We start from the raw sequence: 71,908 nt of genomic DNA on the forward strand, positions 1-71,908 counted from the left end.
ATCTTTATTTCTTGTTCTTTGTCAGGCGTAGCTAAACACCTTTATTAAGGTTATGAACCCAAAGATGGGTGTTTTGTGATTGGGAATTATGATTGATATACGCATAATGGATTGTTAGGGTTTATTTATTCTTCGTGTTAATCATATATTTAGTGGTTGCAAACATTAGCTAACGCCATAAACTTTGGTCTATTTGGGAAAATAACTAAGGTTTGGTAAGAACAAATAACAAGAACTCAAGGCTTTAAACCTTGTTTAATAAATTTACTTAGGAATAAGAGGAATTTACTTGGCATAATTAACCGTTCTTCATGCATACTTTCTTATCTTTGGGAAAAGCATAGAAAGAAATAATCTTTTCTTATTGGAAAATAGTCTAGATTCACATAGAGGTTAAGTGCATTCATACAACAATCCATTCGAAGTATATCAAGATCAAGACCCATGATCATACACTTTATCTGACGGGAACACCACCTTGGTTCTTTTTAGCCATATATTTACAACTCAATTACTAGTCACTTTAAATTAGTCCACAAACCAAAACTCTTATAAAACCCTTTTTCTGGAATACACCAGGACCGCAAGATTAGTGTAATACTCATTTAGGAAACCTTTCACACCATATTTCCTGTGGGATTTGACCCAACCAAGTTGGGTTACTATATTTGACAGCGTCCACTTTATGCTATTAACAAGTGCAATTTGAGTGTATCAAATTTTGGCACCGTTGCCGGGGAATACGGTTTTAAAATTACTAAATAGTGTTTAGTCTTGTTTGCTACCTTGTAAATGAGGTGATCATGACAGACGACGCACTTCCAGTCGAGAACGTTTTTGGTGATGAGTCAGATATGGAGGAAGCCTTTGCATCTACAATAGTTCATCCTAGGGTGACTGCTGCTACTATTAAGCTTAACCAGTCCCTCTATCATATGCTCAAACAAGAGGGATACTTTCGGAATGCAGTCGATGATGATCTTCACCAGCATATAACAAACTTTCTGGAGGTAGGTTCTCATTATATCCAAAGGGGTGTGCCTCAAGAATTTGTTCGACTAAAACTCTTCAAATATTCATTAGCTGGAGATGCCAGAAAATGGTTCACAAAGCTTCCCCGAAACTCTATTGCTACATGGGAAGAGATGATCAAAGTGTTTCTTAGAAAGTGGTATCCCCTGAGTAAAAGAGCTGAGATTCGTGATCAGATTACGAGTTCAAACAACGTCATGGGGAGCAACTCTTTGAAGCTTGGGAGAGGTACAAACAATATTTGCATAAGAGTTCGAACCATCGTTTCCCATATAATATTCTGAAGGAAAAGCTCTACAGAGGGTTGGATCCTATGACCCAAGCAATAGCCAATAATGTTGCTGGCGGGTGCTTCATAAATAAGTCATACGCTAATATTACTGATATACTTAATTGATTGACTACACACAGTCCAGCATGGCATTCGAGCAATTCTGATGGTTTATCACTTGGGACATCATTGATCCAAAATATTGTAAAGGATAGCAAGGAGACACAACAGACATTGGCAAAACTAGCTACTAATATCTCTTTACTGACGAAGTGGCTTAATAAGAGGGAATCGAAGAAGGTAAACGTGTGTGAAGATATCTCAGGCATACCGCCTGGAATGTACCAAGTCCAAGAGGGTCCGTATCAAGAGGGTCCCCCTCCGCCTGTTGAAAACGTTCACTATCTAGACTACATAGCAAAAGGGGATATTCCTAGACCAATTAGGAGATACTGGAGACCTCAACAGGGGCAAGGTGCATACAACAACAACCAAGGAAACTACAATAACAATTATGGTGGACCGAACCAAGGTAGATACAACAACAATAATGGTAACTTCAGAAACAGAAGTTCCAACCCTTACATTCCACCAAAAGGGCACTCTAATGATCAAGGTAGTTCGAGGTTGGAGTCAATGCTTGAAAAAGTGTTGGCAAGTCAGAAAAATACTGAAAATACATTATCTGGGATATTAGAGACAGTGGTTTCTCACTCAGCGGCTATTCAAAACCTTGAACAGCAGATGTGTGACCTTTTTAGAGAGCAACATCCTGCTAGAAATGGAGGACTTCCTAGTGATACTATTCCAAACCCTAGGATGGAGGTGGTGGTGTGGAGCGTACTTTTGCAACTAGCACGAGAAGAGATAAAATACTTCAAGGTGCTAACAAGAAGGTGGTTGGTCTAGATCTGGTTAACGAGGAAGAAGAGGTGTAGCCTGATGTTCTTATTGTGGATGATGATGTCCGTGGCGAAAAACAAAGTTGTTGATATTCCAGATGTTGTTGCTGATACTAGGAAACAGACGATAAAAGGGACTCTTCGCCCTTTGAATCAGATATACAAAGAAAAACCTCCCTTTCCTAAAAGGTTAGCAAAGAAGAATGATGATGCTAAGTGTCAAAAGTTCTATGATCAGTTGAAGTAGTTAACGGTGAATTTTCCATTTTTAGATGTTGTGAAAGAGATGCCCAGATCTGCTAAGTTCATGAAAAACGTGCTTACGAAGAAGAGGTCTGTTTAACATGAGACAGTGAATCTAACTCATCGCGTGAGTTCGATTCTTGCTTTTACCACAGTTCAAAAAAACAGAGATCCAGGGGCATTTACCATTCCATGTAATATTGGGCATCATGCTTTCACTCGTTCTTTGTCTGATAATGGGGAAGTATCAATCTAATGCCTCTCGCTATTTACAAGCAATACAGATAGGGAATGCCTAGACCGACTTCTATGCGATTACAAATGGCGGATAGATCCATCAAGAGGCCAGTTGGGGTTGTAGATGATGTGTTGGTACAAGTAGGTAAGTTCATGTTGCCTGCAGATTTTGTTATTCTGGATTGTGCGGTTGATAAAGACATTTCTATCATCTTGGGAACACCCTTCCTTGCTACCGGCAGAGCGCTTATGGACTCTGAAAAGAACGAAATTAAGTTCCAAGTAAATGATGAAGAGGTGACTATCCAAGCAAGTAAGGGGATGAAGTTACCAATTTATTATGAGAATATCTCGGTTATTGATTCATTTGACGGGATTGATGATGTTGTCGAACATAAAATGGAAGAAGAAAGTTTAGGAGAAGCTCTTGCTGCTATCCTGGTGAACTTTCATGCTGATGATATAGAGGGCTACGTGGAAATTGTAAATGTGTTTGAGGGTCTGGGTTCTTACACTTACCACCCAAAAAAGCTTGATCTTGACCTTGCTAATAGAACCACTCCACCAGCAAAGCCTTCTATTGTTGAGCCACCAAAGCTTGAGCTTAAACAGCTCCCATCACACTTGAGGTATAAGTTCCTTGGTCCAAATAAGACATTGCCAGTGATTGTTTAAGCATCACTGACAGAGGAACAGATTGAGCGATTATTGGAGATTTTGCGCGAGTATAGGTGTGCTATTGGTTGGACCATAGCAGACATTCGGGGTATTCCTTCTAGTATTTGTGCGCATAAAATTCAGCTAGAGGAGGATAGCAAGCCGGGTGTTGAACATCAGCGGAGATTGAACCAAAACATGCAAGAGGTTCTAAAAAAGGAGATCAAAAAGTGGTTAAATGCTGGGGTAGTGTATCCGAGTATAGAATGTAAGTGGGTGAGTCCAGTTCAATGTGTTCCAAACAAGGGACGTATCACTGTGGTGCCTAATGCAAAAAATGAGTTGATCCCCACTCGTACAGTTACTAGATGGCGTGTTTGCCTGGACTATAGGAAGCTAAATTCAGCCACTTGTAAAGACCATTTTCCCATGTTGTTCATTGATCAGATGCTTGATAGGCTGGATGAGATGTCTTACAATTGCTTCCTAAATGGGTACTCAGCTATAATCAGATCAACATTGCCTTAGAAGATCAAGAGAAGACGACTTTCACTTGTCCTTATGGGACGTTTGCGTTCAGCTGAATGCCCTTTGGGTTGTGTAATGCACCAGCAACTTTTCAGAGGTGCATTATATCGATCTTTTTTTGACATGGTAGAAGACTTCTTGAAGGTGTTTATGGATGATTTTTCTGTTATGGGCGACTCGTTTGAAGATTGCCTTGCCACCTGGGTGAAGTGCTGAAAAGATGTGAAGAGACAAATCTTGTGGTGAATTGGGAGAAGTGCCATTTCATGGTGAAGGAAGGGATTGTCCTCAGTCACAAAATCTCTGACAAAGGGGATTAAGGTCGATCAATCGAAGATAGGTGTGATTGCAAAGCTTCCTCCACCCATCTCATTCAAAGGTGTCCGGAGTTTCTTGTTACATGCTGGCTTCTACAGGCGCTTCTTCAAAGACTTCTGCAAGGGTGCTAACACGATGTGCAAGCTTTTTGAAAAAAAGAATAAGTTTGTATTCGATGACAAGTGTCGAGAGGCGTTTAATGAATTGAAGGAGTGTCACACTGCTGCTCCTATTATTGTTACTCCTGATAGGTCCCTGCCTTTTGAGTTGATGTGTGATGCAAGTGGCTTCGCTATTGGTGTTTTGCTCGGCCAAAGTCATAACAAAATTATGCACCCAATCTACTATGCTAGTAGGACTCTTAATGTGGCGCAGATGAATTACACGGTGACTGAGCAAGAGCTACTTGCTATTGTCACGCCCCAATCTTGATAGGGCATGATGGGCACCCGACCCCATACTCAGAGTCGAGCGAACCCCATTGGTTCTTGTTATGTTCATAATCTCACTGGACTCTTAAAACACAAAATGAAATGCATAATGAAAGCTTTTTAAAACATTCCTTTCATCGTTCTCAAATCAAGTAAAATCTGTGATCATGTGAAATTTGTAACATAATGCATAATGATACACTGGCTCGCAGAGCCGCTTACAAGACTGACATGCTATATACGTGACTCTGTCTGCAAAGTCTCTAACATGAATCAACATACCATAGCATAGATACTCTGACTCGGCAACACTCCGGAAGGAAACGGAGCTCGCCAATCCAGCAAGAACATCTTCTAGCAATATCCTTTACTCATCTGTATACACCTGCGTGGCATCAAATGCAGCGTCCACAAGAGGGGACATCAGTACGAGAAATGTACCGAGTATGTAAGGCATGAACAATGACATAGTAAGAAATACCGAACATGGAAAATAATATGATGGACGTATGGGGATAAAGTAATACAAAAGAAATCAACCTGTGCCTCTGAATGCCCTCTCAAGGCCAATGTCTTGCATGCTTAGCTTTTTAAAAACCTTTCCATACATATCCATATATAACATACATACATATGCATTCACATACATTTACACTCACTATACATACATCTATCGCATCCGTACCAGGCCCTTTCGAGACTCGGTGTGATCCGTACCCGGCCCTTTCGGGACTCGGTGTGGTCCGTACCCGACCCTTCCGGGACTCGGTGTTATCCGTATCCGGCCCTTTCGGTACTCGGTGTTATCCGTACCCGGCCCTTTCGGGACTCGGTGTTATCCCCAACTGATCAGTGGGATACAATGCATACATACATACATACATACATACATAAAGATACAAAAATGAAACCAACATCATCATTAACATTACCATTGTCACTATATCATTCCTTAAAATATCAACCATCGCGAGATGAAATCAACGATATCACGGGAGTCTCGAGAATCATGAACTTAGGTGGCACTGGAAATAGAATCGTTATCATCGCTATATCTCACCTCGAAGGAACGAGTAACATGAGGTGAGACCATCAACAATAAGTACGGTTAAGGGATTCATGGAATGGCTCAATAATCTCATATCGTCATTGAAATCATAACTTGGAACCTTTAAGCATTAAATCATTCTCATCATATTCATTATAGAAAACTATTCTCACCTTTGGCGTCATTGTCATCATGATAAAAACATGCCCATCATTGTTTTCATAAGAGTTTACAAAATCATAACCCGCTGTTTTGGAAAAATACGGATATTTTGGAAAACATTTATGGGTTATCGGGAAAAGAAATCAGGCCTTGGAATCATAAACATCTAACTTTTGGAAGTAAGGAGACTATGAAAACATTTATGGAATTATAATCATAGGAATCATGCCTTTGAAAGAAAGGGACGAGCCTTAACTTACCTGTTTCACCTCCTATTAGCTACGCTTATTTGTCCAAGCTCGCAAGTCTACATTTAAGAGGATTTACACAATCATTAGACTCATCGTTATACGCTTGTCTTAGTCCTTCAAATAAATTTATTTATAATCTGCCAAAATTTTGGCAGCATCTCCCCTGTTTATATGCCTAGCCCAGAATTACAATTCAGCAACCAATCAATAACAACAACAATACCAACATCAACAACACTATTATCCATACCAATATATTCCATAAACATCCCACACGATGTTTTTCAACATACACTTTCTTCCATCCCAATCAAGGAGTATAATCTTATCAACACACCAAAAATGTTAGATACCATTTTTATACGCATAAATCAGTCCATCCACACGGGCACAACATGTTCAAAACAGCCCATAAACACAACAACTACAACACAACACTTTATGACCTTTCCTCCATAACTATTTTCATTTTTAAGGCTTGCTAGACCTTCAAATAAACTCAACATAATAGATGGGATGAATAACATACCTTATACTTGAAGAAACTTAGCCACATCAACTTTCTCCAACGCCAAACTTAAGTAGAAGCAAGAACAATCGCCTGTCACGGACTAGTTTGGCGTAATCTTGTTAAATTCTTGATTTATCGGACTATAATGTTTGGGAGATGTTTTGAGAGACTTCTAGGACCTTTTGGAATATTACTTTGCTGAAAATAACGAGTTTATGGGGTATTTATACCCCCCCTAGGTCGGTTCCACCGACTTACTCATGTGGGGCCCGCGGAGCCATGTTGGCAGCTCAGGGTCTTGCTCTTAAAATGGCCATATATTTTGATCCCGATATGGTGTAAGGGCCCACGACCTACGGTTGGAAATATCTTTCAATTATCTACAACTTTCATTCTTTGTGTTTTTCCAAATTCCAAACTTATAATAGCGTTTTGGCCCCTCCAAGTCAGGTCATCCGAAAACGTATCTTTAAATCATCCTTTTGGAGGGCTTATGCCTATATTTGGCTTAAGGGTCCTTCTTAGGACTTGCTCAACTTCACATGTACTACTCATATATCTATTCATATGTCCTTTATAAAATCCCGACATGTGGGCCCCACCTTAACTTATGGTTACGGGGGCTATCATCAAGTAACTTGTTAACTGATTTACTCCATACGATCTCCAAATGTCATATATATATATATATATATTCTTATACTCAGATAATATAATCTTCATCCCTAATCCTTGTATAACTTTGCTCTCCCTTGAGCTCACACTAAGCCATCGACAGTCTTGGTAACGCAAAATTTTCCGGGATGTAACATCCTTCCCCCCTTAGAAACATTCGTCCTCGAATGTTGCAGTATTGCCAACCCACAACACCATCTTTGATTCCTTAGAACCGTTATTCTCCCCTTAGGGTCCGATTACCGTTTGCTTAGACTATAACTTGGTTCGATCTCTTCTCATCTTCCCTTAACTCTTTCATTGCTTTCAGTCAGCTTCTTTCATTTCTTTGTCTTCTTGTACATGGTTAGAAATTAACTAGCATCTCGCTCTCATTTTGTTTCCATTATTATAGTTTGCTTATCGTGCCATAACTATTCATCGGCCTGTAGGTATCCTCTTTTTCTCGCTCCTTGTTTCCCTACTAGTGAGCAATTACCTTACTCATATACGGCGCACTCTTTGCGTTTATCTCTTCGGTACCATCTCAGGCTATCCTTTTTATACCTGTTGATCTTAGACATACACTGCATCGACTCCCTGCAGTTCATTAGTTCGGCTCCCTGTCCTTTTACATCTTGTCACTATCCCTCTTAATCTTACATTCTAAATATTCGTCCAATCACGACTTTGTCGCTAATGAGTATAATGGTTATGTTCCTTTCTAAGGCCAGTTATATCAATAAACAAAATACGTATATACGTAATGTTTCTTTGCCATTTACTATCCTTCGCAGTCCAGTTACACTTATGGCAAACTTATAATCCGAGCTCAACCTACATCCCTGGGGCTCCTGCCACAACTTTTTCTTTAGCTTCTTGCTCCCAAATCTCGCTATTCAACCCAGAAGCATAGGATTACGGCAATTCTTACTCCATTACGACTCTCTTACAACATATATTTATACATCTAGCTTCGATTTCTTTGTACCGGCGATTACTTTATCTGTCGTTATTCCTTGTTGACTTTCTGATGTGGCTTTTTACAATTATAATTGGGCATACCTTCACGTTGACGGTTCATACAATTTTATAGCATATACTCTCACGTTCAGTATAATTAGCGATCCGTGAATTTTTTTTTTTTTTAATACTCAGTGAACTCTTTTACTTCCATTCATAAGGGCAACAATCTTCCTTTCTTCGGAAATTACCAAACTACTAATCTTTGTTGCTTTTGTTACAATTGTTATCCTTCCCGGTGCAGCCGTCCTTGGATCCGTCATCCTCTCTGTCATCCTTGTGAGTTTATCTTGGAGATCTTTCTTAATCTTTTCATTACCCTTTAGGGAATGTCGCTGCATACCTAGGTACGGCGCAATTTTGCTCGATACGGGGGATTCAAACCATGGTCTAGAAATATCATAGCTCATGTCGGTATGAAGCATTCTCTTAAGGTGTCTTCCATACTTTCTCCCTATGTCTGCCTCATGATACACTTATTGTCAATTCGTTTCTACTTCTTTCTGGTACCTTCCCGATATTCCATTATGCCTCGAACTCTGGCCCCGAGCTAATAAATCTTCTTTTCTGGAGCTTGAAACGTCATAGCTCTTTTCAAGTCTAGTATGTTCTTCCCCCCTTATTAAGAAGGTCCTTATACACCCATAGCCTTAGAGTAACCGTCGTCTTTGATGATTATATGTCGTCCTTCACAATATTCTTAGGGTCGGGGTTCCGTCATCGTATGGTCTGACTTGTCTATCTTCTTGCTAGTAACAGTCTTGTATCCAATCGTAATACTTATAAGAGTTAGATCCAATTCTGATGCCTTCTTTTCCATCTTTTCACACCTCTGTCTTTTATGACTAACGATGTCCTGGACCCACAAGTTAATGGAGATATCGAGATTCACCACGTCCTTTTATGAAGTCTTCGATTATACCTTACTCCTTGTCTTTCTTCCCGACTTTGCTCATAACATATCTAAAACTTCTTACCCTGGGTTCTTCTTCCATTTATGTCTATATCGTCATTCTTGTCAATATTTCCATACCCTTCCATCCACTACTAATCCTTTCACCTATTTAGCTCACTTACTCATAATTCTTCTTAACTACGCGTTTGTGTTGCAGCTGTGCATCCAAGTTTTTCGAGCGTCCTGCTACTTTGCTCTTAGCACAGAATTCTTACAGTTTACACTCTCTCTATCTTCGTTTATCGAACCTTTATCTATCTTTATGATGCTACGGCCGAGTGGTCTTCCATGCACGTTCCTTACATTTCATTCCATTTCCTCAATGATCGAATCTCTAGGTCTTCACGTGAATTCCTATTCCATGTCATTAATTTTCTAATCAATTGTGTCGACTCATCATCCTTGTTCTTTCCTCGATGAGTAATCGGTTTCCTACCGCTAATTCATTAAAGTATCCTTCTTACTCCTATGGTTAAAGTTTTCCAGTTACTTTGCTGTTAAATGCCCTCCTCCCCTTTTTTTTTTTTTTTTTGATCAACCCATTAGTATACCTTCCCTATTTTCATCCTTAACCCTCCTTGGGTTTCTTCCTCCTCAAGCACCTTTCTCCTCTTGTTATTTGTAGTATCGGCTCTGAAGTTCGTGAAATATTCCTTTAGATGCACAAATCCATTCTATTCTTAAGTCATCCTTTTGGAATGCTTCTCCATATCCGAGGCAACCGTGTTAATTTTACCACACACTTATCCATTTATATACCTTTCAAGGGCTGGAAATTTCTTAACATCATCGCAAGGCCTAAGCATTCTTTCTCTTACTTCACATTCCTCGTTGTGGTCACTATCCTTTTAGCTCTACTTATCAAATACTATTCTATGACCCCACATATTCCTCTTTTGTTTCCTTACTGCCACTCTTTATCCAATTCGCATGCCTACCTTCGAGTTTTTACCCAAATAGTCTCGTGTTTTGCCCGTCGTCTCTCTTGGAGGCTTTACTCACTCATGTTTCTTACGTTTCACCTTTTTCCAACATTTTGATCTCCTTACCTTCCATCTACTCACTTTCTTTCCTTTCCAAATATCGTTGTATTAGGACTTCCCAATCTTAACCGGTAATGGAAACAGCATCAACTTACCTTGTAACATTTGTACCATATCTTTTGCTTTGTCCCTTGAACTCTGTTACCCTGTTCGATTAATGTCTTCCATACACCGCAACATTGGTTGCCGGGATACACATACCCGCTGATATAGCCATGTATGGGACATCATATGCATACGTATATATATATATATATACATACATATATATATATATATATATATATATATATATATATATATATATATATATATATATATATATATATGTATATATATAATTACTACCATCTCGCTTACAAAATATTTCCAAACGCTATTCAAACTCATCCAAATTCTAGAGCTGTGATGCACCTTCTTTCTCTTCACCGGTTTGGTCTGCCTCGTCCTACGCGACCTCTTAAGGTTTCCAACCATTCCGTGTACTCTAATTTCCCTTCGGCTACTCTAGCTTCTCATTTTCCACTTATGTCTAAATCTATAGGACTTTTAGTGCACTTTCTAGGGGGGTCACCCATCCTAATATTTCTCTCACCTTAGCACGCTTAACCTCGAAACTCCGATGAAATCCGGTGCATTAATGCTGATATAATCGCATCCACCTCACCGCATGCCCTTCATTACATAATCTGGAGCGAGTTGAAGTCTTAACAGATTCCAAAACATTCTCGTAACACATCTCCCTCCTTTAACAATTACTATTTTAGCCTTTTCAATCCCCAATATTCACCTTTCACCTACGTGTATGGCTACCTTTCATCCTAGATTTCAAGATTCCCATTCGTGGCGAAAATACCTTGGTCACCGTTACTTGTAAATACTCGGTCATCAGCCTCTTTGGATTTCCGCTCACCATTCTTATATAATAATCTACAGCAGAACTCATTTGTCGACTTTCCCTGAATCCCCCAATAGGCCTTGCTCCTACTAAACCTCGAATATAACCCACTTTAATACTTCGGATTGTTAATCGTCTTTCTCACAATCCTTCTTCATGCCATTCCAAATCCATAACTCCTCTAAAACAACGCATCCCACTTATTGTCTATTTACGATATTTCCTTTCCACGCTTCTTCCTGTTAGGTGTACCTAACTAAATGACCTGATTTTGAAAAATTCTGGCAGAGTCTCCTTTACAATTCTTACTATCCAAAACCTGCATGCAGCAATTACCAACAATGCCTCACAGGTACATATTCCAGCCACTCAGGGCTCCCAATTTTAGATAAAAGAACAAAAATATCAAAACTTACCTCATATGTCAACCGATCCATTTTCATATTTATATTTATTCTGATAATGTAGCCTCAACAAAGTGACTTACCTCTGTGACTTCCCATATCCTCACTCACTTTCTCCCGTCGATACTGTGCTTCTGCTGAGATCAAAGGTTAGTATAGAAAATCACCTTTCCTATGACTTGGCTCTATCGCACGATCTAAGACAGAAAGAAGGTCAACAATTCCTAGATGCCCTGTAGCCTCCTGTTCATAAGTGTGGCCGGCTTCACACCCATAAACAGGACTCTACTGGACACGACTTTGTAGAAAACCCCTAGGACAAACTGCTCTGATACCAATTTGTCACACCCCAATCTTGATAGGGCATGATGGGCACCCGACCCCATACTCAGAGCCGAGCGAACCCCATTGGTTCTTGTTATGTTCATAATCTCACTGGACTCTTAAAACACAAAATGAAATGCATAATTAAAGTTTTTTTAAAACATTCCTTTCATCGTTCTCAAATCAAGTAAAATCTGTGATCATGTGAAATTTGTAACATAATGCATAATGATACACTGGCTCGCAGAGCCGCTTACAAGACTGACATGCTATATACGTGACTCTGTCTGCAAAGTCTATAACATGAATCAATATACTATAGCATAGATACTCTGACTCGGCAACACTCCGAAAGGAAATGGAGCTCGCCAATCCAGCTGGAACATCTTCTAGCAATATCCTTTACTCATTTGCATACACCTGCGTGGCATGAAACGCAACGTCCACAAGAGGGGACGTCAGTACGAGCAATGTACTGAGTATGTAAGGCAAGAACAATGACATAGTAAGAAATACCGAACATGGAAAATAATATGATGGACGTATGGGGATAAAGTAATACAAAAGAGATCAACTTGTGCCTCTGAATGCCCTCTCAAGGCCAATGTCTTGCATGCTTAGCTTTTTAAGAACCTTTCCATACATATCCATATATAACATACATACATATGCATTCACATACACTTACACTCACTATACATACATCTATCATATTCGTACCCGGCCCTTTCGGGAATCGGTGTGATCCGTACCCGGCCCTTTCGGGACTCGGTGTGGTCCGTACCCGGCCCTTTAGGGACTCGGTGTTATCCATACCCGATCCTTTCGGGTCTTGGTGTTATCCCCAACTGATCAGTGGGATACAATGCATACATACATACATACATACATACATACATAAAGATACATAAATGAAACCAACATCATCATTAACATTACCATTGTCACTATATCATTCCTTGAAAGATCAACCATCGCGAGATGAAATCAACGATATCACGGGAGTCTCGAGAATCATGAACTTAGGTGGCACTGGAAATAGAATCGTTATCATGGATATATCTCACCTCGAAGGAACGAGTAACATGAGGTGAGACCATCAACAATAAGTACGGTTAAGGGATTCATGGAATGGCTCAATAATCTCATATCGTCATTGAAATCATAACTTGGAACCTTTAAGCATGAAATCATTCTCATCATAGTCATTATAGAAAACTATTCTAACCATTGGCGTCATTGTCATCATGATAAAAACATGCCCATCATTATTGTCATAAGAGTTTACAAAATCATAACCCGTTGTTTTGGAAAAATATGGATATTTTGGAAAATAATTATGGGTTATCGGGAAAAGAAATCAGGCCTTGGAATTATAAACATCTAACTTTTGGAAGTAAGGAGACTATGAAAACGTTTATGGAAATATAATCATAGGAATCATGCCTTTGAAAGAAAGGGACGAGCCTTAACTTACCTATTTCACCTCCTATTAGCTACGTTTATTTGTCCAAGCTCGCATGTCTACATTTAAGAGGATTTACACAATCATTAGACTTATCGTTATACGCTTGTCTTAGTCCTTCAAATAAATTTATTTATAATCTGCCGAAATTTCGGCAGCATCTCCCCTGTTTATATGCCTAGCCCAGAATTACAATTCAGCAACCAATCAACAACAACAACAATACCAACATCAACAACACTATTATCCATACCAATATATTCCATAAACATCCCACACGATGTTTTTCAACATACAACAAAAACATACACTTTCTTCCATCCCAATCAAGGAGTATAATATCATCAACACACCAAAAATGTTAGATACCATTTTTATACGCATAAATCAGTCCATCCACACGGCCACAACATGTTCAAAATAGCCCATAAACACAACAACTACAACACAACACTTTATGACCTTTCCTCCATAACTATTTTCATTTTTAAGGCTTGCTAGACCTTCAAATAAACTCAACATAAGAGATGGGATGAATAACATACCTTATCCTTGAAGAAACGCAGCCACATCAACTTTCTCCAACGCCAAACTTAAGTAGAAGCAAGAACAACCGCCTTTCATGGACTAGTTTGGCATAATCTTGTTAAATTCTTGATTTATCGGACTATAATGTTTGGGAGATGTTTTGAGAGACTTCTAGGACCTTTTGGAATATTAATTTGCTGAAAAAAACGAGTTGATGGGGTATTTATACCCCCCCCCCCCTAGGTCGGTTCCACCGACTTATTCATATGGGGTCCGCGGAGCCATGTTGGCAGCTCAGGGTCTTGCTCTTAAAATGGCCATATATTTTGATCCCGATATGGTGTAAGGGCCCACGACCTACGGTTGGAAATATCTTTCAATTATCTACAACTTTCATTCTTTGTTTTTGTCCAAATTCCAAACTTATAATAGCGTTTTGGCCCCTCCAAGTCAGGTCATCCGAAAACGTATCTTTAAATCATCCTTTTGGAGGGCTTATGCCTATATTTGGCTTAAGGGTCCTTCTTAGGACTTGCTCAACTTCACATGTACTACTCATATATCTATTCATATGTCCTTTATAAAATCCCGACATGTGGGCCCCACCTTAACTTATGGTTACGGGGGCTATCATCAAGTAACTTGTTAACTGATTTACTCCATACGATCTCCAAATGTCATATATATATATATATATATTCTTATACTCAGAAAATATAATCTTCATCCCTAATCCTTGTATAACTTTGCTCTCCCTTGAGCTCATACTAAGCCATTGACAGTCTTGGTAACGCAAAATTTTTCGGGATGTAACATCTATAGTGTATGCTTTTGAGAAGTTTAGATCTTATTTATTGGGCTCCAAGGTTGTAGTGTACACTGATCATGCTGAGTTGAGGTATCTTATGCAAAAGAAGAAGGCTAAGCCGCGACTGATTCATTGGGTCCTTTTGTTGCAAGAGTTCAATTTTGAGGTGAAAGATTGAAAGGGGTCTAAAAATTAGGTTGCTGACCATCTCCCAAGACTTGAGGAAACTGGGGTGCCAGTAGAGAAACTTGATATAGATGATGCTTTTCCAAATGAGCAACTTTTGGTGATGTCTATGCAAGTGGCACCTTGGTATGCGGGTTTGTATAATTACTTGGTGACTGGTATCATTCCTGACGAGATCAAATCTTATCAGAAAAAAAGTTATTACGCAACTCTCGTCAGTACAATTGGGATGAGCCATACTTATTCAGAACTTGTGCTGATAACATTATTCGGCGTTGTGTTCTAGAGAGTGGGGTTAGATATTCTGAAGGCTTGCCACGACTCTCCACTTGGGGGCCATTATAGTGGTACGAGGACTACTACAAAAGTTCTCGAATGTGGTTACTATTTTTCGACTCTCTTTCATAATGCTAACTTGATGGTGCGGTCTTGTGATCAGTGCCAATGGCAAGGTAGTATTGGTAGGAGGAAAGAGATGTCTATGAACTTTGTGATGGAAGTTGAGGTGTTCGATGTCTAGGGGTACTTGTTTTCGTACCCCAACGGAGATAATTAGTGATGGTGGTTCTCACTTTTGCAATAGAGCCTTTGCAGGATTGATGGAGAAGTATGGAGTTAAGCATAGGGTGGAAACCCCTTATCATCCTCAGACAAGTGGGCAAGTTGAAGTATCTAATCGGGAGATAAAGAGTATTTTGGCTAAAATGGTGAAAGCAAATAGAACTGATTGGGATCGCAAGCTCGATGATGCTCTATGGGCTTACTGGACTGCTTTCAAGACTCCGACTGAGACTTTGCCTTTCAAGCTAGTTTTTGGTAAAGCATGTCACATGCCAGTTGAACTTGAACATAAGGCAATGTGGGCCTTAAAGAAATTAAACATCAATTGGGAAGAAGTGACCAAAATCAGTTTGTTTCAACTCAACAAGATGGATGAATTCCGATACCAGGCCTATGAAAGTGCAGCACTGTACAAAGAAAGGATGAAACATTACCATGATAAAAAGATCCTCAAGAGAGATTTTCAAGAAGAGGATCCGGTGCTACTGTATAATTCGAGACTGAAGTTGTTTCCGGGTAAGTTGAAATCAAAGTGGTCCAGTCCAATCGAAGTAGTTAGTGTTTCACCCCATGGTGCGATTGAGTTGAAGTCCGTAGATGGAACTCGGACATTTAAAGTGAAAGGGTATAGGGTGAAGCATTACCATGGTTGCATTGATGGTGATAGAATTATCGATCGACACAGGCTGAAACATGGCTACACTCCAAACCCAGAGTAAAAATAAGTACCAACATCGTGCAGCGACGTAAAACAGACCGCTTCTTGAAAGGCAACCCAAGTTTAATTATTTTTTTTTGCTTCGAATTTTTGTAACTTAGATAGTGTGTGTATAGCGTAACGTTTGTTTTGGTGCAGGATGAAAAGTGCAAAAAAATCACTAAAAACTGTGAAAAACTAGACTTATACGGTCTGTATAACATTGTACAGGTCGTATAATCCAGTCGTGGAAGGTAAGAACACTGTTTGAAGACATCACTCATACACGATGATTTTCACGGACTGTATAAATTTATACGAACCGTATAAGTTTGATGTACTCAAACAGTAGTTAGTGGAAAAACTTGAAGTTACACGGACCGTATAATTTTATATGGCCCGTATAACTTCTAAAAAATCGTGAAAAGAGGATTTAAAATCACCACCCGCCTCTTTCTCTTCCCACTTCCTCCATTAACTCCCACTCCTCTCAATCAATACCCACGACCATGCATCATCAACCCACTACAATCCCACTTTAATTCTCCATAAATACACCCAAGTTCATCACCAAAACCCATTTCTAATTCTTCACCCTACTCGAAAACCCTCTGCTCAAAAGTTCACTATTTTTTCTTTGTTTTCACTAATTTTTCCTCAAGGATACCTCCCAATATCATCAATACACAGGTATGTTGATGCTTCATTCTTTAATTATTCTCATATGGGTGTAATTTAATTGTTGGGTGTTGATTTACCTAGGGTGTTAGTGACAATTTCCATGGTTCATGATTTTTCTAAATTGGGATGAGTATAATGGGCTATTATGAATTCATGGGGTTGAGAAATCAACACCCTAATGGGTTGGAGGGAATTTTAATTGACGAATTTGAATTTTGGATTCCGATATTATTATGCCCGCTAAAATTGCTCAAAATTGAATACTAATGAATTGTGAAAATTTGAAAAATGGGTGAAGTCTGAGTAACCCAACCCCCGTAGGAATTGAAACCATGGAAGTAACGTGTTTGTGATGATTGGCTGCTACTAAAGCAAAATCGTAAAACTTGAAGTCGTATAAGATTGGCTAGACAGAAGAGGATCAATTTCACCAGTAAAAGCTGTTATACGGACCGTATAATATTATACGGTCCGTGAAAATCGTTCGTATTTCACAATCTAACTTCGAAAGTTTCTGTTACCATCAGTCATCAACTTATACGGACCATATAATATTATACGGTCCTTGAAAGACTTATACGACCTTCAAAAAAAATCTTGTTTTCTTTTTACTTTCATTTCTCAGACCCATTACTAACAACAGCTCTTTTGCAGGTATGGTTCAAAAACTTAGTGTCCGAAGGGGTGCAGGGCCCCGAACTGGTAAGGGCCGAGGCCAAGCCCAAGATGAACTAGAAATTGCTCATGGGCTGAGGGATGAGACCTCCACTGATGAGGTTATACCGACGAAAAAGGTTCGCGGGGCTTCGAAACCTCCACCTAAGACCATGACTCCTTCCACTTCTGTAGACTCCAAAGAGGGAGAGGAGAGTCCTCGAAGGGCGAGTCTGAATCAGGATAACCTTTGGCAAGTGAGGGAGGTACGAATGTGAGCAGCTCATCTGAGTCCACGGATACCCTGGCTCAAAATTTTGATGCTTCCCCGAAATTGATGCAAGGCAGACGCAGGTTGGTTCTGGGGAGTAAAACACTGCCAGAGGATGCTTTGTGGTTTGGGGTTGAAGGTTCCAAAAAGTTGTATGAGGATGGCATTTCTCTCACCAAGCGAGGGAGAAGCCGAAAAAGAGTATATGGGAATAGCAACGAATTGTGTTTGAGGGTCCCGAGGCTTATCCTAACACTGCTGAGACCTTTTGATTCTATAGGCTGGGAGTGTTCGTTGAGCACTCTGGAGAGTAATTCCTGATCAACGTGTGGGAATGTTATGCCAACTATAGGGCCGATATGTTAAAAATGAAAAATCCCAACCTAACTAATCCTCAACTCCCAATATTTGATAAAATCAAGGTGCGGAATGTAAAAGTTGACATCTCTACCGCTGCTATCAACAAAATTTATTTCGGGGCTGATTTTCGGGCGTCAGAAAATGAGAAAGAGCATTTGGATAAATTGGAGCGTCGAAATCAGAGGACGGTGATTAGATAGGTAGCTGCGATACTTGCCTACCCAGAGGTAGAATGGGAAAGTAGTCCAAACCCGAAGATAGTCAAGGATACACTCAATAGGGAGGCCCGATTTTGGTGGCACCTGATGAGATATAGGCTACCGGTGACTCAAAATGACAACGCCATCATGTTTGCCCAGGCAATAGCTCTTGCCTCAATAATGAGTCGGTATCCGATGAATATGGGGCGACTGATAATTGATGAGATTCGACAGAGAGCACCCTAGTCCTCGATATTATTGGTATTCCCGTGTCTTATCATGGAGTTGTGCAGAAGAGCCAGGTCATTGACATTCCAGATCGGGACCATTGTACGAAGGCCACTCATTTTGGGGATAGGCAAAAGGGAAAGAATGAGGGTGCAACAGAGATATTTGTGGCACCACCCACTGGAGATGTGGAGATTCGGCACGAGTCGAATTTTAGGGCTATAGGGCATGCTACTACTCCTGATCCTGCTACTCCTGAAGCTGGTAGTACAGATGCTACAGCTCAAGCCCAGGCCACCGACCCTAGCACTGTCACTGTTGCTATTGTTGTTGCTACTGTTGTACCACCACCACCACCTGCTGCTGAGCCCGCTACTTCGGCGGGTGCTACTACTTCATCTGTTCCACCACCGGCAGCGCAGTCTGGGTTGATCTTTTGATATTCTCCAGAGAAAGCAACAGAGAAATACCCTTCAAAACATTTAAGGCTGAGAAGCAAATTAGAGTGATCATGGCTCAGCTTAAGCCCCAGATAACCAAGCAAATCAACATGGACAAAAGAGAGATGCGAGAGGAATATCAGTAGTCTCACTAGGTCTTCCAGACTCGATTAGATATATTTGAGACGAGATTGGCTGCTTTAGAGTAGACAGCACCAGGTGGTGGATCAACATCATTGAGTGCGGAATTTGCAAAGTTGAAGGTTGAATTTAAAGCGATGAAGGTGCAAGAGCGAGTGGAGGAACCTGTTCCGGCACCACAGGACAATTTGGATATTGAGAACCTGCTCGACTCTGAAGAGAAAGAGGAAGAGATATAGAAGGCTCGACAAAAACGGCCACTAGATATCGTAGTTGAGGACCCGAGGGAGCGAAACAAGAGGTTGCAAGTGAGGAGGTGGAGATGATTCAGGTTGCTGCACTGAACTCTCTGCGTGAGAATTATCTAGATCCCACAGTTGTGTCGGGCAGCCAGCCCCGAGAGGAGAGTTCTAAGGTTGCTGTGACTGAGGCGGCACGATCCTGAGCAAATGAGCACAGCGCCTAGGGCGCCCAGGCATCCTTCAACCTTTTGTACTTACGTTTGATGCATTGGGGACACTGCATGATTTTCTGTTGGGGTTGGGGAGTACTTGACTATGTTGATAGTGTAAATATGTTTTTAGGAACCCCCTCGGCTTTTCTTTGCTAGAGTTCGTTTCCTGAGGGGTTTTATTCTATTGAAACATGCATGTGTAGGATGTTGCTTAGATAGAATAGACTAGTTTTGACTTATGTGATAGTGTTCTAGAACTTATGGCATGTTTTGTTGGAAATTGTGGACCCCTCAAAAAAATTTGAAAAATGCATACTTAGAAATAGCTACTGATCGACGTGAATGATTCTTTGTATGACATTATGGTTATTGGGGTATTGTGTGTGATGAACGATTGCTTAAGAAGTCACAGTTGTAAAAAATAATCATCCTTATGCCAATGTGTGGGTGAGTTGTTAGTTGTGTTCAGTCTATACATGTGTAATCTAGAACTTGCCTAGTTAGTCATGTTTGAATTCAACAGTTGGTTTGGTTGTGAGATGATCTTAGGCTTTCTTTGTAGAAATAGTCCCTTTGCGTAAATAAGCCTGACCATATGACGTAAATATCCCTAGTTTTCCCTTTTTAAGCCTTTGACCTTTTTCTTGGCTAGCCGTTAACAAACTCGTACCTCTTGTAAAAGTAGTTCAGCTTCGCACCCGTTCCCTCCTTGATACTACGAGATAAAAGAGGCTAAAAGCCTGGATTAGGGGTGGGATAAGTGTGAGGTAGAGGTTGAGAACCTATGTTGGGAGTGGCGTGTGTGGTGTTAGTTAAGACTCGATATGGTGACTGTACATAACAATGAAAAAAATTAGAAAATTGTAACGCAAAAATAAGTTTATGTTGGATTAGAAAACAACCACATCGAGGTCGAAGGTTGGAAAAGAAAAAAAAAGGGAGAAAAGAAGAGGTGAATAAATGTGAAGAGAAAAAAATATAGTGTTCAAGGAGTGTGAGTTGTTATTACCCAAAAAAGTATCCTACCCATCCCAAAGCCTACATTACAAGCCGAAACAAGTCCAAACGTGATCACAACTGAACGAACCGAGGATGAAAGCATAGAAAATAAGGGCAAGCCTAGGGTATTCGTAAGTGTAGATATGAAATTTTTTGTGAGTGCGAGCGTCCTCTTCTCTCTTTAGTCTCTTGTCCCTTTTTCATTGGATATATGTGTGTTTGGGGACGTTCGTTGGTCTATGAGAGGGTGTAAGGATGGACATTGGTGCAAAATAAAGTGACCGCCTAAAGTGACGTTTGTGTGCATCACGATATGTCCGATAGTGTAATATCATAAATTGAAGCTTCATTGTGAGTCGTAGCATTCTTGAGTGGTGCATCTTATTATAAGAGTGAAAGTGAGGTGGTCCTCGATAGTAAAACATGTGTGCCTGTAGTTCGGAGTCAAAACCATTGTAGACATTATTACTCTGTGATATCTAGGTAGTAGTTGAGTCATCATTTTGTTGTAGTGCTTGCTTGAGGACAAGCAAAGAATTTAAGTTGGGGATGTTGATCTGCTGGTAAATTGTGGCACATTCGATATCTTTTTACGAGAAGTTTTACTTGTTTTTAGGCAAGTATGTGTTGTTTAGATGTGTTTTGGTGGTGTTTCAGGTAAATCATAAAGTCTGGGTTCAGAAACTAAAAGTTGCAGAAAATTGCACTGAAGGTTGACTTTCACTGTCCGTACAATATTATACGAACCGTGCCTAGGGTCGTATAAAAGAGGACAAGGGAGAAAAATGTCAAAGTTGGAAGATGCTGAGATACGAGCAACTTATACGGACCGTATAATATTATACCGGCCGTATAGTTGGATGTTTTGAGGGTTTAAGACGAGACAGAAAGCTGTGTTTGAAGAAGGAGTTTCACGAGCGAGTTATACGAGCTGTGTAATTTTATACGAACCGTGTAATATCAGTTCGTGTTTTTCTCTGAAGAAGTGAAGACTGAAGGTCGTACAATTTTTATACAATCTGTGTAATGTTATACGGACCGTATAAGTTGCCGCCTGGGACTTAAGTACAAATTTTGTAATTTTACGTTTTTGAAACCTATAAATAGTCCAATGTAGGGTTTTATTTATTATCATCTGTTATATTTTGACTCTTGACTTAGAGCATTGAATATTCCTTACTTTTGGAGCTTTCAAACATCAATTCAAGTGTTATTAATTTCTCTTTTGATCAAAAGCAAGCAATTATGAATTCTTCAATCTTTATTTCTTGTTCTTTGTCAGGCGTAGCTAAACACCTTTACTAAGGTTATGAACCCAAAGATGGGTGTTTTGTGATTGGGAATTACGATTGATATACGCATAATGGATTGTTAGGGTTTATTTATTCTTCGTGTTAATCATATATTTAGTGGTTGCAAACATTAGCTAACGCCATAAACTTTGGTCTATTTGGGAAAATAACTAAGGTTTGGTAAGAACAAATAACAAGAACTCAAGGCTTTAAACCTTGTTTAATAAATTTACTTAGGAATAAGAGGAATTTACTTGGCATAATTAACCGTTCTTCATGCATACTTTCTTATCTTTACGAAAAGCATAGAAAGAAATAATCTTTTCTTATTGGGAAATAGTCTAGATTCACATAGAGGTTAAGTGCATTCATACAACGATCCATTAGAAGTATATCAAGATAAAGACCCACGATCGTACACTTTATCTGACGGGGAAACAACCTTGGTTCTTTTTACCCATATATTTACAACTCAATTACTAGTCACTTTAAATTAGTCCACAAACCAAAACACTTATAAAACCCTTTTTCTGGAATTCACCAAGACCACAAAATTAGTATAATACTCGTTTAGTAAACTTTTCACACCATATTCCCTATGGGATTCGACCCCAACATAGTTGGGCCACTTTATGCTATTAACTAGTGTAATTTGAGCGTATCATAGCCCTATGGGAAAGGGGAAAAACATTAATGGTGCTTTATTTTGTAGATGGAAAGAAGGATTCGATTTGATGTTGTCCTCGAGGCACCTGAGTTGCTTAGAGCTTGGTGGGCATGGTTGGGTGATTCGCACCATAGAACCATTAGTTACTGTTTTGGACATCTGCCTGCTATAATGACTATGAAAGGTCTTCCGGAGCTAATAGAAGTATTGACCAGGTATTGGGACAAAGAAAAGATATTGTTTCGGTTTAGGGATATTAAGATGACACTAACTCTAAAGGAGATTAAGGATGTCATGACAGCAATAGAACCTGTCTAAGGAAAAGACATAAGCCTGATCATAACCTGCTCTTCTCTCAAAATCCTTCCGTCGGCCAGATTCTGAAATACCTTGCTTTGACCCAAGCACCTTGGGCACATGGGCCCACAGTAGCTTTCAGAGATCTATACAGGCAATTCAGGGATGCTACGGGGTTTACTGTGTACTAAGATGAGTTTTAAGAGTAGAGATGAATGGGAAGCCACTAGGCCCTTAGCATTTGCCATCGCACTATTAGGCACTATAGTATTCCCGAAGGATGAGTCGCTGGCTATAGACATCCGAGTCATATATCTTGCTCAAGCCATTTTCTACGGCATAACTAAGGATCAAGAAACTCGATATTTTGACCTAGACCCCATCATTCTATCAGACATTTTCCAAGCCCTAGACATGTGCTGGAACTATTCCAGATATTTTCAAGGGTGTAAGATGTTGCTGCAAGGGTGGATTATCAAACACATCAGCATAGCTGAAGGAGTCTAGTATCTGAGCAACAATAATAGGATAGATCACCTCATAAAATACTGTCTGAACCTTGGTCACATGTGCAAAGAGGCGTGGGCCCACTTCTTCTCAGAGTTGACTGATAGGATCCAGTGGATGTTCCCTGACTTTATTTCTAAAAGAACAGTGGTTCGGGGTAGGAAATGCCCATTTGTACCATTGGTTGGTGTTCGGGGGATTCCCCCCTACAAGCCCTCCCGAGTCTTGACGTAGTTTGGAGAAGAAATGCGATACCACAAGTGGGCAACACTAAGAAGTTCATACTCGAGCATACAGAGTCGAAAATCAGAAATCCTGGGGTGATACTTTGAGAGTAGAATGGTCACGTGAGATTGGGTCAGGACACCTTAGCCCCTGACAGGTTCAGAGCAGGGTGTGATCCTGGATACCATGTCTGGCTACAGGGTCACTTAGCCGGCACAAATGTTCCAGGACCCATACTTCATAACACTATCATAGATAGATTTGCACAAGCCGAAGCCAAAGTCCGGCTGATTGAGAGAAAAGCTAATGACAAAGATGCCAAATACTTAGAGAAGATCAAGCATGATCAAACTGTGATAGCCGGGTTGGTTCGAGAGGAATACAGCCTGAGAGAGTGTTTAGAGGGTACTGATGATCATCTGGCTCAGATTCTGGAAGAGTCAGACCCTATGATAGTCAGGATGGAGCTGTATCAGACGCGTCTCCACATTCAGACCGCCTTACGGAGGGCCAAGAAGGCCAAGACAGACTTAGCTTCGACATCAGCCACCGGAGGACAGTTCTGCTGATATACTGCTTTCTTTTACTTTCTGTTATAGCCCCATGTTGGCTTTATCATCTTTTGTAATCCCTTCGAGGAAGATATTATTATGAATGATGATTTTCGGGGCAATGGTTCGGCTTTCAAAATGGCGCTTGCATGTTTCAAACGATTAAGATAGTCTTGGGTCAAAAAGGCTTTGGGAACATGAGTAGCATAACTGCTCATAAATTACATGATCACTTGCTACATGATTCACATGTCTACTTGCTATATATGCTATCATGTATTAAAACCTGAATGCAATTGATCCGACATTCTAAATTACATACCCAAAGAAGAACCATTTGACTCCACTGCTTACCCTAGTTTATCTCCACTTAAAAAGGTTGACTTAAAATGGCGAATCAAGGAGATCAGGACATACTCACCCTAGGAGAGACCGCTGAAATGTTGAGACCCAAGGTTCAGCAAATGGAAGGGCATCTTCAGGAGATAGGCATAAAAATAGAGGAAGGCTTTTTTCACGGTATTTGAATAAACCCTTCAAAACTGGTTTTCCTAATTTTCTAAAAAGTAGGTGGCGGCTCTTTTTCAAAACAAGTCCAAAAGAGCACCAACAAGTTCTTAGTAGCTTTCTAAGCGCTAACCCCACCCGTGAAAGGTGAACCGTAACAAATATTATTTTACTACTCTAAGCTTCATGGCATAAGTTAGAAAAGTTCCTGAAGGCATAGCTCTACTGGCACGATCTAGAGTATGAAAGAAGTGAGAAAATCCTGAATGTCTTGATAGTTAACCATTTATATGTGTGGTTGACCCACATATAAAAGAAACTCCACTAGAACCGGTTTCATAGACTCCTTAAGACAATTGAACCTAGTGCTTTGATACCAAAATTTATCATGCCTCGAACCATGGCCTAGGCGTAACACGGCAGTCGGTACCTTGTTGTATGTGACCGTGCGAACCACATGGCTTGTTGAATCAACATGGGACATTAACTGATGCGGAATAAAATATAAACATGCATGGTGTGAGTAAAACATGGGATTAAATAATCATAATTTCTAAAAATACTATTATATCGTAAGTGCAGAAATATAGTAATGTAGCCAACAAGGCTAACTCAACTGAACATCTAACATAACATAACTGACTAGTCTATGAAACCTTTGACATGAGTTTGACTACTAAACTGTTTACCAGGACAAGGTCCCCGGCATACCTTAATTGCATAACTAACACGAAAATAAAGCAAAGATAACACCCCGAATGAAATGGGGCTCACCAGTAGCTGATACGTGAAAATTCCTAATGAGTAGATCCATTGTCCTGTAAATCAATATCTACATCGTGAAATGCAGGCCTCCGGGCAATAAAAGGGGACGTCAATACATTTCAATTGTACTAGTATGCAAAGCAACTGAATGAAACAATATGGCACATGAAATAATAGAACTGAAACTGTAAGCTGGACATGAACATAAGCATCATCTGACATGAATAAATTTACAACATGAGTAAAAATATTTGAAGTACATATGTATATTTGTATCTTGTGGGAGTGTCGTACTACAACCAACAACATGAATTCACCATGTGCATACGAGGAGTCTGGTACCGAGCTCGACCGGCAGAGCAGTCCCACACATGTAACGACCCGCTTGGTCATTATGCGTGCTTTGACCATTCTATCTTTGCTAGTACTTTTTCGAGGCTAGAAATGAGCGGACCTAAATAATTTGGTTGTTTTGTATGTTGTGTTTTGTGACTAGCAAGTGACTCTGTGATGTGTTTTTAACTTGGTCTGTTTGTTGGCTTGTGTTTATTGGGCCATAGAATGATTTTGACAGACTAAGTATAAAAATATTGGAATTTCCGTGCTCAATGGTTCACAACGCCTCATTGCAATGATAATTCTTCGTTGCAGCGAAGACTGGGTTCGCTACAACGAAGGGTGGGAAAATCCCAGAGTTCGTTGCAGCGAAGGCCCTGCAACGAAGAGTCGCTGCAACGAAGCCCACTTAAGTCTAATGATGATTTTAAGTAGCTATTTCATGCCCACACTTCTCATAATCCTCAAAACGGTTCCCAAGAGCATAGAGGCGAGTTTCTAAGGCTAGGGCACTATTCTCCATCAAAGGTAAGCCTTAATCACTAACTTTCTTCGCTTAATTTTCATATTAGATTCTTGTTTCAATCAAAAGACCCTTAACGGGAATTGACGGGTAGAACACAAACACCAAGAAAATCCTAGAATACTAATGGGTTATTGTTTATTGTTATTTAATGTTGTTTAATCATCTAAGAGTAGAGATTAGCACTTCCTAGGATGAGAACTGGATATTGAATGATGGGAATTGCTTATTGATACCTAGAGTTCCAATAAAAATGAGAACTTTGGCTAAAATCATATTTGTAGGGTTGAATTGATTATAGAACCCACAAATGGAGTTAATACGATTGTTGAGACTAGAATTAGTATGAATATGTTCCTACGGAAAGTGAACCATTGATTAAGGGTAGAAGTGGAGAGGTTGTCCTCCCCAAATGTTATTATTGAGTTAATACTCCATTACTTACTTAGCATTATGATTTCTAGATTTTGAACGTTCTGAGGCATTGCGAAAGAGAAAGGTTGTTGCGAAGTGATTCCATAGCTCAAATCTGCTTTGAGGTAGGTCACGGTTTACTTGAGTCAGACTTTGATTATTTGATTGTATATGTCATAGAATTTATGGGAGAAAGCATGTCCAGGTCTTCGGACGTGGAGTTTGGGTGATCGTTATTAGTTACATGATTAAATTGTGTGAAGTGATTCTCCATTGTTGAGGTTGATAAACTTGAATTGTAATCTTGAAACCGTTGAAAATGAGGTGTTCATATATACCCTTCAGAGACGAATTGAGATAGCTACACATTATATTATCATTGAGCAGATTATTTGTGAGTCTTATTGTGACTTGTGTTATTTGATTATGCTTCATTGGTGTTGACTTGATACGTATTCTTGAGCTATTCGTGTAATGTGATTATGAGGCATTTATTGATGATGATTAGGATGAGAAATATACATTTCTTAAGCGCATTTGACAAGGAGTGACGATATAGCCTAATTATGAGCTCGTGGTCCGAAGTTCATTCCGGAACGAGTGGTACATGGACACCATTTGTCCCCTGCAGGTCATAGCTATTTGGGGAAAAAATTACCATTTAGCATGTGTGTACAGAGGTGGAGATTTTATCATTTATTGCATTATATTTGGCCTGTCTAATGGTGTTCTTTGTTGATGATTGGTGACTGATTTCTGAGTGAGGACTGTTCGAAGATACTTGTTATGGTTTCATGTTTGTTGCGCATGTCTGCCTATTCCATTTATTTTATGTATGTATGCATGATACTAATCTTAGTTTACCTATGATACCTACCAGTACGTGTTGTTTAAACTGAGTTACACTTGCTGCACTTTTTTTAGCGCAGATTTTAAGCCAGAGACGTCTTCCAGATCTCGCATCTAGTTGAGGTTATTCATTACCAAGATCAGAGGGTGAGCTCTTATCCGTGCCATACCGCCTGAATATCTTTCTTTATTCCAGACATCCTATACATTATGTTTATTTTAGGCGGTTATCTCTTCTCTTTAGACATTGTTGGTTAGAGTCCTTGTACGGTGAATTTCAGATTTTGGGGATGTAATAGCTAGATTTCCGCACTTGTTTTTTATTTATATTATTGTTAGATTTTTATCATGTACTCGTGAGTAATGTTTTATAATTGATTTAAGTAATTGAAATTGGCTTGATAATGGGTTAAGAGAATGGTTCTCTCACTATAGGACTAGTGTGGGTGCCACTCATGTCTGTTTAGGATGTGACAACAAATTTTCAGGGTATGAGACATAACCATGACATGAAATAATCCAATTCAATTGTATGAAGGTGTCATTCTAATCTGGGCGGATTGACCCTTACCCTACGTTGGCATAGATAGTTTCAGGTTGTCTGAGCCTTCTCGGTAAACCTATGCTACTCCCAAAAACATGAACATGGATATAGGTGGCATAAGCCCATGGTTTGTATAGCATAACTTGTAAGTATGACTTGTAGACATGATTCGCAAACATGGCTTGTAAACATGATTCGTGATTATATATAGCATGAATGTAAGTATATAGTATATCTTGTATGAAAACATGGAAAACATGTAGATTTTCATGAAAATAAGCATAATAGTTCATATCTTGCATTTAAGAACCCATTGAATGCAAAGCATGGGTGTTTATGGATTACGGACGGATTTCCAATAATCAAAATGGAATATCAAGAACACAATAACGAAGTAATAATAAAAACATGGTATAGCATGATACTTGTAACATAGGGCCATTATGAGTTAAAATAGAAACCCTAGGTGAATGGAACTTTGTGTTTTCATGGATGAACATGGCGTGGGGAAGAACATCGATGTTCGCATACGTGGATAGAAATCCCACATACCTTATTTGCTTCAAAATTTGTAATAGGGTTCGTGTCTTGAAGAATGAATCCAAAAGCTTGAACCTTGAAGAATGAATCCAAAAGCTTGAACCTTGAGCCTTGAGATGGGTTTTCTTGAAAAACCTAAGTTTCGAAGCAATGAATTTCTATTTAGAATTCATGAATATATGTTTGACCTCATATGGAAGTCTTGGAAAAAGACTTATCTTGATGTATGAGAGTGATAGGAGGAGAAAACTTCGTTCTAGATCTTGGAGAGAATGAAAATAACATAATAAGACTGAACATCGCCTATTTATACTTTTACTGCGTCGGCACATATACGGCCCTTACTTAAATGTAGGGTCCGTATAATGTGACCTTACTTCAAATGGTTAATTCCATAAACTAAGATTTTTCATGCTTCAATACGGACCCAAAGTGCAGTCCATACTTATTTGTACGGTTGGTAATACGGCCTGTATACTTTATACTATTGCAGGTACGGCTCGCATAATTTTATATGGCTCGTATAATTTTATACAGTCCGTATAACCAGGCATAAAATTTATACTTCACTGAACTAAAATGAATTTTAATTCTAATACTTCCCGTCTAATTTTCTAAGTCCCTGAATCATGAATAAGGCTTAGTTAGAAGGTATGAGGTAGGTATTAAAAGAGGCATCATTTCTATGAAAAGAAGATGACGAGAAAGCCTGGAACATGTTGACTTAACGACTTATCCCAAACAAGAAGTACCAAAAAACAATTTTTTGTTGAAACATCTTGGAAAAAACGAACAAAGAGGTGAAAGAACAAAGTGTTGCCACCTTAGCTTTATAGCCGACCAAATTCTACGTCACACGTAGGTGCTAGATTACCACATAATTCCCAAATTCACTTCAGTGGAGTAGAGCTGCAATAATACAAAATTGATCGATTGTGTTACAGGAGGGCCTACATATAATTGGATCAACTTGTTTTAGACTTGACTAATCAAATTGTTGGCGGAGATGCATTTCTGTCTCACTTTTCCATGTTGCATGGGATGGCTGCCGCATCATCCTCTTATTTAAAAACCGTCCACCTCCTATGGTTGAAGTTACCTGTGGACTTAGCTCCCTTACTGAATTCCTGTCTCTCTCTTTCTGCAGTTGCTCTTCTTCCTTCTTTCTGTCCTCGTTACCTTGTGCAAACGCAACCATCTTGGTAACAGTCATGTCCTTATTCTGAGCAGTGATATTAGCATCACCAAACAAGTAGGTTGCAAGACCCAACACAAAATGCCTAACTCTGGACCTTGTATCGGTAACCATATGTAGAACATACTTAGCCAGTGAACGAACTTGAGGTAGTATTCATTCAAACTCATGTCATTATACTTGAGCCTCTCGAATTCTTGGGCCTTTGTCTCCCTCGCCTCTAAAAGTAGGAAGTGCTCAATAAATGCATCTGCAAATTCATCCCAATTCGTAGAAAATGCTTCCTCTCCTCGAGATTCTACCTACGATTCATACCAAATAGCAGCAACGTCTTTCAACTGGTAAGCAGCAAACTCTGCTGCCTCTGTTTTGGTAGCATGCATAATATGAAAAATCCTCTTAACTTCATTAGTAAAGTTTTGGGATCCTCAGTCATATTGGACCATGTGAACACTGAAGGATTCATACGAATGAACTACCTGATTCTAGAACTGGACGATCACTCATGAGTACTTGCACTTGGAGCCGTTCCCTGGCGCTGAGCTTGTATAGCAACAATCTGGGTGAGCAACTGGATAGCTCCCCTAACATCCTTATCAGTTGCACTGGGAGGCAAAAGTACTATAGAACGGACCTCCGCAGGCCTCTCAGTAGCAGGTGGGGGTGATATCTAGGGTACTAAACCCGATGCAGGTCCCTGAGTCGTGGTGCAAACTCCTTGAGTTTGAGAGTCCACTTCTCGAGCATCATCAATAGTATACCTTTGGCTAGTAGCTGACTTTCTCTTGGTATAATTTCTCTTAGCAGGCATTTTCTGAATGAAACGCAACATGCACGAGTTAGAAGAATTCCTGAAGGCATAGCTCTAATTGCACGATCTAGAGTGTGAACGAAATGAGACAATCCTAAATGTCTTGGTGGTCAACTACTTACATGTGTGGCGCGCTCAAACATGTAAAAGTGACACCACTAGACACTATTTCATAAACTCTCTAGGACATATGAACCTAGTATCAGATACCAAGCTTTGTCACGCCCCGAATAGAGCTATCAATATGGGCATGGCCCGCGAAGCGGGCCCAACCCAACCCTTTATTTAAGTAGGGTTGGGCTAAGATTTCTTTGGCTCATATAGAAGTGAGGCTCAAAAGCCCAGCCTCTCTGGGCCCGCCGGCCTCAAGGGTTGGGCTAGGTCAGCCCTTGAGGGCAGAAAAGAATAATAAATAAATAAATATTTAAAAAATATATAAGTAAATTAAACAAAAACATAAAAAGTAATTAGAAAAAAGAATGTACTTACTACTAAGTAGTAATTAGAAACTGGAGTAATACTTTTTAGTCTTAGAATTTATATTATGTTTAATTTCTTTTGAACGTGATCTGAATTAGTGATTAAAATAATAATTTATATTTATTCTCTTGGTATGAATTTGGCAAGAATGGGTGGTAGCAGATTATATTTCATATTGCAAAAGTTTCATGTTCAAATTGTACCAAAAATCACTTCGAAAATATTATTTCGGAAGACGAAAGAACTTAAAGGGCTGGCCCGTCCTAGCCCGCGGCCTGCTTAGGGCTGGGTTGGGCTGCCATTTTGCAGGCCCTTCAATCAAAAGGGTCAGCCCGTCCTCACCCATTTAATTCTTTGGCCCATTAGGGCTGGGTTGGGTTGGGCTGGGCCAGCCCATTTTGACAGCTCTAACCCCGAACAATGGCCTAGTCATAATATGGCACTCGGTGCCTAACTGCATATGACCGAGCGAGCCACATAGCTGGCTAAATCAACATGGGACATGTACTGATGCGGATGCATTTTATGAACATGCTAAGCTAATGAAAGTCTGTGTGAATCTTATAAATAAGAAATACTTAGATAAATCTGAAAATATAAAAATATTGCCAATACGGCTAACACAATATCTGAAAGTATTGATTGACTGCTACTCTAGTATGTGAAGCCCCTGAAGAGTACTGAAATACTGATTGTTTACTGGGACAAGGCACCCAGCATACCTGACTGTCTAATATAACTAAATGACTGAAAGTAAAACAACGCCCTAAAGGAAACTGGGGTTCACTCAGCAGCTTAATAGGAAGGAGAACCTAACAAACTGATCTGTAGTCCTAAAAATCAGTACCTGCATTATGAAATGCAGGCTCTAGGCAAAAAGGGACATAAGTACATGTAAAACCAACTGAAAGAAATAAATAGATGTGGGGTTCTCGGGGGAAAGGGCAACCCAAATCATGAACATAAGTCATACAGAATACTGAAACTGAAACATAAGGATAACTAAACTGAGCATAAGAATCACAATCATACCTCACTGAACATGGGGAAATCATCAATTTGTAAGAGTTCATAACCGTGGCCTTGGGCCCGTATGTAAGTGCACAATTCTGTGGCCTCAGGCCCAAGTATATGTAACATAAATTGTGGCCTAGGGTCCAAATACGTGTGAACATCATTTAACAATTTATATCATGAATATGAGAAAACATATTGTAATACTAATATGAGATACTGAAACATAAATACATACTGAGGTTCTAATATGGAATACTGACTACTTTTATACTGAATTGAGACAGATTCATGAACTATTCATGGGATTTAAAGTAGTATTATTACATAAGCATTTGTGGTTTGTGACTGAGACTCATGGGATGTCAAACACGAGCTTATACTGATTACGTACTGAGTTCACAATATACAAAATGATATTCACAAAGAACTACGAAACTATATTCTCAAAGGATAAAAGTTCTGAACTACGAAACTATATTCTCAAAGGATAAAAGTTCTGAACATTTGTGGTTTTTTTTATTTCTTTCCTTTATTTAATGATGTATTGTACATTTATGCCTTAGTGCTTGAATGATCTGTCTCTTGCAAATACTCCAGCTCCTTCAAAAGATTCACAGTTGTGTAGTATTTTTCAGATTATGTTGAATGTTGAAAGTTTTGTTGCCTTTCCGACATAACTTGTGTGGATGTGATGATACATATGCCAAAGCTAAACGCTATCTATGCCAGCAAAATATAAACTTATGCTTCTTCTTTTTTCAAATTATGTTGAATGTTGAAAGTTTTGCCTTGTCCAGCATAATTTGTTGGATGTTAATATGTTATGATACATATACCGAAGCCAGAAGCTAAACACTAACTATGCACGAAATTTAGTTTTTGCTGCACCAAAAATGCTTAAAGGCAAAAACGAAAGACCACGGATTTGGGGGACAAAAATTAAAGACACCCCCGAAACAGGGCCATTTATGCGAAAAATCCGTATACTGCACCAAAGCATAAACTTAATGCATTTTTTTGCGCGGATTGCCCTTCTTTTGGGGTGGTCTTTAAATTTTGCCCCTCATATTTGTAGTCTTTAAATTATGCCCCTCATATTGCTAGTCTTTAATTTTTGCCCTTCGCATTGCAACACTGAGCGTTCACGCAGAAATCATGAGGTTCTGAGTTCGAACCCCCACTCAAGCATAAATTAAAAAAGAAAACTGCAAGGCGAGGTTTGGGTCGCGTGTATGCCGGACCCGGCATAAACTTATGAAGGAATTACCAAAGTTATGCCGGACCCGGCATACTCATCCCTTATGGGCAAACTTGGCATAAGTATGCCGGGTCCGGCATAACTTTGGTAATTCCTTCATAAGTTTATGCCGGGTCCGGCATAACTTTGAGATCTCATGTCAACTTTTTACAGATTTTTAGTGACATCAAAATGCTCTATTAAAATTCAAGTGGTTTTTGTGTCAATGTGGCCTAAAGACTTTCTTTGCTACATTTCCTGTATTGGATATATTATAACTGCTCTTGTTAATATATTATGGGGTAGTGTTAGAAAAGAGTAGTTGTCGTGATGATTTTGTTCCATTATATCTAAGCCTAGTTTTTCATGAGTATTAACACTATGATAATTGTTGACAGCATTTGCATGACGATGAGTGGAAGAGGCCACGCACAAAGTTTTTACCATGAAGCCTTTTAGTTCTGTAATAATATTGGAAGGAGGACAATGAAATTCTTCCTTGGTACCCTCATCAGGTGGAGGCATACTTTTAATGGGCAAACTTTTATGCCGAACCAGGCATAAACTTGTGAAGGAATTACCAAAGTTATGCCGGACCCGGCATACTTATGCCAAGTCTGCCCATAAGGCATAAGTATGCCGGGACCGACATAAGTTTGGTAATTCCTTAATAAGTTTATGCCGTTGGGGGCATACTTTTAATGGGCAAACTTTTATGCCGGATCCGGCATAAACTTGTGAAGGAATTACCAAAGTTATGCTGGACCCGGCATACTTATGCTAAGTCTGCCCATAAGGCATAAATATGCCGGGTCCAGCATAACTTTGGTAATTCCTTCACAAGTGTATGTCGGTGAGGGCATAGCGAATTTAAACTCTGCCTTGCGAATTTTTTTTAAAATTTTGACTGTGTGGGGGTTCGAACCTGGAACCCATGGGATTTAGCCGAAGGGCAAAACTTAAAGATTTCAAATATGAGGGACAAAATAAGGGTAATTCTGCGAATTGCCCAACTTAATGACTAATTGGAATTCGCTTGGCCAACATGGCATAGTCGGTACCTTTGCTGATTTAGCATGTCATCTACTTGAACTTTTGGTATCAATTGATGGATTATTCGAGCATTTTGATAATTTGAGCGCGGTAGGACAAATGCAGTTAATTTTAAGTGATAAATTAGTTTTGTAATAGCTTAATGACCCCTAGTGAAATAGACTCGGGACTTCAGCAAACACTCATTTCTCATTAGCTTTCCAGCGAGCAAATTAGGTCCCGAAAAAGGTAAATAATGGAGATATGTTACAAGGGGCATGTTGACCCTCTCCATTTCCCCATCCTAAAATGTTATATCCCATTAGCTGAAGCATCCTTTCCATCAAAAGAAGAAGACGAGAAAGCCTGGCACATGTTGACTGCACGACTTATTCCAAACAAGAAGTACCAAAAAAACAAATTTCTGTTGAAACGTCTTGAAAAAAAGGGACAGAGGTGAAAGAACAAAGTGTTGGCACCTTAGCTTTAAAGCCGGCCAAAATCTACATCACAGGTAGCTGAAAGATTACCGCATAATTCCCAGATTCACTTCAGCTGGTAGAGCTGCTATAATACAGAATTGATCAATTGTGCCTACAGGAGGACCTACATATAATTGGATCAACGACTTGACTAATCAAATTGTTGGCGGAGATGCATTTCTGTCTCACTTTTCCATGTTGCATGGGATGACTGCCCCTTCATCCTCTTATTCTTCTCCTTGTCTTTGACGGTAGACCCCTTCTTCTTGACTGACTCTTCATCAGAGTTTACAGGGCGATCACTGCACGCTGGGCACACCATCCCTCTTGTGTGCATGTATGTTTTGGGAATTCCACACCTCAAGCACATCCTAATACAAGATGCATTTCATCAAAATGATAGTAAATAAACTGCAATCAGTACTAGCACACAAAAAGATGTATAACCTCACCACATCCTGATGGGAAAGAAAAGAAAAAAGTTCATTCAGTAGTCTCTAGAAAAAGAAGTAATACATACTGGGTGACATTATCATAAATAGAGGTATAGCTCTTACTATGCAGGGACTGCCCTACCTGGAGAGCACAAATAAAATATGTATATAATGGGGTTCACAATGTTGCCATAGCAATAAATTCAAGTTAATGCATGATGGTCTACGAACAAATTCATCACTACCAACCCCAAAAAGGGCGAACCAGGATGGAGAGGTATGACTCCACTGCTTGACATATACTTTATGCCATTTTTGGTTTGGGAAGCATAATTATCGTAGCTAATATGGGAAGCTCATGACGCTTGAGCTGCAGGTACCACATATAAGAATAGTCACTAAAATCTATTACCTAAGTTCAAGATTAAGTAGTGTTGAAAAGCAAAAACAGATCTTGCAGTATATATTCATGCTAGGATACCATAGGATATTTGGATCCAATGGTTTTGTACTTGTTGGTTTTGTGCTATGTTTTCCTGAGCACTCTCTGTGTGCCAGCCATCGATAATCTTTATATACACCACAGATGAAAACAATGAAATGTACTTGCAGAATCAGTAGCTGCTGCTCTATAAGTTGTCAACCTAACATTTGGCTCCACTTTTATCAACAATCATAGAACTACACAAAAGAACTGAGCCTTGGTTTAAAGACTCAGCCCAACCATGAAGCTTGACTTCTTTTTCCTTTTTTCCTTTCACTGATTTCTCTTGGTGCTAAGAATCCAAAGTGAAAACAGGAGCGGGAAGTTTCCAGCTTCAGAACAGAAAGATAAAATCTCACAAGTCAGCACCACTTAATAAAATGAGAGATACATTAAAAGCTGAATCAGGAAAACATTTAAAGAGGAGTGAGATTCTCTTTAATTGATAACAGAAACTCCATCATAAACCAGTCTCATAACACAGAGTCTAAGCATTAAAATAAAATGTGCACTTTTTTTTTTTTGATGAAATTAAAAATAAAATGTGCACTTGGTACAAGTAACGAGGGAAATGATTAACGAGAATGCGAAGGAATTATTCCGGACAGCAAAAAATTATCTTGGGGACTATAAAACTTGAATCCAATCCATCTCTGTCCCCTCCATGCCCCTCTTTCTAGGTAGGTGGGGTCATCCACAGGAAAAACACAGGTGAGAATTCTTAATAGCTAGATTGACAAAACTGAGATTCTTCGTTTTTCTTTTTCGAAATGTGGTGACAAAACTGAAGATTTAAAAGAGAACAATACTTAACACTTCTGCAACCACATGCTATACATGAAAATGCTTGCAGACAGTTTACATGGATAGACTTTGGTGGCTAGTGATTTTTTTATGTTCATCCTTCTCAAGCAGTCAAACCAATAAAATTCGAAGTCTTTAAATCTGTTTTTTTTTTCTCCAATAACCGTGGTGTCTGGACCAGCTTGCGCGCACCTCGACTCATTCCACGAACTACCTGCCACCTCCCACCCAGCAACGTATACTAGGAAACTTTGTCCACCAAGGCTAGAACAGATGGGAAGAAATCACATAGTGTTTTTGTCTCCGCTGGAATTGAACCCACTTCATTTACCAGTGCGTTATATTCAATATCTTCTGTATCCATCTCAAAAGCTCACAGCCATCAACCAACCAAAACCAAATTATGCTCCTCTCTGGATCCAAGAGCTGCGCCCTAGTAAAAAGCAGCTTCCGTTTACTCGCTGATCGACATGGATACAGCAGCTATATTCTAGTTCTCTGTGGTAGGATTGTTATCTTAGTAGTAAACAGTGTTTAGGATGGCGAGAGGCAAGGCGAGGCGTGGCGACAAGGGCTGGCCTCACGCCTCATGGCGAGGCGTGGCGTGGCGAGCGCCTTTTAGAAGCGAGGCGAGAATTAACACAAAAAATTAAGATATTAAATATGCATATATAAATACCCAAAAACTCAAATACTTAACATAGCAAATATTCATACTCAACATGATTGAAATCTGTTTATATAACAATAAAAGGCAAAAACTCATAAAATTAAATAAATAACAATACTGAAATGGGGGGAAAAAAAACTGTCGGAACTGGGTCGCCGGCCAGCTGCCCGAAAGTCAGCTCTGCCTGAAAAAGGCTAATCTGCAGCAGCAGCTGCTGGGAAAGTCAAAGAAAGAAAGAAGAAGAAGAAAAGAAACAGGGTTAACCTGAAAACCCTAGCAGCAGCGGCTGAGGAAGATGGAAGACGAGACAACTGAAAGTGAAACCCTAGGTAAAAATTAATGTTTTGCTCTCTCTTTTCTGTTTGATTTTAAGTTACACGCGTTTTTTTTTTTTAAAATTAAAAGGCGTCGCCATTCGCCACAGCTCACCATGCTCGCCTCGACCTCGCATTTCCAGAAAGCCACGCCTTAGCTGTTAATGGCGACGAAGGCTCACCACGCCTCGCCTCACGCCAAAAGGCGTAAGGCGCTCGCCTTCCTAAACACTGGTAGTAAACCCCCTTCCCAATCCCTTTTATGTCTTCAATTATAACCATCACAAAGCTTACTAACTTTGTTTGAAAACACTGTGTCAGTAATAGTACAAAAGTATCAAATTAAGTACTGGAGCTTGTTTACAAAGTTAGGAAAGGAAACAGATGACATTGTAGTTCAACCAAGAGTGTTAAATGGGTTAGAAATTCCGAAATAGTAAAAGGTGTAAGAATTATTTAAACCTCTAGTACCGTGTCAACTATCAAAAGCATATATTTGTTATAACCGTGGTGCTAAGGCAAGCTTGTGTGCACCTCGATTAATTCCACGGGATACCTACTATCTCCCAACAACACAGGTACTAGGTAGCTCTATCCACCAAGCATTTGGACAGATAGAAGACCCTTGGGTGCCAAATATTTCAAATATTATACTCCCTCTGTTTCAATTTATGTGAACCTATTTCCTTTTTAGTCCATGCCAAAATGAATGACCTCTTTCCTAATTTGGAAACAAATTCACTTTATGAAATGATTTACAACCACACAAATATTCAAGACTTATTTTGAACCACAAGTTTCAAAAGTCTTCACTCTTTCTTAAATGTCGTGCCCAGTCAAAGGGGTTCACATAAATTGAAACGGAGGGAGTACAACATTCTGAAATAAAAACTGCCTCGTCCAGTGCTTTTAGAAGTGAAAACGCAATAAAGAGAAGAGGTCCAAGGGGCTTGAAGCGCAAAGCAAGAGGTGAAGCGCACAATTTACCAAAGTGACTAACACAAGTTACGGAAATTAAAAATTCCAAGCATATATGAATAATCAAATAGCAATTAAAATAACTAATTCTAGCACTGAATTTACAATAATGTTGACATTAATCCAACTTTCAAAGTTGAATTTCTGATAATAAATTGCTCCATTAAAATGATAATCCATACCTAAGAAGCTCTGCTGCATCTTCTGCACCAGGATAGCTCGCAGTTGCCATAGGTTTGCCTCCTTGTACAGTGCCAACAGAAGCATTTGCTTGACCAGTGGCTGTCTTTGGGATGCCTCCGCCAACATCGCTTCTCACCCTCTCATGGATCCCTACTAACTGAGCCTTTGACTCCACTACAGCCCCTATAAAGGTGAAAGATTAAAGAAAAGAGAAATGTGCAGACCGTGACCATTAAGATTCTCCTCCATTATCAAAAAGAGGACTAAACAAAGAAGAGGAACAAATACCTTCATGGTAGTTGAAAATTTATACACTTACAGATGCTTTCTAGTGCAAAAATTTGACATGCCCCATTTTAAAGAAAAGACTTGTCAGCATGTCACCTTTGGAGAAATATCGTTTTTTTCTTGCGTTTACTTCTCTACCTTAGAGGATTAAAGTTGAAGTCTGCAAAGTAAAAACACTGGATCGCAAACAGGCTTCAACCAGACCTACGAACTCTATACCTCTAAGTTGCATTCACTTTGGTTTCCTATGCTATGGCGACAACGTTAAACAACGACATCTAAGCCCCTTCAGAAGGCTAGGTTTTCCAAATAACGTGTCTGTCTTCGGTTCTCCACTTTCTCTATTAAGTATTAACTCTATACTACTAGGTTTTTCCTCCTCAATTGATGATTAAATATACTTTGTTTAATGCTCTAAACTGCAAACTAAAATGTGTGAGGATAGTCGCATGATAAAAAGTTTCTAAACCTCATAGGTAATGGGCGTACTTTAGGTATAACATTACATTCTTAGCTTTGCCAGAAGACTTGGCCTACGAACTTTCAAGCTTTGGGTGTATAACAGCTACGCGATGCCTTATAAGCCTTCCTAAGCACAACTGAACAGGTCATTAGTTCTCTAACAAAAATTTCACTAGTTTTAATCTGAAAAATGATGAATTGTTCAAACCCCAATTGATATAACGGACCTCACTGTATGAGCCAAATTGTATAATTACAATAAAATAATTCCATCATATAGAATTAACGGGAATATAGAAAAGTACCAGCTGGTAAATCATTTTTTTTTCTGCTGTACTTACGGCGACCTTGTCGCTGTCCATCCACCTCCTTTCCACCTTCTTCAACACTGTTGTTCAAAAAATCTGGCGGCCCTGAAATCTCCAATAATTACAAACATAAATGTTTCAAACTGCACTTCACACAGTAATAACATGAAAAAAGATAATGCTTCCTTTTTGCCCTATCCACTTAGCTACCGTTTGACCATAGATTCTGGAAGCTTTTTTTCAAAAAAAAAAACGTTGTCTGTCCATGGAATTTGATCAGTTTTTGAAACTATTTTGAAGAAAAACTCTCAAGTTCCAAACACAACTTCAACTTTCACAAAATACTCCACCGTTTCAATTTGTCAAAGATACGAAGAATGTACCAAAATGTGTTTTAATCTAGTGGTGTTAAACATGGCATATTGAAAGTTGAAATTAAAGAGTTGCCAGAAAAGAAAAGGGATTTGTTTTGAAATAGACTAAAAAGGGACAATAAGACAAACAAATTGAGAGGAAGAGAGTATTTTTCAATACAATTTCAAAAACTCATTTTTTGTTGTTTTCAAGTTTCACAAAATCGATGGCCAAGCACTGAGTTAGATTCAGCATTTTGTTGCTCCAATTTATACAAAAAGAAAATATGATAAATAAATGTAAAATAGGGAAATGTTACTTCGGAAAAGGCGTCGAGAGCGGAGGGAAGGGAGGAAGATGAAGAAGGGTTAGGGTTAATTAAAAAGGGTTTGTAACGATTCTGTGGAACGTCGTCGTTTTCCTCTTCGGAGGAAGACTGGTCGTAGTGAAGTTCTTGTTGTTCTTCATCTTCTTCCGCCGAGGAGTAGCCTTGTATTAGTGACAAACTCATCCTTACCGCCGCCCGGCAGGATCCGAATAAGATGACCCCAACTACTGACCCGGACCCGACCTTCGAGCCGAGTTTAGAAGAGTTTACAGTTCTGTGTTCAGACACTAGTAGCTTGCCAATTACTATCGTTTTGCCCCCCTCCCAAGTCTCACAATCACAAAGTGGTCAGCTACGAGCGAATTCCAAATAGTCCTCAAACTAAGGACCGTTTGGCCATCAGAATTTTTCACTTTTTTCTAAAAACAAAATTCACTTTATTTGAAAATCTGCGTTTGGGAATAAAAATTTTAAAAGTTGTATTTAAAATTTAAAAAAACACTTAAAACTTTGTTTTCACTTTCAGTACCTTCAAACAACTTACCATGAACTCATAGTCATCATAGCTATTACTTCGCAATTAAATAATTATACATATTTTATGAATTTTCTAATATAAATACAAACAAAACAACAATAACAACAACCTCAGTATAATCTCACAAGTGGGGTTTGGGAGGGTAGCACGTATCCAGATCTTACCACTATCTTAAGAAGGTAGAGAGGATGTTTCTGATAGACCCTCGGCTCAAAGAAAGATGAAAAAGAAGGCAGCAGAAACAACAAGATAATACTACAATAATCGATGCTAAAGAAACAACATGCAATAATAGAAATTTAAGACTACGAAAATACAAGAATAATACTAATACTCCGGGAATGGGAGAGAAATATGTCTGACTACCTACTAACCTTCTACCATAATTCTCAACCTCCACACCCTCTTGTTGAGGGTCATGTCTTCAGTAAGCTGTAGTTGTCTCATGTCCTACCTAATCATCTCACCCCAATACTTTTTTAGCCTACCTCTATCCCTCCACAAGCCCATTGTGGGCAACCTCTCACTCCTCCTTACTGAGGCATCCATACATTTTTTCTTCACATGCCCAAACCATCTCCACCTCACTTCCCGTATCTTATCCTCCACGAGAGCCACGCCCACACCCATCTTGGCCCGAACATCTTAATTCCTAATTTTATCTCTCCGGATATGCACACACATCCATCTCAGCATCATCATCTCTACTGCTCTCATCTTCTTGACATGGGAGTTCTTGACTAGCCAACATTCCTCCCCATATAACATAGTCGGTCTAACTACCACTCTCTAGAACTTACTTGAAGTCTTGGTCGCACATTCTTATCACACAGAACAACAAATGTGAGCTTCCATTTCATGCACTCCGCCCCAATACTATATGTGTCAATTTCCCCATTACCTTAGATTACTAACCCAGGCACTCGAAACTTCCTCTCTTGGGGTTTGGGGATGACCTGCGTGTCAAGCTTCGCGTTCACATTCGCTTCATGGGTCATGTCACTGAATCTTAATATAAATACACAGTCTAAATAAAAATTACTGACTTCGTTCAAATCCATAACTAGTACTCTCCTTCCGCCCTTGTGTATATAGAGACGACACAAAGGGATATATGAATAAAAATATGTAGTCGGCTACTCGAATCGAAGAAGCAAAAAACTCATTCGACTTATAAGAATATGAGGAAGTTTTTTCCAAATCACTTTTAAATTTGAGCTAAGAAAATATTGGAAGTTCGACACTATCAAGACAACAATCTCGATTTAGAATAATCAAACGTTAATTACTAGTCAGTCACATGAACACTCCCACCAAGTAGAATAAATATGGTAAAAAATTGTGTAATACCTTTATGTCAACCCAGTTTGTAAGTTCACAATTTATATAATAGGACATCTAATTAAAGAAGATTAAAGAAGAACAACAATGAAGAGGGAACTTAACAAAGTTTCTAACCAACGAGGTACAAGATATTTTTTTTCCAAGTACATAGAAGTAGTAGTGGCCTAAGGTTGTGTCTTGTGAGATTGTAAAGATTCAAAATATCTTAATATATTTTCAGTCTTTTAATTAATCAATGGATTGCAGAAGAGGTTTGTCGAAATAAAGAAGAATTGATAATTAGGGAGAGGTGACAAAGAATAGTAAATAGTAGTATAAAATAACCATACAAGGAAAGAGGAAGAATTATGTATGGATTGATTTCAGAATATACCATTCTTCATGATTGGTTCAATTGAAGAAAGGAAAGCAAGAGGGCAAGCAAAAGGAAACTAAAGTGATCTATAATTTTTACTGAAAAAAAAAATCTATAATTCTTCACTAATCGTACAAGGAAGGTGGGAAAAATTGTCTCTCTTTTTTTTTTTGGGGGGGGGGGGGGGGGGGGGGGGGAGAGCAGAGCAGTCAAAGAATGAAGCAGACCAAATGATTGTTCCTGAATGACTATTCCTCACAATTGCTCCTTGTGATGCAGCGGAACCATGGCAATTAGGATCTCAAGACGTAGCAACACCTATAATGTAAGGAATAACGGTCTTACATAACGACAACCTTTTCTTCGTTATTCTGATTTTGGTTTTCGTATCATGGATCTTGGGTCACGCTTTATGACATTTCCATATCAAAAAATTCAATCTCGCAAAGGATTGTTCATGGAACTATATCGAGATTTTTCAAACCATATTTCCTAGTATCATCCCTATGTTCATTGTTATACCATCATTTGCTCTGTTATACTTAATGGACGAGGTAGTAGGCGATCTAGCCATTACTATAAAAGTTATTGCACATCAATGGTATCGGAGTGCGCCTCTTCACGAGGGTGATTAGAGTGTAACAAAATGCCTTAAAGTTGAATATGGTCCACGAAGCATCTGGCTTATTAGTAATCTCTCATCCCCGCTGTCGAGAGACAATAATAACTATAGCACGCCAGAAACAGGGAGCTGAGGTGGTTAGACATATAACCCGAAATGCACCCAGCATAAGATCGTTTGGTTCCATTCTTGTTGTTGCGGGAGGTACACATCCCTCTTCTCGGTGTGGAATGATATAAGAGAAATAGATGCTTAGCCTGGTATGTCTGATAACAACAACTAAAGTAGTGAATCTATCGGAACCATAGCAGGGGTATACAATTTTGGACCTAACGGTCGGCCTAGTAACCTTTCGGAATGGGGATCTCTGTTGGTAATAACCACAGTAGTAGTTGCGGAACTACTGGGCCGGGAGAGGATCTAAAAGCCACTTGACTGTAAGGAGAGGATAACCTCTTATTCCTACTCTTCTTTCTTCGCTTCGGGGACGGATGTCCTACGGTAGGTAATAACAGGCACAAGCAAGTTGATCGAAAGAGACCAGCGTTTCTACTCCTCCACCAAGGAGCCGTTCTTGCGAGAAGCAAGGGAGGTCACAGAGAATTGACCTATTCATAGAGTGATCCTATGATCGATATAGGATATAAACTTTCTTATTCTTTATTCTATTCTATTTCTGGAAAAAAAGAAAAAAAAAAGGGTAACTCAACTTCTCAGCTAGAGTTGGTGGTGGGACCTGTTGGCATAATGCACACTGGAACATGGGAATTCGAGGTCTCATGAACTACTACTAAAAACCTACTTTGTTTTTATTTTGTTTGTGGACTAACGATATCCAATCAGGCCTATGGCTGGATCCTTTTAGATCTACGGGCCGGCCAGCCCCGACCATTAACATTAGCATAGAGCGTTCCAGTGGGCCCCTGACAGGATAGGTGATAAATCAGTCTGGATCTTCTTTTTTTAGGCTACAACTTCGTAGAGCCGACTAGCATCCCTTTCCACTGTGCATTTTTTAAACAAAGAAGAAAACTATAGAATCGAATTCACTCTTCAAGAAATTGTTCGTCCCATATCTTTTGTATGTCTCATATGTGTGGAACCTGGTCTTTTCGGTCCCTAGAATACATAGGGTAGGTAGGGCTAGGTGAGAAATAGTTCACTCTTGCCAATAAACTGTCCCCGGCCTTCGATTAACTTCACTCATAAAGGGTCTTACGGTCGGGAGAACTACCTAACTAAAGAAAAATAGTGTTCTTTCTAAGAGTAGGCGTGAAGAACTTTTTGCGGAAAAACTCGCAAGTACAGTTTGGGGGGAGGCGGGAGTCGACCCTACCTTATGAGTATTCGGACGATAACAGTTTCGATGAATAGTCACTCACTTTTGGCAGTTATATGGTTCCAGAAGATGATCTAGAATTGGGTCAATCACGTTTATTATAAGTCGACAGTAGAGTGGTTCTACCAGCAAAAAGTTTATATATGTTTTATTGTAACATGTGTTAATTTACCTCATAGTTGGGATGTACCTTCCTTAGGTGTCAGATGTGATGTTGTACTCGATCGTCTAAATCAGACCTCTATTTCGGTATAACGAAAAGGAGTTTACTATGGTCAGTGCAGTGAGATTTGTGGAACTAATCCTGCCTTTATGCTTATCGTCGTAGAATTTGTTCCTAGGAAAGATTATGGGTCTCAAGTATCCAATCAATTAATAGCCCGAAAGCTTAAGCGGAACTGAAAAAGAAAGATGAGCGAAGCCACTAAACTGAGGCTTCACTCGCTCGCTCTAACGCTCCTTTAGTAGACAGCGAGTGGAGTGCATAAGCCCCTTCAGAGCTAGGAGTGGGTCAATCACGTTTATTAGGAGTCGACAGTAGCGTGGTTCTACCAGCAAAAAGTTTATGTACGTTTTATTGTAACATGTGTTGATGTACCTTACTTAAGTGTCAGATGTGATGTTGTACCTGATCGTCTAAAAACTAAATGATGTTGTACTCGATCGTCTAAATCAAACCTCTATTTCAGTACAACGAAAAGGAGTTTACTATGGTCAGCGCAGTGAGATTTGTAGAACTAATCATGCCTTTATGCCTATCGTCGTAGAATTTGTTCCTAGGAAAAATTATGGGTCTCGGGTATCCAATCAATTAATCCCACCAAGCCCGGAAGCTTAAGCAGAATTGAAAGAGGATGATGAGCGAAGCCACTAAACTGAGGCTGCGCTCGCTCGCTCTAACGCTCTTGTAGTAGACAGCGAGTGGAGTACATAAGCCCTTAAGTAAAGTACGGAACGAGCCTTGTCTACAAAGCTCGTAAGTAAAGTAAGCAAGCGAGCCACTTGGAATTGGAGCAGAAAGCAAGCGAAAAAGGATAACACAAGATACATGTTACTGCCCAGGATCGAACTGGGGACCTTCAGTGTGTAAGACTGACGTGATAACCACTACACCACAGCAACTTGATATTGTTAAGCAACACAATATCTTTATTTGTTCTTCCAAAACGGTCAAATTGGTAAATACGACAGTTAACAACATCTTAGTAATTTGTACTCCGTAATAGGTACTTCAAAAAACTTCCCGCTTGTAAAATTTTCATTCATAAGGCAGCCTATTTGAACAGTTTCAACCAATAATCAATTTCTTATTTAAATATTAAACTGGTAACTACTTTAGGTGAACTTTAGACAAACTATTTGTCCTCTTCTTTTTCTTCTTAGTTGCATTATACAATGGTGTTTTGCAAATCTATTATATCAAGTTAAATATATCAAAATCGTGAAAGAAATAATTCCAACAACTCTTACTATCCTATTCTTATATACGAAATTTCATGTAGTAAATTAAAACACCATTAAAAACTCATCATTGATGCAAACTTGTGAGTTCAAATCAAATAGGTGTTGTTGGAAAAGCTTGGAAACATAAGCAAAGATGAAGATTGGTATTTCGATCATATATATCTGAAACTTTTACTTTAGACATTGATAGTTCAAATTTGAGACATAAGTGCTTGAAATTTGGCCTTGGCAAGCCAAACTCCAAACACATATCAGAAATTTGGCCTTGGCAGCCAAACTTCTAACGCGTATGTAAAAGGTTTGTTTGCACAAGCTAAATGCCAAGCTTCAGCAAAATTTGTAATATCAGACGCGATTTTTTGCAACTTAATCTAAACTCTAAGGGATAGTTTGGTATGATGGATAAGCAAAATAGTGATGGGATAAAAATTTAGTACCACCTTATCCTTTGTTTGGTTACTACTCTTGGGATAAGTTATCCCAATATTAAAAATAGTACTGGGATAACTTATACCCACCAGAGGGTGGAATAATAATTCTGGGATAACTTATCCCGGGATAAAATAACGAATTGACTAAAATAGCCTTGAGGTTGAATAATAATCCTTTCCCTTTTCTCATTTCGTTGTCTATTTTTTCCATTCTGTCTATTCACTTTGTTGAATCTATCTTATTTTAAAAACTAGTTCCTCGAGCTAATTTTCATCTGTAATGACTAACAATTGGAGCCTTTTGCGTAATGAATACGTTATGCATGTTCTTAGCAACTTGGCAAATTCCAGGCTCTTGATCCCTTTTGCTCTTCCTCTAAATGTTGCGAATAGTTGTGTAATGTTTGTTGGATTCTTGAATTTAGAATGGTTATATTTCAGATTGCCTACCATATAAATCCAAAGGAGTAAAGGGAAAGTGTTTTGTTCTAATGCAAAACAACTAATGCTAACTTAAGATCATAAAAGAACCATATAGGGCATCAAATTGACAAAAAGATAAGGGAAAATGAATCATGAAAAAGAAAAAGAAGAAGAAAGAAGTCAACAGATATATTTAAAAGGGAATTGATGTGTACCAAACGGTTAAAGGAGCTTTACTTTTGATCCTTCCGAAGTGCACAGTTCTTCCAAGGTATAGTTAGACTAGAATTCCTAACTATATCCAAAGCTTTTGATGATTAACTATAGAAGCTAACCTTCGTAGATGATCTCTTCTCAATGATCATGTAAAAGTTTGGGATACCAAACTCAATATGTACTTCTTTTGTTTATCAATGATCAATGGAGGCAGTTAATATATATATATAGGAGCAAGAAGAGGGGAAATTTTAGGCATTTTAGGCTAAATGGGGTGAAGGATATTTTTGTAAACAAACAACTTCTTTTAAAAAATTAAACAATGCATGTTAATTTTAATACAACATACCAAAAAATGAATAAGAAATAATCTCAGGATAACTAATCCCAACATAACTAATTTCTTCATAACTTATCCGGTATAACTTGTCTTCAAATCAAACGACTCTTAAAGTGGCTAAAATTTACAAAAATATATGAAATTAGCCCATGGCTTAAATCAAGATCCCAAAATCAACTATCTGTGCAGGTGCGCCCTTGTCTTCAAGCTTGACAAAAGAAATAAATTTCAAAATTCTGAGTCGCATAACTTTAAGGGAAAGTCACACAAATACAACTTTTTGAAATGGTAATTAAAAAGATTACAACTACTTTTTAAAATTTACATAAATACAACTTATTCAGAATTTTAACTTTTTAATTACAAAAATACAACTTTTTACATTCCTAAAATATCGATAATACTTAATTTTAGGAGTTACTACAGTTAATGCATCCACTTTTTACTCTCTCTCTTAACTCCACCCAAAAAAAAAAAATATGAAAAGGGCATGAGAGAGAATGTAGTTTTCCAAATAAACAAAATCAACTTCAAATCTCATATTTCCTCCTCTTTATTCATCTTTTTTTTTTATTTTCACTTGATGACTGATGCAATTATTTTTTGTGATTAAAAAAAATTATTTGAATATATTAATATTAAGAAAAGTACATGAAAAGATATGATATATGGTATAAGAAAAGTACATGAAAATATACCTAAAAAATATATGGTATATTCAAATTGGCAAATTTAACTGAAAAGGTGATAATAAAATATTTGTGGATATAATAGTAAAAATTAGTATATTTAAGTTTGTATATTATATATTGTATATAATATAGTGATACCTTTGTGTATATAGTATATAATATTACAATATACCTTATATAATATTACAATATACCTAATATATGAATATATTACTATACGTGCCAACCAATTCTACTCTACAATAACATATATAGTATACAATATACAATATATAGATGGAATAATATATATATATATATATATATATATATATATATATATATATATATATATATATATATATATATATAATAGATACAGTAATATACTTGTTCATGAATTAACTTTTTTTTTTTTTTTTTGGTTAAAATTCATGAATTAGCTTGCTAGTAGATTGTGTTGGAGCATTTTTAGGTAAGCAATTATTGTGTTTTTATATGCATTCAATTATGTTATCACTAATATAGGGTATCTCCTTATTTTTAGCTTTTGATTCATTACAATAATCTCCTTGTTTTTAGATTTAAGTTGCATAATTTGTAATATCTAAATTTGTTGTATATTATATAATTGACTCTTACATATCTTACATTTATGAAAGTTCCCCTAACTTTAATGGAGTATTAGATATTAAATCTAACTTGGGATAACTGAAACCTAGTTAAGATAATTATGACAATCCAGACCCGTCAAATTTGGTCATTATTTTTGACAAATAAGAAAAGGAAGAAGAATGCCTTCAACCCATACTTCATCTAAAGATTTTTTGGTCTTCAAGGCTGCTTGGAGTTTTATGGTGAAATTCATAATGTTTGCTGCATTTAACTGATCGAAACAACCCCATTTTAAGAATAACTTTACAGAGCTTTTGTAAGTCAGCGCAAGCTGCCCTCAAGTTGTTCTGTAATGGCATTATGCAGAACACATAAACATCGTATTTGTGATCTAAAAGACCCACACAGAAGTGGTTAAAGGGATACCAAAAGCAAAGTTACTCCATTGAAAGGCGTATTTCTTTGCAACAATGTTGATACACATCTTGTGTTTGGACAATAAGTTGAGGTTGAAAAAACAAATTACGAAAGGCACACACAGATGTGTTTGAACATAAACTTCAGCTGGAAAAAAGTTTGTGAGAGTTTGAGAAACTTCACTTGAAAGGTGTCTGCAAGCCACTATTTCAATGTTTCACTCAAAACCCAAAACTAAGAACAAACTTCAACATTGCAAAATACTAACAACTTATTAGAAAGGTTATATCACAATAGGCATCACAAATGGAGGATACCCAGAAAAAGGGCAAGAAAACAAGCTCAGGAAAACAACTAGAGCAAGGTGACAGATAACTAGTCAATTTGCAAGTGTGTAAGGAAGAGGGTAAAGCTGAATATCAGATGAGCTACTCAACAAAAAGCTGTTGCAGTTACAGAGCATGCACATAAATAACATTGTAAACAACTAAACACCTATTCCCAGTTTCATATTTGCTTTTGACAGGTAAATTTCGGCTCCAATTGCTATACCAGAACATAAAATTAACGTGCAGATGTAGCAGAACAACTCCATCGGTTACAGAAGAAAATTGATGTGCAAGTACTTCAAAGACTGTTGCTTCAGGCAGTCCCTGATTAAGGAAGTGTAAGGAAAGCACTTAATCAAAGAACAAGACAACATTATTCCAACAAATTCATGTGAAAATGAACAACAAAGTATTCAAATTCATAACTAGTTCCATTTCGCATGTGAGTATCATTCCTGTCAGACCCCAATGATAATATAGCAGAATATATCCAATGTAAAACAACAAATACATCATGTACCAACTATGAATATCACAATTTTCAGAAGAAATCACCTTAGTTAAATGCATATATATGAAGCATAAATCGGGTTATACCCAGAATACTAGCTGCACCTTCAAACAAAAACTAGTGCAAGGTTAAAATACAGACCAGGAGTTTTATTATCCAAACTACAGAATAAGAACTTGGCCACACTTCATTCACCGGTTTGTAAAGAGGAAACAATGTGCTAGCTCGAACATGTAAGTCTCAAAAGGCCCTATGTATATCAAGTTCATGATCTATCTTCCACATATAGCCAGAGAAGCCAACCATGTAGTATTATTTCCCTCCTTCCAACAAGTACTGCATTTCCACTAACCGGTAAAAGTTACAATTATTTGTTAACGTTTGCCTAATTTACCATCCACATATCAAATAATATCTTGAAGCTAATTTTGATTGATCTGAGACAGAGAAAACATGCGTGTCAAGTCCATATGAAAGGCTGGCAGTAGAAATTTCATCCGTTATCTTTCTCCATATATAAAAGGGAACAACACCTTCATTGAGTATTGAAGTGTGACTCCATAGGAAAAAAAACACTCTATATCCATCATCTCTAGAATAGTACAATCGAATATTCTTGAGGACTCCATATATACAGAGACTATAGGCGCAAATAGTGGACAAGGTATGTGGCTTAAATTAACACAAGTACCATTTGTTTTTTACACATCTACAGAATTACTTCTTGATTTGGCATTAAAAATGAGTACAGAATATTGAAGGTTCACGAATCAAGATAGAGTAAGCTTATTCTACGTATTGCGAAACACTACTGCCTTATTAACCCATTTAATCATAATTCTAACATGAGTCATCTACTAACATAAATCATATGTCACAATCGGGTACATAAAAGAAGATTCAACTAAACAATTTGACTTCAGTAAGTTGACAAGTACGTGAATTGGCAGTGGCCTAAACAAGGAAATATATAGATAAGTAGTAATCACCTAATGAGGTGACTCAAGAAAGACAATCCACTTAGTTTTTTAGCTGCTAAAAGTCTCAAAGCTAGAAGGGACAAGACATGGATAGACACAAAAGAGATTGACAAAGCTGATGAATAATATGCAATCCGTTAAGAGGAAAGGCAGTATACCACACTGAAACAGTAATGTTCCCTCTCCAAACTATAGAGAGAGAAAAAAATTACAAAGCACGTTGCCACGTCAAATTCAAAATCATACAGAAGCTCTTCATCACTAGACATTTACTGCTTATAAAATCTAACAAGGTCTAATTAAAATGATAATACCAACAATATGCTTATAATTCTAATCTACACAAACCATATGTCATAACTGGGTACAAACATGAACATTCAACTAAAGGATTTGACTTCGGTAAGTTGACAAGTACATGAATTGGCAGTGGCATAAAAAAGGAAATACATAGATATGTACTTTTTACCAAATGAGGTCCCCAGGAAAGACAATCCACTTTAGTTTTTTTAAAGCTGCTAAAAGTCTCAAAGCTAAAAGGACAAGACATGGATAGACACAAAAAAGATAGACGAAGCTGATGAATAATATGCAATCCATTAGAGGAAAGGCAGTAAACCACACAGAAACAGTAATGTTCCATCTCCAAAATATTGAGAAAAAAAAAATCAAGTTACAAACCACACAAGCACGTCGCCACATCAAATTCAGAATCATACAGAACTTCTTCAGCATTAGACATTTAATCACTACTAATAAAATCTATAACAAGGTCTAATTAAAACAAATAATAGCAACAATATACTTATAATTCTAATCTACACAAACACTTCATTGACCAAGTGAAAAAATAAATAAGTGAAAACCAGTCAAACCAAATGCAGTCATTTAGAAACCAAAAGGATCTCCGGCTTTTTAGCTTTACTCGGCGTAGTAGCATTTGACATAACAGCACTTGCAGCAGCAGCTACCTTAACTGCGTCACGACCTCTCCTATCAAGCTGAATCAAACTCCGAGTTGCCAAAATCGCCTGCGGATTCAACTCATGTGAAGCCCTTGCATACAACCGTTTCACCGCCAATGAAGCAGCATCCTTCACATCCTCAGCATTCAAAGGACCCAACAAACAATGCCCCAATATCCTTATCACAGGTTGCAATAACTCCCATGGTAGTGGAATTCTTACACCTTTTGGCCTTAATTCATCATATCCATCTTCAATTCCCAAATTCTCCATCCCTCCCACCAAATCCCCGTTACTAATCTCGACAGAATTCTCCGAATTCCCATCACTTTCATCATCAAACTCCGAAACGCAAACACAATCTTGACCAGCCCAATCACTAGCAAACCTACAGAAATCCAATTTTGACCAACTTGGCATATGTGAAATCTGTTTATAATAAGAATCTAAAGCAACCCCAACAATACAAGCACGTTTAGTTGATTTCACAGCAATTTGATGTTCCAGAACGGGCGATAAAACTCCGACCAAATTACGATTCTGGACTTTATCCAACCTAGGATTCGATTTCCCCGAAATGGGGTTTGTTTTTCTTGGACTATGATACAAAGAAGGCTGAGAAAGATCCGGTATCGAGACAACTACTGGTTTACCACCACGTGATTTCGCTTCATTAGCGTAAAGAGCAAGAAGAACAGCTTCAAAACCCGAAAGAGAAGTATTACTAGAAGAGTTGTGAATTCGGGTGAGATAGACTGAGGTTAAAATGGGGATAAATGAAAGAACAACAAGGCGTAGATCAGTATCGGAGGAAAGAAAAGTGTCGTAAAGCCAGTGACAAAGGGGGTCATCACCTGACCCGGAAGTAGGGGTAGAAAGGGAATTAGAGATGGAAAAGTAGGCCGATGAAGAGAGGAGAAGAGAACGGGCAGGACGGTCAGAGTCAGCTAGGGCAGCGGTGGAGTCATTGTTGGGGAGGAGGGAGGAGAGGAGGTGTATGCGAGAACGGGCTTTGGAGATAGATTCCCACCAAGAATGCATTGGGTCGTTATTGTTGCTGGAGATCGGAGGGACGTGGTTGGAAGTGGAGGGTGTTTGGACGGTGGAGGATGCGGTGGAGGAAGAAGGAGGGGAATCATTTGAGATTTGGGAATTCAGTTGGAAATCCATTGGGGCAGATCGGAGTTGTGGTGAAGTCTCCGATGAGGACAGAAGGGAGTGTTGGAAAGTGGACCCTTGTTTCCTATTCTTTCAGCAAAATGGTCAGGGTTTGGAAGGTTGAAGATTAAAACCTTGTTTAACGGTTGAAATTACCCTACAGACAAACATGTAGATTCGAAATTTCACCAATTGTGTAGATGAAAATTATGGAAACAAAAACATGTTGGATGACAAAGTTACCGGAAGAATTAGCTATTGGTGACATTTTAGTTTAAAATTACGGAAAAGGGCCAAAATTACCCCGGAACTTTAAAAAATAGTTCATTCATACCCTTCGTTATACTTTAGGGTCAATTATATCCTTACAGTTATACTATAGGGTCAATTGTACCCTTCTGTCTAACTGTTGCCACGTGGCATCATCCCAGCCCTTCAAAATTATTTTACCCTCAAATAATTTTTTACTCACTAAAATAACTCAATCCGACCCGAAATTTTTTTTTCAGCAAAAATAATACGGATAATTTTTCCAGAAAAAAATATAAAAATTATCCGTATTATTTTTGCTGGAAAAAAAAATTCGGGTCGGATTGAGTTATTTTAGTGAGTAAAAAATTATTTGAGGGTAAAATAATTTTGAAGGGCTGCGATGATGTCACGTGGCAACAGTTAGACAGAAGGGTATAATTGACCCTATAGTATAACTGTAAGGGTATAATTGGCCCTAAAGTATAACGAAGGGTATGGATGAACTATTTTTCAAAGTTCAGGGGTAATTTTGACCCTTTTCCGTTACAATTATCATAGGTGACTCGTGGGGATCACTTAAAAACAAAATCCAATTAAATTATAGATTAAGAAGATTGAGGTCCAAAATATTTTTTTTTCAAACTTCTTAACTTTTTACAAAATACAAAAAAATCCCAATTTAATCCAAAAAACTCACTAGTCCCCCTTCCCCTCCTCCCCCCTCCCCACCTCCCCACACACCGCCCCCCCCCCCCTCCCCTCCCTAAAAAAAAATTGATATTTTTTATTTACTTTTTCACCAGCCCCCTCTCCTCCTCCCACCCTCTCCCAAACACCCCCCCCCCCCCAAAAAAATTAAAAAAAATGTTTTGATATTTTTATTTGCTTTTTCACCAGCCCCCTCCTCCCACACCTATCCCCGCCCCACCCCCTCAAAACAATTTTTTTAAAAAGTTTTGATATTTTTTATTTGCTTTTTCACCAGCCCCCTCCCTCTCTTACTCCCAACCCTCTCCTCCTCATACCCCTCCCCATCCCCTCCCCCCCCAATTTTTTTTTTAAAAAAAAGTTTTGATATTTTTTATTTACTTTTTCACCAGCCCCTCCTCCCCTCCTCCCACCCCTGTCGCCCCGCCCCACACCCCCCCCCCCCCCAATTTTTTTTTTAAGTTTTGATATTTTTTATTTGCTTTTTCACCAGCGCCCCCTCCTCCTCCCACCCCTACCCCTGCCCCACACACCCTCACCCCCAAAATAAAAAATATTTTTAAAAAATTTTGATATTTTTTATTTGCTTTCACCAGCCCCCCTCCTCCCTATCCCCCCGCCACCCAAATTTTATTTTATTTTTAAAAAAAAAAGTTTTAATTTTTTTATTTGCTTTTTCATCAGCCAGCCCCCCCCCCCCTCCTCCTCCTCCCACCCCTCCCCCAATTTATTTTTAAAAAGTTTTTGATTTCTTTATTTATTTTTACAACCCCCACCCCCCTCCATAAAAAAGAATTAAAAAAAATTATTTTTTTTTACCAGCCCCTACTCCTCTACCTCCCACCCCTCACCCCCTCCCCCTACCCCCAAAAAAAATTTAATTTTTTTTATCAGTCACCACTCCTCCTCCTCCCACCCCCCTCCACCCCAATAAAAAAAATTGAATAGATTTTCTTTTTGTTTTTTTGCACCCCCCACCCTTCCAAAAAAAAAAATTGTTTAAAAAAAAAGAAGTTTTGAAATTTTTTTATTTTTTTGCACCACACCCCCTCCCCCCCTCCCCCCCCCCCCCCCCCCCCCCCCCACAAAAAAATTAATTTTATTTTAAAAAAGAGTTTTTATTTTTGGTTTTTTTGCCCCCCACCCTCCTCCCCACGCCAAAAAAATCTTGAAGGGAAGTTTTGATTATTTTTTTTGGGTTTAGGAAACTTTGGATAAAATCCAGGTTGTTGTTGTTGTGTGTTTGTAGTGAAATAGATGGTTTTCTGCTGCTGTCCTGGTATGGTTCAGGGTTTAGAAAAATATATCCAACAGATAGTTTTTTTGTTCTTGTCCTGGTATTTATCTGGTTCTGGTTGTAGAAGATAACCAACAGATTTGTAGTTATTGCAACAAGTAGACAATCTGTTGCAACGACTACAAATCTGTTGGACATAGCTTCAGTTATTTGGTTCTGTTTGTAGAAGATATCTAACAGATTTGTAGTTGTTGCAACAAGATCTACACTTGTTGCAACAAGTAGACAATCTGTTGCAACAACTACAAATCTGTTGGACATAGCTTCAGTTATTTGGTTCTGTTTGTAGAAGGTATCCTACAAATTTGTAATTGTTGCAACAAGTTCTACACTTGTTGCAACAAGTAGACAATCTATTGCAACAACTACAAATTTGTTGGACATAGCGTCAGTTATTTGGTTATGTTTGTAGAAGATAACCAACAAATTTGTAGTTATTGCAACAAGTTCTACAGTTGTTGCAACAAGTCGACAATCTGTTGCAATAACTACAAATCTGTTGGACATAACTTCAGTTATTTGGTTCCGTTTGTAGATGATATCCAACAGATTTGTAGTTGTTGCAACAAGTTCTACACTTGTTGAAACAAGTAGACAATCTGTTACAACAACTACAAATCTGTTAGACATATCTTCAGTTATTTGGTTCTGTTTGTAGATGATATTCAACAGATTTGTAGTTGTTGCAACAAGATCTACACTTGTTGCAACAAGTAGACAATCTATTGCAACAACTACAAATCTGTTGGATATAGCTTCAGTTATTTGGTTCTGTTTGTAGAAGATATCCAATAGATTTGTAGTTGTTGCAACAAGTTCTACACTTGTTGCAACAAGAAGACAATCTATTTATGAATCAGCAAATGTTGAGGAAAGATATAGCTAAATTGACAGTCAAACTGACAATCAATCCTCAGAAAGAGATAAGGAATAGAGCCGAGAAGTAGTAGATACAAATGAAGAAAGTGAAGAAGAACTAGAAGATGAAGAAACTGATGATGAAGATGGAGTAGATCAAGGAAATCTGCTACACCCCATAAGGCAGTTGCTGAACAAATTATTACTTAAGTTGTAGTATTTGGAGCCAAGGTTGCTGTTGAACAATTTCTGTTTTTTTTTTCCTTTATGTTGTTTGTGAATGATGTTTATGAAATTATTTATTTTGATTAATTGTGGTATTTGGATCTAAGGTGGTTGTATGCAACAGATGCATACACTGTTGAAGAAGTTGCAACAAGTTACTAATTTGTTTCAACAAGTTACTAATCTGTTTTAACAAGTTACTTATCTTTTTAAGCAAGCTGCTTAGCTGTTGCAACAAATTACTCACCCTATTGGAAAAAAAATCAAACAATTGCTTAAATTATTGCAAAAATTAAAAAAATATGTAGCAACAGATGAGTTAATTGTTGCAACAAATCATACACTTGTTGAAGAGGTTGCAACAAGTTACTAATCTGTTTCAACAGATGGATCAGATGTTTAAGCAAGTTGCTTAGTTGTTGCAACAGATTAATCAACTTATTTGAATTATTGCAACAACTTACTCATATGTTGCAGCAAGTATATCAGTTGTTGCAACAACTTACTCATATGTTGCAGTAGGTATCTCATATGTTTCAACAACTCCTCCATTGTTGCAACATATTCACGATATTGATCACATTGAACTCCTTTGTTTATACTGAATAACATTGAATTCATTGTTTATCACTAAACATGGTTGAATTAAGTACTTCACATCAAATCACTCTAATGATCATTCGATTTAGGAAGAATACACTTAGAATTGCCCATCTAATCCATGAAATTACTATCTAATCCATTAAGGATGTTAGTAGATATATATATTCATCACTAAAAATTATTGATTTCCTTTGTTTAACACTAAATTTTGGTGAATTAAGTAGTTCGCATTAAATCACTCTAATGATCACTCGATTTAGTCCATACTGAGTAGTAGATCATCTTTCCTGACTCAAAATATACCAAATTTATTAGGTATTATACATTGATCACTAAATATCGTTGATTTCCTTTGTTTATCACTAAATATGGGTGAATCGAGTAGTTCGCATCAAATCACTCTAATGATCACTCGATTTAGTGCCTACTAACTTAGTAGATCATCTTTCCTGACTCAAACTACTATCAAATTGATTAAGTATTATATATGGATCACTAAATATAGTTGATTTCATTTGTTTATCACTAAATATCGTTGATTTCATTTGTTTATCACTAAATATCGTTGATTTCATTTGTTTATCACTAAATATGGGTGAATAAAGTAGTTCAATTCACTCTGATAATCATTGGATTTAGTGCATACTGACTTAGTCGATCATCTTTCTCGACATACAATACCATTAAATTGATTAAGTATTATATATTAGTCACCACTTATTGTTGATTTCCTTTGTTTATCACTAAATATCATTGATTCTCTTTGTTGATCACTAAATATGGGTGGATCAAGTAGTATCTGCTGCAACATCGGTAATATCTGTTGCAACAAGTGTACTATCTGTTGCAACAACTGTAGTATCTGTTACAGCAAATGACATAGTTGTTGAACAGTTCCTTACTCTTGTTGGATAAAACACAACAAGTTACCCAGTTTCTGCAATAAGTCACTCCACTTGTTGGAAAAACCCCAACATGTAACTTAGTTGCTGCAACAAGGCCTGTCAGTTGTTGCAATAGATTGCTTACTTGTTGGAAATCTTTTAGAAGTTGGATAAAACACAAGTTACTGGTTGTTGCAACAAGTCCTGTTACTTGTTGGATAAAACCCAACAAGTTACAGAGCTGTTGCAACAGATTCACTACTTGTTGGAAATTGTTCAGCAATTTATTAACAACAATACACACATTTATGATTGGACACGATCAACATATCATATAAACTAAGTTCACAAGCATAAAGAACATAAATTACCATTCTAAAAAAGAATAACATTAAAATGTCATAAAGTTCCAACAAATAACTATTATTACAACACAGTGCAATTAACAACTATGGAACATTTCAGCTTGGACAATAACTATAAATCTGTTGGATATCTTCTATAAACAGAAATAAATAATTGAAGCTATGTCCAACAGATGAATGAGTCATTGCAACAGATTGTCTACTTATTGCAAAAAGTGCAGAACTTGTTGCAACAACTACAAATCTGTTGGTTATTTTCTACAAACAAAATCAGATAAATACAAGGACAAGAACAAAAACAACCATCAGTTGGATATCTTTTCCTAAACCCTGAACCATACCAGGAAAATAACAGAAGAGTCATCTATTTCACTGCAAACTAGGGGTAGGCATAAACACCGAAAATCGAAAAATCGGACCGAACCAAATTAATTCAGTTTTTCGGTATTTCGGTTTCGCTTTTTTTTTTTTATGACAAATTCAGTGTTTCGCTTCGGTGTTCGGTTTCGGGTCAACGGTTCTTCGGTATTTCGGTTTCATCGATTTTGTTTTTTGAAGATTTACTACATGAATACAATTTTTTTTTACGACACTCAGTCCACTCTCTCAGGCCCAAATTAATGTATATGATTAATAAAGAAGCTGCTAAATTCCAGAAGCCATCAAAGATTCAACTGGAAAATTTTCCATTCAAAAATCAAAAGGGCCTACAAGAATGGAACAAATTCTTCAGAGATTATAATGCAAAATAGAAGACAATTGATAATAATCACAAAAAGATTTTGTTTATTGTTGGATGTTTGGTTTATCATATTAAAATTTGGACGTGAAATGTACTATTTAGAACATCTATAAGTTTAAATTGGATAAATAAATTTGTCTTCAATAATACTCATGGCCTATATTAAATCATTTTTTCCAATCTGGGATTGGTTTTTATACCATTTTGATCAAAATAATTAACTGAATGTATATAAATGATTATCACACAAATAATACTTTTTAGAGGAAGATAAAATAAAGCATACAAGAATATGGTCTACTAATTCGGTGCGGTGTTCGGTGTTGAAAAAAACCGAATTAGAAAAATCGAAACCGAACCGAACTAATTCGGTGCGGTGTTCGGTGTCCACTTTCAAAAAACCGAAACCGAAAAATCAAACCGAACTTTGAAAAAACCAAATCGAAGAACCGAACGCCCACCCCTACACAAACACACAACAACAACAACATGAATTTTATCCAAACTTTTCCTGAACCCCCAACTTCTTTTCAAGATTTTTTTGGAGTGTGTGTGTGTGGGGGGGGGGGGGGGACAAAAATACAAAAAATAAAAACTATTCAAGACTCTTTTTTTGAAGGGTGGGGGTACGTATGTGCAAAAAAAAAAAAAAACTTTTCAAAACTTTTTTAAAGAAAACATTTTTTTTTGTGGAGGGAGAGGGGAAGTGAGGGGGGGGGGGGGGGGGGGGCGGGGGGGTGGGAGGAGGAGCGGGCTGGTGAAAAAACAAAAAAAAATATCAAAACTTTTTAATTTTTTTTTTGCGGGGAGGGGTTGGAGGGGGAGTGGAGGCTGGTAAGAAAAAATAATTTTTTTTTGGGTGAGGGGGAGGGCTGCGAAGAGGAGGAGGGGGGGGGGGGAAGAGGTGGGGTAAAAAAACAAATAAAGAAAATCATTTTTTTTTATTTTTTTTGTCGGGGGGGGGGGGGGGTGGAGGGGGTGAAAAATAAATAAAGCAAAATTAATTTTTTTTTGGGGGGGAGGGAGGGTTCGGGGGGGGGGGGGGGGGAGTGGGTCAAAGTGTTAAAACTAAAACTTGAGACCAAAGTGTTAAAAATAAAGTTGAGAGCCAAAGTGTCAAAATGAAAACTTTTGGGCAAGTTCAAAACCCCTTAATCACAAATAAAAAATCATCACCTCCACTCAATAATTAAAACTTGAGTCACCTCTACTAAAAAGAAAAACTTAGGAGTCACCTATAATTAAAAGCCCCAAGTTACTATGTGTATATACTAATGTGATTTAGAAGCATCCATCGCAAAGAGATTCGGCCACCAGAATTAGAAGGAAAAAAAATTGAAATTATATTTCAACCTTTAAAATATTTACAAATTTGTTTAACCACGAACTATTCCGGAAGGTAGACGACAAGTTTTAAATCTTAATGCGGGAAAGGCATATCTCATTGAATCGGTCTTTTTCTTCACATCACATATAACAGGAATCGAACCCCCTTCGCTGTTGGGTCAAAACGAATGGCTGGCCACCTTTTACATTAGAAGAGCAAAAAGGCCCAGGGCATAGTAGGATGATTTAATGTGAATGAGTGTCTGCTTCGTTGTCCGAACACAATTGTTGTTGATCATGCTAGGTGCTACTGTTGTAGCAAGAATCTGAGACTTAGATTAACAATTAAATTTATATTTAAGGTGAAAGGCAAGTACATTATAATGATCAATATCAACCTCTCAATGTTTGGAACTTGGTTATGAATATAATAAAATAAGTAAATAACATGAATTAAAGAGTAACAAAGCGAAGGAGTAAGAACGATCTTATTGAAATATTTCGAGCGGAACTATTAAGCATGTCATAATGATCACAGTATGTACGTGAAAGTGTAACTGCCGCAGTGGATCTCAAATTTATCGGAACCGATTATTTTGTGAGGCTTATCATAACCGGGCACTGATGACCTACCAGACGCTTGACTACGAAACAAGATTGCCTGATATGGGCTCCGAATAAGCTGTCTAGGAATTTCTTTATCCTAAGCCAAAGTCGTCTTTGCTAATATGGACTTTGTAATGTCAGCGACGGATCTGAGATTCGTTAGGGCATCGACTTATGCATTTTCCTCCCTTGCGATCTGGTCACCTTCCATTCCTTGAATAGGGATAGCAGATTCTTGACCTTGACATTCTTGTGAACTTGGTTTACCACAACCTGAAAGTTGCTCTTCAACTCTACATTCTGCGATTCGAGTCCCCTGGCTAGTTCGAGCCCTGCAATCACAACCTCATATTTAAATTCATTGTTAGTCATAGGAACTTATTTTATAGCTTTTCTAACAATTTGACCAGACGGTGTAATGAGTACTATTCTGAGGCCGGGCTTTGACATTAGAGGAGTCGTCCGTATAAAGGGTCCGGACTCCGGGATAGTTCCAGAAGCTAGTTTTGCTTTCTTTCTGCCCCCGAGAGTATACCCAAACTGAAATGCCACGAAGTTTGCTAAGACTTGCGACTTGATGACAGCCCGGGATTGGTATGTGATATTGTATGCACTAAACTTGACCACTCAATTTGCAAGTAGTCCCAAGAGTTTTGGTTAATGCAGGATTCCCCGTGATTGGAAAGTTGTGAAAACAGAAATATAGTGACACTGAAAGTAAGACCAAAATTTAATTTCTACAGAAATTATGTTGGACAAGGCAAAGTTTTTATAAACTTATGCCTTGCGCAATTAGGTAGGTAGACCGAAATTTCTTTTTTGTTTTTTCGATGTCCAGGGGTGTTTTTGGCCACTTTTTGTTACTTAAAGTGCTGAAAGGCAAAAATTAAAAACCAGCGATTTGAGGGCCAAAATTTAAAGATCACCCAAGATAAGGACATTCCCTTATTAGTTCCTTTTTTGGGCCCTTTCCTACTCTTTAAGGCAAATTTGGGAGGGTGAAGATTGAAAAAACTTGTAAACAGTTGAAATTATCTTCAGACAACTTATAGATTTGATTTTACCAAATGTTTCAATAGTGTCAATTGTGTAGATGGAAACCATGACAGGTGAGTTCAAACTTATTAAAAACAAAAAAATGTCAGATATTTTTTTTTTTAATTTGCGTGAATAAAGTTACTCCCTTCGGTTTAAAAATAAGTATTCAATTTTTAGCATACCCAACAAAAAAAAGAGCATTTTTAACTAAACTATCTTTAATTAAATTAGCATATTAGTATTAATTATTGACACAATGATTTGGTCACGTAGCACTTACTAAGTGTAAAATATAGAAAAATAATTGAAGTGCAAAGCGGGCCTTTTCCTATTCTTTAAGCTAAATCTCACCAAATGTTCGTCAAGGTCCAGAAGGATGAACATTTAGAACTTGAGAAAATCGTCAAATGCCTCCTCAACGTTTGGTCGGATTAATTATGACGCACCCAACCTTTACGGGTGGCCTATTACCCCCTGACTATTTTTTAAACGGAATATTTACTCCATAAAAAGTCACACCCACATATATGCTTGCTGGTGAAGCCCACGCGCCTGACACCTGGAAATTTCGATTTTTTAATTTATTTTTGATTTGTTATCTATTTTGTCTTTTTTTTCTTTTTCTTTCCTTTATCTTCCTCAATTAAAACACAATTTCTTCCCCCATTAACACACACATATTCAATTTCATCATCACTCATACATATATTTTCAAGAAAATCAACCTATTTGGGTTCAAGATTTTTTCTTTTTTATTTTCTTTTTCTTCCCTTTATCTTTCTCAATTAAAACTCATTTTCTTCCTCCATTAACGCATCCACATTCCATTTCATCATCAAACATACATATCTTTTCAAGAAATCAACCTATTTGGGTTCAAGATTTTTTTTTCTTTTTCTTTCCTTTATCTTCCCCAATTAAAACCCATTTTCTTCCTCCATTAACACACCCACGTTCAATTTCATCATCAATCATACATATATTTTCAAGAAATCAACCTATTTGGGTTCAAGAATCATGAAATTTTTATAATTTTAAGTGCAATTGAACAAAAATTAAGTGGGTGACTGGGTGGAGGAGGTGGTGTTGCGGTGGGGGCATTGGTTGTAGAAGAGTGGCGTTGAGAAGGAGAGAAGGGTGGTTGGTTGTGGTGGTGGCATTATCGCTGGCGAAGAAGGGTAAGGAGAGGGGAGACAGTGGCGGCTTGAGGGTTGTTTTGGTGGTGGCCGCTCACCGGCGATTAGGTCCGGTGGCGGCGACGGGTGTTGATGAAAGAAGAGGGGGAGGGAGTAAAAGCAAAAAATAAGGAAAAATATTTTTAGAAATGAGATAGAAAAAAATAAGAAAAAATTAATTAAAAATACATATATTTATGAAAAGATATATTAAAAATAAAATTTTAATTTTTGTTTTTGGTGCTCACTTTGCTATGGAAGCATTTGGGGGGGGGGGGGGGGGGTAAATATTCCATTTTTAAAATGTTCAGGGAGGTGATAGGACGCCCGCAAAGGTTGAGTATGTCATAGTTAAACCGGCCAAACATTGAGGGGGCATTTGACTATTTTCTCTTTAGAACTTGCTTAACTGTTAGAAATTTCTACAGAGGACTTGTAGATTTGAAACTTCACCAAATGTTTGACTAGCATCAATTGTATGGATGAAAATTATGGAAACAAAAACATGTTAGATGATTGTTTTCAATAAAGTTGCTCAGATTCAGTTTGTTTGTCTGGTTTTGACTTAGGAATTTAATAAAGTAAAAAACAATTTTGAATCTTGTGGTTGTAAACTAAAGATACTAAAATGTATCATTTAATCTTAAAATCTTAAAAATGTCTTGTGAAAAGTTAGAATTAAAGAGTTGTCAAAAAAAGTTGTATTCTTTTTTAAACAGAGGACAAAAGAAAATAAGTCAAAAATTTGAGGAGAGCGAGTATTTTTTAAGCCAAATCTCACCAAATGAAGATTTAGGACTAGCTAGAAGCTAGCTGTTGAAATTATCTTCAGACGAGTGGTAGATTTCAAACTTCACCAAATCTTTTACTTGTGTCAATTGTGTATATGAAAATTATGGAAAGTGAGTTCAAACTTTATTAGAAACAAAAACATGTTAGATGATTGTTTTTCCATGAAGTTACTATTTAAGTACTAATGTGATATACAAGGTCCAGCGCAAAGAGATTCAATCATTCGGCTGGGTCATTTGCACTTCTGGCCCTATTTTGTGTTGGTCTGTAATCTTTATCCCTCAGCTGGTCTTTAACTTTTACACTTCAAAATTAAACTTATGCCTATAAAGACAAAAGTTACGCATCATATATAATATTCATAAATTATGCCAGTGTCCGTAAAGAATTTATGCCCCTATAGGCATAAGTAAGGGTGTACATGGACCGAGTTGGTTCGGATTTTTTAAATACCAAATCAAGCCAATTATGTTGAGTTTTAAAATCTATAAACCAAACCAAACCAACATGACTCGAATTTTCTCTGATTTTTTGGGTTTTTTTTCTTTTTTCGGAAAGGTATTCATATAAAACATGTAACTTTCATTTCAATTTTTTTTTTCTCATAGTAAGATACAACTATAATTAAGGTGTTTCTTAAGAAAATAAGACAAAGTGTGAGATGAGTGATGACATTGTAATAAAATATTCAAAAAAAATAAAAATGAAATCGCATAAAATAGATATTGCTAATTAAACCATAATGAAAATGATCATAATCTAAAGATTCAAGGTCATGCTAAAATAAGTGCAGCTAATAAGTATTAATTACATGACAAAAATAAAATAAAGTTATTTATTTTCACTGTTTAAACCAATGCAAAAATAAATAATCGATATCCAACATTATTGTCATTCCTATTAATATAATTGAATTTCTTTTGTTAGCATTAGTATTGATTTGAACTTATTTGAGCTGTTAACATTATATGGGCTATTAATCTTATTGGACCATTCAAATTCTAAGTCTAAGCTTGAAATAAGAAAAAATACATAAACCCCCCCTCCCCCAACGTATAACCAGATTAATTATGGCGCACCTAACCTTTACGGGCGACCTATTACCCCCTTGGCCTTATTTTTTCTGTATTTTTGTACCATTTTTTGACTGACGTGGCAAATTTTTTTTTATCATTTTTTATGTATGTAACGTGATAAAAACTATCAATTTTTTTAAGAAATATTAATAAATCGCATTACAATAAATATTTATATTGTATATATGTATTGTCGGGTTGAGTTGGTTCGATTTAGCCTTTTTTTTTTGTATGTGGTAAAAACCGATGCAACTTGTAACCGGTAAGAACCGGGGTAAAGTTTAAGCCCATCCGATATGAGATCGAGGGAAAGTAGGGTCGTAACAACCGGTAGGAATGAAAACCGAGGAGTCGTGAGTACATTCAACTTTACATTAAAACGGAGGGTATTTTGATGTGTACAGATAACCTGAGCCTGAAGAGGGCACGCTCAACATAGGTCCGGATAATCCGTTATGGAGCAAGTCAGGCGTCATTTAACCGTTCCGCCATTTGCACTGACAACTATACGAGTGTCAGACCGTACGGACGAAGCCTTATCCATTTTAGGGTTTTTCTAGAAAGGCTTTTTATTACATTGTACTAAGGCCCATATTTTGTTAGCTATAAATAGGGGTCAAATCTTTGCTTTTTTAGGTTAGCTTTTTCAGCTTCTATACATTTTGTAATAAAAAAAGGTGGCAGTGAAATCTCATCAAGTATTTTGGCTTGGTGGAAGAAAGCAATTTCCAAACCGGACCAATTCGCAGAGCTCATACACTCGACTTCCTAAGTTTCCTCTATTATTATTTATCAAATATACTACTATTTACTTGCTATTATCTTATACTATAAATTAATCTAACCATATATCCTATTAACCACTTACAGATTTAATTGTTATCCACTTTTGGGGGTAAACAGTTTGGTGCCCACCGTAGGGCCTAGGATAATAATGGTGGTTTAATTTGTTATTTCCTCTTTCACTTGTCGTTTGAAAGTTTGTGTTTCAGATACGTTCGAGATGGCAAGCAGTGGTCATTCCGGGCAAGTGAACAACAATGAAATAGTTGCTGAAAACGAAAACAACAGCGAGTTACCGAATCCGAACGGGTCACCTGCTAACCCAGCGAACCCAAATGCTGTCAACTCGAAAGAAGGCCTAAACCGCCAAAATATCGTCAATCGAAAAAATGCCGCCCTTCCAACCACAGATCCTTTGAATAGTAATAACTCAACTACTTTGCCTCGAGCGCAAGCCCAAAAAACACCGGATATACCGGATGAGATTAATTTACATTTGATATTTGAAATGTTGTAGGAACAAGCGATTGTTATAGCTCAGCTCCAGAGCAAAGATAACAAAGCAGCATCAGCGAAGCCAAACCGGCCTATCGAACCAAGGCGAGAGGAGGCCCGTATAGTCGAAAGCGATGGGTCCGGGTTTGGTTCATCTACCGAGGTTCTGAAAATGCTCAAAACTTTCAAAGCAGGTCTATTCCACGGAGAAAAGGGTGGAAACATACAACTCTCGAATGGAACAGATCCTAGGAGCACCTCCGATCTTGAAAGGACCGGGTTCAAGGAGACACATCCAAAGGCCTTTCCCACCGAGTGCAGCCCCGAAACTGATCCCGAAGAGGTTCAAGATGACAGATATTCCGAAGTATGACGGGATGACGGACCCGCAGGAGCACTTGACCTCGTACACTTGTGCCATAAAAGGAAACGATGTCGAGGTGGATGAAATAGAGTCGGTATTGCTGAAAAAGTTTGGTGAAACATTAGCCAAAGGGGCATTGAATTGGTACGACCATCTGCCCGAGCATTCCATCACTTCCTTTGAGATGCTCGTAGATGCGTTTATCAGAGCCCATGCCGGGGCCAAGAAAGTACAGGCAAGAAAGGCGGACATTTTCAGAATCACCCAAAGAGATAATGAGCTGCTACGAGAGTTCGTGAATGGGTTCCAAAGGGAACGGATGGAACTTTCTCCGGTCCCGGGAGAATGGGTAGCTCAAGCTTTCACTAAGGGACTCAATCCCCGAAGCTCAACTACCTCGTTTAAATTAAAGGAGAACTTATTGGAATACGAGGCAGTAACTTGGGCCGATGTCCATAACAAGTATGAATTCAAGATTCGGGTAGAGGATAATCAACTTGAACTTCCCCCCGGTCGGATAGACGGAAGTGAGAACTCTGAGAGGTCCAGGAGGAATTATGAACCGGAGACAAGGCCATTGAGGGATAGATATCGACCATATTCTCAACCGGAAAAATCCAGCTTTAGGTCGGAAAAGGGAAGAAACGGCCCCAGTTATCTCTCGAGTAGAGGGGATAAGCGAGCTGATCGTGGGTCAAACAGCCGAGGGTTGCTATTTAGAGGTAATGCCGGTAGTTCAACCAACAGTGGGGACATTCCGAGGTTATCAGAGTACAACTTCAACATTAACACATCAGATCTTGTCTCGGCCATTGGCCGTATCATAGATGCCAGGTGGCCGAGACTATTGAGATCCGATCCGGCTCAAAGAGATCTAAGCGTGATGTGTGAGTATCATGGGACTTATGGCCACAGAATCGAAGACTGCCGCCAATTGAGGGAAGAGGTGGCTCGGTTGTTAAAAAACGGCCATCTTCGTGAATTCTTGAGTGAGCGAGCCAAAGCCCACTATAAAGGTAGGTAAATAACAAACAAGTCGAGCCCGCAGAGCCACAATACGTGATCAATATGATAATTGGAGGAATAGATACACCACGAGGTCCGATGATGAAGAGAACAAAGATTTCGATTGTATGAGAGAAGCGGAGCAGAGATTATGTGCCAGAGGGATCTATTTCCTTCAACGATGAGGATGCAGAAGGCATCATTCAACCACACAACGATGCATTGGTAATTTCTATCCTTATTTTTAAATCTCAAGTTAAATGTATTTTGATTGACCCAGGTAGTTCGGCCAATATTATCCGATGGAGAGTAGTATAACAACTGAAGTTGCTGGACCAAATTGTTCCGGTAGCTTAGGTACTCAGTGGATTCAATATGGCAAGCAAAACTACTAAGAGAGAAATCTCTTTGCCGGTCAATATCGATGGAACTATTCAGCAAACTGTGCTCTATGTCATCGAGGGAGAAATGAAATATAATGCACTACTTGGCAAACCGTGGATTCATAGCATGAGGGCAGTACTATCGACATTACATTAGATGTTGAAATTCCCAACCCCAGAAAGGATAAAGACAGTCCGTGGTAAACAACTCGCGGCAAGGGAGATGTTTGCGGTTAAGGATACAGCCCTCGTCCCAAAGGAATCGTCCAAAGGCAAAGACGCCAAATAGCAATTAAAGAATACAGGCTCGAATGAAGACGAGCCAAAGTTTCGAAGAAGATGATTTCGGTGTGCCCAGATCGTTCGTATTACCGGATGATTCGGACGCAACCAAGTCTATCGTAGAGGAGTTGGAACAAATTATCTTGTTCGTACACTTGCCGGATAGAAAGGTATATCTGGGCACGGGGTTAACCTTGGAGCTCAGGCGCAAGTTAATTAAATTTCTTCAAGCTAATGCCGATTGTTTTGCTTGGTCCTATTTAGACATGACAGGTGTACCACCGGAGGTGATGACGCATAACCTCAGCCTCGATAAAAATTCGCTCCGGTCAAACAGAAAAAAAGACAGATGGCCGAATTAAAGCATGCCTTCGTCAAAGATGAGGTAACGAAGCTTTTAAAGATAGGTTCTATTCAGTAGGTTAAATATCCGGATTGGTTAGCTAATGTCGTCGTTGTGCCGAAAAAAGGTAAAAAATTTAGAATGTGTGTTGATTATAAAGATCTAAACAAAGCATGCCCGAATGATTCATTCCCTATGCCTCACATTGATCGAATGATCGATGCGATGATCGGGCATGAGATGTTAAGTTTTCTCGATGCCTACTCCGGGTACAACTAGATTCGGATGGACCCGGAGGATCAAGAGAAAACTTCTTTTATAACCCGATATGGGACTTATTGCTACAGTGTAATGTCGTTTGGATTAAAAAATGCTGGATCAACTTATCAACGCCTAGTTAACCGAATGTTCGAAGAACAGATAGGTAAGACAATGGAGGTTTATATTGATCACATGTTAGTCAAGTCCCTGGAAACAGAGGACCATTTAAAATATTTTCAAGATACCTTTGATATACTTCGGAAGTACAACATGAAGCTAAATCTGGAGAAGTGTGCCTTCGGAGTTAGGTCTGGCAAGTTTTTGGGCTTCATGGTGTCAAACCGAGGAATTGAAATCAATCCGGACAAAATCAAAGCCATTGAAGACATCGAAGTAGTGAACAACGTGAAGCCAGTACAAACACTGACTGGAAGGATAGCAGCTCTGAGCCGGTTCATCCCGAGGTCATCCGATAAGAGTCACCGTTGCTTTTCTTTGCTAAGGAAAAAAAGTGATTTTTTATGGACACCGGAATGCCAAAAGGCCTTAGAAGATTTGAAACAGTACTTGTCGTGTCCACCTTTGTTGCACACACCGAAGGCGGACGAACAACTGTTCCTGTATCTAGCGATATCCGCGGTTGCGGTAAGAGATGTTTTGGTCGGAGAAGAAGGAGGTACGCAATTCCCTATTTATTATGTAAGTAGAACATTAGGAGATGCAGAGACCCGTTATCCGCACCTCAAAAAGTTAGCTTTGGCCTTAGTAAGTGCTTCAAGAAAGCTAAAACCTTATTTTCAATGCCACCTCATATGTGTAGTAACTACTTACCCGTCAAAAAATGTCATGCATAAACCGGAACTGTCAGGTAGGTTGACTAAATGGGCCATAGAAATTAGCGGTTATGATATCGAGTATAGGCCTAGAATGGACATTAAATCTCAAATCTTAGCCAACTTCGTAGCAGAATTTACCCCCGCAATGGTTCCCGAGGTGGAAAAAGAGCTATTGTTAACTTGGGAAAAGTCTCAGGCATCTGGACCCTGTGTACGGATGGGGCATCTAACCTAAAGGGGTTTCAGATTGGGTATTGTTCTGAAGGCCCCGACAGGCGACATTGTTAGACAATCAATCAGAACTTTAAAATTGACTAACAATGAAGCCGAGTATGAGACTATGATTGCAGGTTTGGAATTGGCTAGGAGTTTAGGGGCTGAAGTCATCGAAGCTAAGTGCGACTCCCTTCTGGTCGTAAACCAAGTCAATGGTATTTTCGAGGTCAAAGATGAACGAATGCAAAAATACTTAGAAAAAAACTCAAGTAATATTGCACCGGTTTAAAGAATGGACTATGTAGCATGTGCCGAGGGAGCAAAATAACGAAGCAGATGCATTGGCCAACTTAGGCTCTTCGGTTGAAGCGGAGGAGTTCAGTTCTGGCATGGTCATCCAATTGATGAACTTAGCAGTAGAAAATGGTCACGCTGAGATAAATGCAATGGGTCTGACATGGGATTGGAGCAACAAATACATTGATTACTTGCGTGAAGGAAAGCTCCCAACGGACCCAAAAGAATCAAGGTCTTTTAGAACCAAAGTAATGCGATTCTGCTTGGTCGACGACCAATTGTATCACCGGTCTTTCTACAGACCTTTGGCTAAGTGCTTGGGGCCCGGAGAAACAGATTATGTGATGAGGGAGGTTCACGAAGGAACTTGTGGTAATCATTCGGGTGCCGAAGCCTTAGTCCGAAAGATAATCAGAGTGGGATATTACTGGAATCGGATGGAGGAGGACGCGAAAAGCTTTGTCCGTAAATACGATGGGTGCCAAAAGCACGCATCGATGATATACCAGCCAGGGGAGTTGCTGCATCCGATAGTAGAAAATGGTCACGCTGAGATAAATACAATGGGTCTGACATGGGATTGGCACAACAAATACATTGATTACTTTCGTGAAGGAAAGCTCCCAACGGACCCAAAAGAATCGAGGTCTCTTCGAACCAAAGCAGCGAGATTCTACTTGGTCGACGACCAATTGTATCACAGGTCTTTTTACAGACCTTTGGCTAAGTGCTTGGGGCCCGGAGAAACGGATTATGTGATGACGGAGGTTCACAAAGTAACTTATGGTAATAATTCGGGTGCCGAAGCTTTAGTCCGAAAGATAATCAGAGTGGGATATTATTGGAACTAGATGGAGGAGGACGCGAAAAGCTTTGTCCGTTAATGTGATGGGTGCCAAAAGCACTCATCGATGATACACCAGCCGGGGGAGCTGCTGCATCCGGTACTATCCCCTTGACCGTTTATGAAATGGGGAATCGATATTGTCGGCCCCTTGACTTGGGCCCCAGGTAAGGCTTGATCTATTTTATTTATGACTGACTACTTTTCCAAATAGGTTAAAGCACGAGCCTTCGAGAAAGTTTGAGAGAAGGAAGTTATTAACTTCATGTGGGACCATATCATTTATCGGTTCGGCATTCCACCCGAGATAACTTGCGATAACGGTCATCAATTAATTGGCAATAACGTTAATGACTTCCTCGAAAGACTGAAGATCAAAAAGATTGTATCAACTCCATATCACTCGAGTGCAAACAGATAGGCAGAGTCAACAAATAAAATCATAATCTAAAATCTGAGGAAGCGGTTAGAGTCATCAAAGCACAAATGGAAGGAAATTTGTCGGAAGTATTATGGGCTTACAGAACGACATCAAAGTCAAGTACGGGAGAAACACCGTTTTTCCTGGTTTATGGGGCCGAGGCTTTAATTCCTATAGAAGTTGGTGAACCAAGCCTGAGGTTCCGATATGCAACAAACGAGTCAAATGAAGAGGCTATGGCCGTAAAACTTGACTTAACGGACGAACTAT

General features: G+C 38.4%; 2 protein-coding genes, 1 non-coding gene and 1 pseudogene across 4 annotated transcripts; 1 reads left to right on the forward strand and 3 right to left on the reverse strand.

Moving 5' to 3' along the window:
- Positions 1-34,811: 34,811 nt before the first annotated feature.
- LOC132606410 (uncharacterized) lies at positions 34,812-40,782 on the reverse strand. 2 transcript variants are annotated; one of them, XM_060319900.1, is made up of 4 exons: positions 40,435-40,782; positions 39,795-39,873; positions 38,703-38,886; positions 34,812-35,207 (listed from the first exon to the last, which is right to left on the reverse strand). In XM_060319900.1, the coding sequence occupies exons 1-4, from the start codon at positions 40,624-40,626 to the stop codon at positions 34,988-34,990; spliced, it is 675 nt and encodes a 224-aa protein (XP_060175883.1). In that variant the 5' UTR covers positions 40,627-40,782; the 3' UTR covers positions 34,812-34,987. The 2 variants fall into 2 exon arrangements, with proteins under 2 accessions (XP_060175883.1, XP_060175882.1); XM_060319899.1 differs by having other exon boundaries at positions 39,759-39,873; positions 40,435-40,780.
- A 2,128-nt stretch (positions 40,783-42,910) lies between these two features.
- Positions 42,911-45,043, forward strand: LOC132608005 (cytochrome c oxidase subunit 2-like; annotated as a pseudogene).
- Positions 45,044-45,690: 647 nt separating this feature from the next.
- On the reverse strand, positions 45,691-45,763 carry TRNAV-UAC (transfer RNA valine (anticodon UAC)). The gene has a single exon. It is a non-coding gene; the product is annotated as a tRNA-Val (tRNA).
- Positions 45,764-51,691: 5,928 nt separating this feature from the next.
- LOC132606411 (uncharacterized) lies at positions 51,692-53,318 on the reverse strand. The gene has a single exon (XM_060319901.1). It carries the CDS (start codon positions 53,171-53,173, stop codon positions 51,923-51,925), a length of 1,251 nt encoding a protein of 416 aa, XP_060175884.1. The 5' UTR covers positions 53,174-53,318; the 3' UTR covers positions 51,692-51,922.
- Between the last annotated feature and the right edge of the window lie 18,590 nt (positions 53,319-71,908).

Source organism: Lycium barbarum, chromosome 8 (assembly GCF_019175385.1).
Source record: "Lycium barbarum isolate Lr01 chromosome 8, ASM1917538v2, whole genome shotgun sequence".
Classification (NCBI taxonomy): Eukaryota; Viridiplantae; Streptophyta; class Magnoliopsida; order Solanales; family Solanaceae; genus Lycium; species Lycium barbarum.

Coding starts and splice junctions, on each gene's coding strand:
- LOC132606410 (XM_060319899.1), bottom strand. CDS start 40,626: ATGAGTTTGTCACTAATACAAGGCTACTCCTCGGCGGAAGAAGATGAA. Junction 39,874..40,434: donor CTCTCGACGCCTTTTCCGAA/GTAACATTTCCC, acceptor TAATTATTGGAG/ATTTCAGGGCCGCCAGATTT. Junction 38,887..39,758: donor AAAAAATGATTTACCAGCTG/GTACTTTTCTAT, acceptor TCACCTTTATAG/GGGCTGTAGTGGAGTCAAAG.
- LOC132606411 (XM_060319901.1), bottom strand. CDS start 53,173: ATGGATTTCCAACTGAATTCCCAAATCTCAAATGATTCCCCTCCTTCT.